At 42.9% G+C, this 70509-nt stretch overlaps 5 protein-coding genes and 2 long non-coding RNA genes across 19 annotated transcripts; 3 read left to right on the top strand and 4 right to left on the bottom strand.

Annotated features, from left to right (window-relative positions):
• Positions 1–19072: 19072 nt before the first annotated feature.
• On the top strand, positions 19073–24711 carry LOC106749038. Its single transcript, XR_001374807.1, has 3 exons — positions 19073–19472; positions 22251–24012; positions 24575–24711. It is a non-coding gene; the product is annotated as an uncharacterized LOC106749038 (long non-coding RNA).
• On the bottom strand, positions 21512–22246 carry LOC106749039. Its single transcript, XR_001374808.1, has 2 exons — positions 22158–22246; positions 21512–22069 (listed from the first exon to the last, which is right to left on the bottom strand). It is a non-coding gene; the product is annotated as an uncharacterized LOC106749039 (long non-coding RNA).
• Positions 24712–25477: 766 nt separating the features above from the next.
• Positions 25478–29016, top strand: LOC106749004 (vascular endothelial growth factor A-like). Its single transcript, XM_014628001.1, has 6 exons — positions 25478–26311; positions 26688–26748; positions 27717–27904; positions 28122–28214; positions 28375–28559; positions 28749–29016. The coding sequence occupies exons 1-6, from the start codon at positions 26081–26083 to the stop codon at positions 28774–28776; spliced, it is 786 nt and encodes a 261-aa protein (XP_014483487.1). The 5' UTR covers positions 25478–26080; the 3' UTR covers positions 28777–29016.
• Positions 29017–30791: 1775 nt separating this feature from the next.
• Positions 30792–40300, top strand: LOC106749003. 3 transcript variants are annotated; one of them, XR_001374805.1, is made up of 7 exons: positions 30793–31317; positions 35686–35788; positions 36947–37158; positions 37375–37473; positions 38350–38534; positions 38977–39196; positions 39713–40300. XR_001374805.1 is itself a non-coding variant. In XM_014628000.1 (6 exons), exons 1-6 carry the CDS (start codon positions 31102–31104, stop codon positions 39143–39145), a joined length of 984 nt encoding a protein of 327 aa, XP_014483486.1. In that variant the 5' UTR covers positions 30793–31101; the 3' UTR covers positions 39146–40300. The 3 variants fall into 3 exon arrangements, 1 of the variants encoding a protein (XP_014483486.1); XR_001374806.1 differs by lacking the exon at positions 39713–40300 and having other exon boundaries at positions 30792–31317; positions 38350–38612; positions 38977–39068; XM_014628000.1 differs by having other exon boundaries at positions 38977–40300.
• A 15-nt stretch (positions 40301–40315) lies between these two features.
• Positions 40316–45758, bottom strand: LOC106749002. Of its 3 annotated transcripts, none has more exons than XR_001374803.1 (6): positions 44828–45758; positions 44456–44643; positions 43104–44208; positions 42413–42867; positions 40934–42122; positions 40316–40646 (listed from the first exon to the last, which is right to left on the bottom strand). XR_001374803.1 is itself a non-coding variant. In XM_014627999.1 (5 exons), exons 3-5 carry the CDS (start codon positions 43346–43348, stop codon positions 41590–41592), a joined length of 1233 nt encoding a protein of 410 aa, XP_014483485.1. In that variant the 5' UTR covers positions 43349–44208; positions 44456–44643; positions 44828–45758; the 3' UTR covers positions 40316–41589. The 3 variants fall into 3 exon arrangements, 1 of the variants encoding a protein (XP_014483485.1); XR_001374804.1 differs by having other exon boundaries at positions 43104–43355; XM_014627999.1 differs by having other exon boundaries at positions 40316–42122.
• On the bottom strand, positions 45060–45871 carry LOC106748973 (histone-lysine N-methyltransferase SETMAR-like). The gene is made up of 2 exons (XM_014627940.1): positions 45841–45871; positions 45060–45562 (listed from the first exon to the last, which is right to left on the bottom strand). Exons 1-2 carry the CDS (start codon positions 45869–45871, stop codon positions 45060–45062), a joined length of 534 nt encoding a protein of 177 aa, XP_014483426.1.
• Positions 45872–45877: 6 nt separating this feature from the next.
• Positions 45878–52664, bottom strand: LOC106749000 (piggyBac transposable element-derived protein 4-like). Of its 9 annotated transcripts, XR_001374801.1 has the most exons (8): positions 52285–52664; positions 51808–52017; positions 51533–51706; positions 51163–51297; positions 50767–50901; positions 46470–46732; positions 46055–46287; positions 45899–45989 (listed from the first exon to the last, which is right to left on the bottom strand). XR_001374801.1 is itself a non-coding variant. In XM_014627997.1 (7 exons), the coding sequence occupies exons 1-7, from the start codon at positions 52347–52349 to the stop codon at positions 45976–45978; spliced, it is 831 nt and encodes a 276-aa protein (XP_014483483.1). In that variant the 5' UTR covers positions 52350–52664; the 3' UTR covers positions 45878–45975. The 9 variants fall into 9 exon arrangements, 7 of the variants coding, with proteins under 7 accessions (XP_014483483.1, XP_014483480.1, XP_014483481.1 ...); XM_014627997.1 differs by lacking the exon at positions 46055–46287 and having other exon boundaries at positions 45878–45989; positions 46635–46732; XM_014627994.1 differs by having other exon boundaries at positions 45898–46287.
• Between the last annotated feature and the right edge of the window lie 17845 nt (positions 52665–70509).

Raw genomic sequence — 70509 nt, 5'->3', positions numbered from 1 at the left:
TCCGTCGCTCTCGTCCGTGAGAAAATATCAGTATGATTCGCGCATTCCGCTCGCGATCAGGACGGGATGGAGAGAGAGAGAGAGAATAAATAAAATGCAGACACAGCGTGCTCTTAATCGGCCAAATCACGCGATGACGTTTCTCCGAGGAGGCGCGATGTTTACGCGCGCGCTAACAGCCGTCGAGGCGATTTTTATTCAAGATCATCGTCGCACCGTCCTCCGTACGAGGGAATATAATTTGGCGCGTGGTTTTTCTCTTCTTTTTTTCTTCTTGTTCTTTTCCTTTTTCTTATTACACGACGAGATTGCGAAATAAGAAGCTACGTTAATAAGCGGATGGCTCGTGTGAATCGTACACACGGAGGAAACGATTCCGTTAGCGCAACTGAATTTTCTGTTGCTCGGGAACGAAAAGTCGATTGTAAGAACGGAAATACTTCTTCTAGGCTAGGTTTCTATCCAAGTTAATTGCTCCTAATCAAGTTTTTATACAGCTGAATGTTCACACCGATGTCCCCTGGCTGATGCAGTGTTCTTCGCGACGTGGAATTCGGAATTTAAAAATTGCAGTGTTAATTTATTCATTTGGGTAAAGTTATAAGGGGATTATAATATTACAAGTCTAGGATCAAAGATCGCTTAGCGTGGAAGATTAATTCACCACGTGCGTTTGGCCGGAGACTAAACCGGTGCGTGCGTCATTATACGTTCAACGTTTATATCTTCCCGCAATAATAAAAAAAAAATAATGCGTCGCTACAATAGCAATGATTGGGCTCTCATTGACTGGTTCATCTTTCGTTGGCTAACGCGAACGTTCTCGGTCGCGATAACAGAGATATCATTCCTTGTCGGCGAATTTTCGTCCGTAGGTCATTCAGTTATACGAACTGGATCTTTTTCTCCCGTATAAATTGCGCTCTTTGTTCGCCGTGAGATGCGCTCAAACAATTTTCGGAGAGTCTCTTTCACTTTTGTGGATACAACGAGACGAACGATGAACGGCGCACGATACTCGTGCGTAATCGCGCCAATCGATCGTTCTCGAGCGATCGTTCTCTCGTACGTGCCGATCTTTCTCCTACCGTCCGCTCCCAAAAAGCGCGAACACATCGGCGGGATATAAAAAGATTTCGGTGTACGGCCGATACGTCGAAAGTGTCGAATCCGCTGAAAAGGATGTTGCCAGGATCCAGAAAGGAAGAAAGAGAAGGTGCTCTCGAGCGGGACGAAAGGGGGCGAAAGACGGAATGGGGGAGGCGGGGGACGCGGTCGGCAATAATACGCGAGAAATCGTGAATTAGTGAGAGTCTTTTTGAGCGTGCGGACGGAGAAAAGGAGTGCCCGATGATTTCTCGCCCAATTAGAGTCGACCGGGCTATAAACTTCTCCGCGGATAAGATAGGACCCCGATTTTCTGTTCGGTTCCCGTGTCTGCGCCGAGAGAGGAGTCCGTAATGTCCCGCTTCAGCCCGGAAGCCTTCCAGGTCGAGGCATATAGGCCGGGAGTTTGGCTTGGAAGAGTGAGACAGAGAGGGATCGTGGCCGAGGTAACGACGACCAGAGGGAGAGAGAAGGAAAAAACACAAACGAGAAGGGCACAGGAAGGAAGGACTCCAAGATGTGTGAGGGAAAGAAAGAGAGAAAGACAGGGGGGAAGGGAAGCCGGCGGGGGGGAGGAAGAGGGTACCTGAGCATTGGGACGGAGCTAATTGGCTCGTCCACTGCCCATTGAAATCGCCGTCCTGGTATCGCCTTCGATTCACGGGGCACATATACGCGCCAACGTTTCAGGACGATCAATTAAATGGAAATGATCGGGAGATATCCCAGCAGAAACAGACGTTCTCGCACGTTTCACGCTCCGCCGGGTTAGCCCGGGCCGACGTTGTCCGAAAACGATTGCCGAGTTTTCGGCACGGAGAGAGCAGAGGGAAATAGAGCGGACGGCGATCACGGTCATCGCGTGCATCGCGCTGACGATTCAGCGAGCCGCGAGCATAGGACATCGGGAAGGAATGCACAGGAATCTTGGAGCGTGTCGGCCGACGTTTCCGTCGCTGTGCTTCCCAGTGGTTCTGGCGGGAACGGTATAACTATTTCTTTCCTTTTTGTCATTTCCTTCTTGCGAAGACCGTACACTGAGAGAGGAAAATATATTCGGTGCCTGTCACTGCAACACCATAACTATAATAGCAATAATCGTAATAATAATTAAACCATACGCTTTAATGAAAGAATTCTAGTCGGGAGAAGTAGTTTTTAGTAAGCGTTTTTACACCGTCTATGATGATAATGATCTTATATGTATGTTGCTGCTACTTTTCTGTCGTTAAAACCACATAAAGGATATACTTGAGGCCGAAAATAACTATAATCTCCCTCGGTGCACGTTTAGCGATGTTTGTTCTACTTTCTAAATTGCTCGTGGGGAGAAATCTCATTCAAAACGCGAGTGAGAATTTACTGGAAGCGACAGAAAATGCATATGCTGCCACTCGGGTTTACGAGAATGAATAGTCAACACGTTGACTTCCGTTAATTATTATTTTTCAAGAGAAGGTGAAAAAACGCCAAGTTCGCTCTCTCTCTCCCCCCGTACGAGTAGAACTTAAAACGGAAATATTGCTATAAAAGTATGCTACTTTTCAAAAGCAGTTCGTCATCCTTACTCGTTGATAAAGGTATATCTTGTCATTTTTATCGTTAATCATTTTTTAGCAGCTACAGTGTCGTAAATAACGCGTTACTTTCTCAACCGTGTGATCATACGTCCGCATAAACATAAGAATATGAGAAATTAGGATACGGTAAATGAATGTAATCCGAGAATAGCGTGTATCTTTCATCTCGCGTTACATTGTTCCTTCGTCGGCCGTACAGCCGGTGAAAATGAGTGAAAATGTTCGCTCTACACGAGTGGAACAGTTGTTCGAATTCTGGAAGTGGACTTGACTGTCGCCTCGCATTTCCAGTTCGGAATTTCACTCGAAGAAACTTCGAGCGGGATATCTTGTGTTTGTTTTTCTCCCCCGTGAGAAATCGCCTATCCTCGCTTCCGTTTGTACTTACTAAATGTCCGTGCGACACACCAGACACGCCGTGTATATATCCACGTCAAAGTTTCCAACTGGTATATCAATGCTATAGCATGTAATCTCGTCGTGAACAGTATAGACGTAATATTATTAACTTTGCGTGTAAATCGCTCTTGATGATTTCCCAACGAGAGAGAGAGAGAGAGAGAGCGGGACGGCGTGCGGTGTCGCGCACCGTTTAAATTCATCCGTCCGCGAGTAATCGGCGGAACACGACCGTTCCCGGCGGCGCGCACCGGAATCGGCTGCGATTTTCCACGCGATAAATTTCCACCGTTAATATCCGCGCTAAACAGCAAGTGCCACCGTTCCGCCGCTTCGATCCGCTTTAGATATCTCTAGATTATCAACGGCGGACTCTTCCGTGCGGCGAACGCGTTTCTAAAACGCCACTTATTTCAGTCAGTCTGAAAGTCGGGAATCCAAGACGGTATTACGTCGTGGAATATTCGCCGCGGGGGCGATCGGAATTATATCCCCGATACAATTTCGGAGCGAGATCGAGATTTCCTGCGCGACAGGGAGGAACTTCGTTGTGCCACGTGTGGGCTCGCGCGCGAACGCACGTCCGAATAGATACGTATATTAACTACCCCACCTTGTTCGAAAGTTGTCAGCTAACTAGCGCAGGCTGGGTTTAAATTTTTCAGCTCGTTGCTACCTCGCTACTGGCTGGCAATTCAATGAAGTTTGATGATCCAACCGCGATGCCTGGTAGTTAAACATGACAAAGTGGATGTCAGGGACTGTCTGCTATGCTAACTAACTGTCTATTCTAAAGCGTATAATCTAGCTACCGTCAGTACAGCGTATCGGAATTGAGTGGAAAGCTGTGGAAAGCAAATCGCAAATAAGATTACGTTATTCCGTGGAAACTTAAAAGCTGAAGATGCATCACTGGCTGTTAGTTAACACCTCAATCTGATATTTCATCTCGTAATTGTAATCTCTCGCTCCTAGATTCGCGGACGATAGCAGCGGCACGTCGTTACGGCGTATCGCACGACGATCTGCCGATATCATCGCCAGTCACTCCTGTTTTGCACGATCCGCGTATTTTTCGAGACAGGACGCGAGAATCCGGACGTTCACTTGGATTTTATTCACGCGGACCTCTCTCTCTTTCTCTCTCTCTCTCTCTCACGACTTTCAGAAGCGATCCGATCGGAAGCGTCGGGAGCTTTCGCTATCGGCCGCCGCATAAATTTTACCGGTATTACCGACGAGAGTATCGTCCTATTTCGCGCAATCGGCATCGCATCTCCGAAGAAGCGCGGCTCCCAGGACCCGGTGCAGCACACTCCGCCACTCCTCACCGTAACCCTTCGCTCTCTCGCTCCCCCCTCTCTCTCTCTCTCTCTCGCTCGCGTGCAAACCGCGCGTACGTAGCTCACGCTCACGCGTGTCCGTGTGCCCGGCGTGTACGTAGGGCCGGCGACCGAAGTAATGGCGCAGAAGCCGACTCCTACTACTCCCGCGATCTGAAATGAGCGGACTAGGATGGTGTCGACGTGATGTACAGCGACAGGGTCGATAGCGTTACAAGAGCTACTAACCCTCCCCCTCTCTCTCTCTCTCTCTCTCCCACTCACCCTCCTGCCCTCACAGCCCTCCCTACGTTCTCCAGCCTTGCCCGCCACCCTATTACCACCTCCACCATCGCCACCACCACCGCCACCACCACCACCACACTTTCGGTCCCTCCGTCTCGACATCTCCCGACGCATCGTCGCATGTAAACCGTCCTCGCGGTCGAACCGAGCCTTCCTCCGTCGTTCCTCTTCCTCTCTCTCCTCGGCACCTACTCTCGTTGTCTTTCGTCGACTCTCTCCGTGTCCCGATCTCTCTTTCTCTCTTTCTCTGTCTGTTTTTCTCTCTCGCCACGTCTCCGTCGATTTTTCTGCTACCTTATCCCACTCCGCCGTATCTCTCGGTGCGCGTTCTCGTGGCTCTTCTTTTTTTTATTATTTCGTCATCTCACTCCTCTCTCTCTCTCTCTCTCTTTCTTTCTCTCTTTCTCTTCTCTTCTTTCGCTCTCTTCTCCTCATCGTTCCCCTCGTTGCTCGGTGTCTCGTTTCATCTTGTCCTTTCTCACTTAGGGAGTCGCGTCGCGTTCACGTGCGTTCGAGACGGCTGAGAACGTGGTGTCGCGCGCATAAGGTGACTATCGGGCCACTAACTTATTATCGGGAACCGCCATTAGCATGTTTATACGAAAGAGAAGCGGACGACACGCAGGCAGTGGCCGCCATTCCTTTGTATTCGCGATCAATTAGACGCGCCCGTTGACGCCTAGCCGGAGGAATGTCCCTCCACCCGTTCTCCCCCCCCTCCCTCAACCGGCGTATAAGATAAAACCGATTACCATCGAACAGACGCTCGGCATACAAATGATTGCGTTATCACCAGGTACGCTCGAATTGCGTTATCACGTAGCGCGTATGAATTGGTGCTCGACTCGCTGGAATGCAACGAGACGAGAACGACTTCAGCCGCGCACTCGGCCCCGGCGCGGCGATAAAATATCGAATTGGGAGTGATAAGCGCGCTGAGAATTGATTGCGGGGAATTTGTTCGGTGGCTGCGGAGAGAGAGAGAGAGAGAGAGAGAGAAAAAGGGGAGGATACTACCGCGGCTCATATAAGGGGCCGTGATGTCACGGCGCGTATCGAGCGGCCGAGAAGCCGAGAGGGAAAGAAGGAAGAAAAGGAATCGGCAGGAGCGAATCGAGAGAAAGAGAGAGAGAGAGAGAGAGAGTTTAAAATGTAACGAGGTCCCGAGTAAAGAGGACGATTTAATTTATCCGCCGAGAGAAACAAGGCTGCGCGCAACGCCGAGAGGAAGGTCGCGAATGCGAAAGTCACGGGGAAGAAAGAATCGCGCGCGTAAATCCGGCAATTTGTAATCGATTAAATCCGCCACCGACACAAAGTTTCGAAAGGAGCTCCTTTAGTCTCAATATATTGTCAACCGCGCTTCGTTAAGCTCGGACTATCGCCCGCCCTTTGGTGAGTCGTAATAACGTATATTAATTTGAACTTTTACTGTGTAATTTAAAGTGTTATCACGGAGGGTCCGAAGAGAAGGCCGATCATGATTCTCCAGAACTATCAAGAAATCCATCCTGATCGGTAATTAATTAACTCATCTGCATCGTCAGGAGAGGGATTAAAAGATACGTTCGCATCACTAAATCCGTTTTCTTCACATCGACGTGAAATGTATCGAAGAGATAAAAAGCATTTGATCTCCGCGACTCGATGCATCTTCAAATAAAAAGTCGGTTATATTCCGCTTCCGTAATAATCGCCAAGCTAAATGAACCGATGGCTTCGGATGCACGAGCGGGTGAATTTTCTCGCCGCATCCTCGCCGCTTCGATATCCCGCTGATCGGCGTGTAAATTATGCGTCCATATTGTATTAGTCAGGGGACGTAAACCCATGTAACGATCGTGCGATCGTGACGGAGAAAGTCCCGAGGTTCCCGTCGAGGGGCGAGCATAAAGTACAAATAATTACCTAATCGGGCAGGCGGTCGTTCGTAAGCCGAGATCGGCGGCTCTACAAACGGTCCGAGCGGGGTTCGTCACGAGAGCTTCCGCTATAAATTTTCTCAATAAGTTCTGCGCCTCCGATAGAGAGCACGCCCGGTTGCCTAATGGCAACCGATACCATCGTCAGCCCGTCGCAGGATTCGTGGATGCGCGGAGAGCGCGGGGGAGAAAAAAGGCGCGAGAGAAAAAGAAAAGGAGAGAAGTGAGGGAGCTTCTTTCTACCTGCTGGCCGATTGACAAATCGTACTACTATCGTCCACGCGAGATCACTCGGTCCCCGTCGCATCAAATTACCCCCTACGAGAATTCAAACGTGAATGCAGCCTTGAGCGTCGTCCGCCGCTTCCACCGTGCGCTACGTTTTTCGAAACGAAAGCTGGCTCCCGCGGTTCCGAGAAGCCGAGGAGTCGAGAAGCCTGTCCGACCGCGCGCGCATCATCGTTCGTTTGCACTCTTCCTTTTTTTCTTTTCTGCACGGAGGAAAAAAAAATGTTACGTGTCGATAGAATTGGTCAACGGCGTCGTAATTGGAGTCAATCGTCCGGACTCGGACTAATAGTGATATTATTGAAACTAATACTCGGGTAATTAAAGCAACGTGCGACGTTGGTTTCGTTTCAACGTAATAGCGACTCGATTAAATCGTAACGATCAAGGCAATCTTCTTCGATTTGTCTTCGTCCGTTTGTTGCCGAAGACGACGATATCGATCAGAAATGCACCGATATCGTCGTTACGGCTCGAGCAGATTTAAATGTCGACTCTTATGCATTATTCCCCGCACGAGGAATGCAAATCGGGACGATCCCTCATACGGGGCGACACCGCTGCCGTCTGATCTATCGCGCACATCGCGCGAATTGACTGATTGCCATCAGGGATTACCGCAATCATGTTCGTGACTCGAATTTTCGAGAGCTCCGGCACGTTCGCCGCTCTAAACGCGGAAGAGTGTGATATACGCGTTATTCGGGATCTCGGGGGGAAACAATAGGGCGGAATTATAGACAGGATGAGTCGGACTCACCGGTTAAATTCGCTCTTTCAATTTCGGCTCCGACGCGATCTCCCGTTATGCGCGTCGCTCGCGCTCCGACAATTTGAGATTATCGTGAAATTCGTTTAGCGGGCGGGCCGCGAAGGCGCGAAGGATCAGCCGAGATGGAAGGAAGATTAAAGGTTTCGAGAATCATGGATCGGAAAAAGACCTAATTATATGAGGGCACGAAGTAATTGGCTATTAAGAAGCGAGAGCTACGTGTGAGTCGATTTATAAAGGCGCTGAGTCATCCGAGCAGGATCTAACGACTCCTCCGTAGGAGACGTAACGCTTCGCGATAGCCGGCCGTTTGTTGCAACTAATTTACATTTCTATTCGTTGCACAAAAAGCGCGCTAATTGTAGCCAGACACGGTGGCGAGAGGCGAGAAAGTGATCATCATTTGGGCGAGTAACGAGAACGCGATTCCGATGCATGCGGACCGCGAGAACGATGTTACTCGGCGCAGAAATCAGGTAATTTCCCCGATGTAATGTAATAATGATGATGATAATAATAATGATGATGATAATAATAATGATGACCATAATAATAATAATAATTAAGATTATAATAATAGTAATAATAATATACTATTTAGGAACAGAATTTGATTTCGCGCATTACTTTTTGCTAAAAAAAGTAAACATCGTCTCAAGATTACCTGAAGATGCCACGCGTCGTCGATGAAGCAGCCCTTACAATATCTTAAGATGAATTTCCGGCGATCTTAGATATAAAGTCAAGAACTACGAATGTCAATCATGATACCGGCATATGTTTGTAAACACTCAAGAAAACCTCGCGCCTACGCTAGAAAATTGTATCATGATGAGGAAAACATCGGGACGCATTTGGAATCGTCGGAAGATGAGGTTTAGAATTCACTGTGACGAAAGTTCTAGAATCCGTTATTACTAAACCCGGGCACCCCCCGAAGCGGGTCAAAGACCTCCGTTCGTCCGTCGGCCGCGATCTCCGCACGCGTCCGCGTGCTGAATCAATAATTAATCGAGAACCACGGGAAATGAGCATCCTCACGTGTACCTCACGCATATAAATAAATGAAGGGATAACGATATATTTATATACGCGTGCGCGCGCGCGATCAATCGATAGAAATAGTTACGGCTGTACGAGCCGCCGCAACTAACGTCTATCGTCCGCGTCGTTGTATCGATTCACGTGTAAGTACACCGGCGTGACACTTAACATCCCGTTCCGCGCGACCGGCGATCCTTCTCGCTTCCCCGCGCCAAATAAAACGGACGTGTCAGGGAGTATAACGCCTCGTAAGCGAGGCGATCCGTCTCGCAGCAACAACGGCTTCTCGGAAGGAGAGCAATCGCTACAAAGCATACTGCGAGTCGATTGCTAATGCTCGGCTCGCCGTCGATGCCTTCCTTTTTACCGCTTGATATGGTAGTAGCCAACGTCTCGATGTCGAAGGTGTTCTCCATTTCGCCACCTCCAGCACCAACGACCGTCCGTTCCTCTCTGCACTCCCGTCTCGCACTCACTCTCTCTCTCTCTCTCTCTCTCTTTCTCCTTACCTCGCCTCCTCTCTCTCCCTCGTCAGAACTGTGGAGTCACCGTGGAGCCATTATCTCGCTAGCAAGTGGGTTTATTAGGAACGCAGCGGGGGTGGCCTCCGCGTAAGATCGACACCGCTACCACCACCTCCCGCTTGCGTCCGAGAACAGCAGCAGCAACAACGGCGGCAGCAGCAGCAGCGACGCCGGCAGCAGCAGCAACAGCAACAACGCAACACGAATTGGTCAGGCTCGTTACCTGTCTGTCGTGGTCGTTTTTCTCTATTCGCTCTTGCCCACCCCGCGGTTCTACCCTCTCCCCCGCCGCCCCATTATTACGAACAATTATTAATGGCCGACAGGCTTTCGCCTCGGCTCGTCAGACCGTCGAAAATGGACGAGGCCCCGAAGTGAGAAGCTGTCGGGCGCTACCGGTCAGCCTGGACGCCTCGACCAATTTATTCGCCAGCTCCGTTTGTTCTCCGGGGCGCTGGCGGCTTTTGTACTCCCGGCGAACGAGAGGGAATCTCTCTCTCTCTCTCTCTCTCCTTCCTTCTCATCGGGTATGAGCGTATTTACATGCCGTTGCGTGACGCAGCGCGATGGCTCTCGGGAGCATCGACGCGATAATTTGGAATGGAGGAAGAGATTATCCGAGGACGCGCGATATCGCAGCGAAGCGATTCACGCTGACGGCGACTCGGCCCCGGTGCAGCGAGGGTGAAACCGCGCCGGTCGTCTTCGGGAGCGACAAGAGCCGGTGAATGTTGTCCCGGTTTTAAAATATCCATGGTCTTGTTTACTCCAACATTGTTGTTGTCGTTTCCTCGAGAATTAATTGTTTAATGTTGCATCAATTGGAAATATCAAATTCCGAAATAAACGCAAGTTACAGCACATCGTCGCAAAGTAATTAAATTTGTGCCGCTCGACCGGGAAGAAACGTCGAAGATAAGTCGGGGGCCGCGAGGGGTCAAGTTTCGATGAAATCAAGGAAGGATCGGACGACGGTCTTTGCGTCCCGGAATCAGCCCGCTGACGAAGCCTCGACGACAAGGTCGCGAATCCCACGGTCGGACGCGTCGCACGTGGGAATCTTTTGGGGTTACCGGGCCGCGCGATAATAGACTCATCGACGTGTCGGCGATATGTAACGGTCAACGACGATCAACGACGCACGGGAGGATTCTCGAGGACCGACCAAGAGGAAAACAGTAGCGACGAGATCGGTGAGCGTGAATCGCAAGCCGGCCTGTATGGGGAAGCGAAATACGTCGCCGTATCAGCCGAGGCCGCGGGGAAGGAGGAAGAAGAGAGCCGGCGCGGCGAGAAGAGTCCGACGTAAGGGAGACGAGAGCGGAAGGCATTGTTCGCTCGCTCGGGGCCCTGCGCTCGAGGAGATCTCCCGCTGCGCGAGTTATTTGCCACGATCCTCCTTCATGATTTTTACTCTAATTTGTACCGACAGGGATGGAGCACGCGAGCTGCATTCCTGCCATCTCTCCTACGTCCACCTCGAGCGCACCGGCCGCGGTCTCGCTTCGATGCCGATCTCCGGATACCCGTTCGTCCGTCCGTCCGTCGTCCCGAGAGCAGCCCTCTCTCGGGAGCCACGGCGCGGCTCGATGGGCACAATGGGCTCCCTATGATTTCGGTAGCGGTGTTTTTTGTCAGCGCCAAACGAGAGCCCGCCATAGTTAGCCTTGATCGATGGCTGAACTTAGCTGAGTAAGCCTCCGTTTAATTAATTCTTTAATTACTTTTCCCCCCTCGGTTCTCCCGCGGGATGAGACTCTCTCTCTCTCTCTCTCTCTCTTTCTCTTTCGTTCCTTCTCTCTCCTTCTCACTCGCTCGCTCGCTCTCCCTTTCTTGATTTCAGATCCTCCCGATACGGATAGGATATGCATTACGGTAGCGAGAGATCACTCGGAGGGATCGACACTGAGGGACTTGGCACTGGTCGTTACAAAGTCGTTATTGCGATTTTCTATCGACCTCCACCGCAATCGTCGATTTTTAACTTCACCTTCGCTATTGGTGCCATTAATCTCTCATTCCGGTAAACGGGCACGAATGATAGATACGTCTTAATCGGCTCATTACACGCGAATTTCCGCCGGGAAACCGACACACGGGGGACGATCAATCGCTTTCGTCCGGCACGAGAGATGTGTCACGACCGGAAAAATGTCGATACGCGTTCGATCCATCGACGAGAGGAAGTTCCTCCGCAACGACGCAAGCGCAAATTATATTTACGAAGCCCCTCACACGTTTCCTTCGATACGAAAAACCCAGGAAAGAATCTCAGTTCCTGCAGCTAAACAGGGGCCCGAATGAAAAGTCGATGAGAAAGAAATGAAAACTCGGGTACCGAGAAATGACGTCTCTGTTACTGCGATTGGGAACATTCGTGCGAACATTCGTTAAAGCTCGACTTAGACATTTTCGTTTGGTCCTCGGACAGTGAAAAATTCGGGTTAAACCAACGGAATTGCTGTTACCGCGTACAAACCCTCCCACGCGGCACAGAAGCTCGCAGCAACATTGTGCAGCATTGTTGCACCAACGGTTGCAGCAACGTTGCCGCAAGTTTCTGTATTGCATGGGGAGGTTCGACGACAGCTCGTCTTCGCGTCCGTCCGCGGTAATTCGAGACACATTTCGTGTCCCTCGTACACGCTGCGTTCACCTTCGGCCCGGTGCGGGAAAACTTCTTCACGCGTGTGTAAACGTGCGTAAAACGTCCACGCTCGGCCGGTGCGCCGAGCCGATGTTCGATGCTAAGGAGGCGTTAAGAGAGGCAGCATCGTAAAATAAGGCGGCGACGTGCTAGATACGAGCTCAACGGCGCGTCGTAAAATCAGTCGGTGTCGGTGCAACGGCGTAATTCTTCGGGATACTCTCCGGGCTGTGAACTTCGCGACTGGTTTTCAAACGCGGAGGAGAATAACTGGCTTTGTGTTATGTGGATGTAATTGTTACGAGCGGCCGTTCTCTCTCTCTCTCCGTCTCTCTGGCTCTTTTTCTCTTCCTCTCTCGGTGTTCCTCCTTCTTTCTTTTTCGCCGCTGTCGCGGATCAATTCTGGAGATCGGAGGCGCGCGCGTTTTACATTGTACGGCGAACGCCGTTCGCTCGTTTATAGCCCATCGGAATCCGGGACAAATCGGAGCGATCCGCTGTTACTCCATTAATAATCGACCGGTTCCTTTGAATCCGCGCGATATAATCAATCATGCGGCGCGCTCGATCTTAACATTTAGATAAAGTGTTTCGAGGCATCGCCGCGCCGTCTCTTCTCCTTTTTTTCTTCATTGTTATTAACACATTGTTATTAAGTGATGTATCGTCAACGACGATCTTACGCGATGAAAAACCTCATTTCAACGGTACAGAAATGCTTTCGAGTTTCTCGACTCGCGAAATTTCGCGGCCTCGACCGGAAATAACGTGATAAGTAACGGTCCATTTGCAAAATAAGCGGCTCCGGAAGTAATTCCTCCGCTTTTGTACCGTAAATCCCCTAAATCATCGTTCGTTATACGCGCGCGCGCGCGCGAGATTGCGCGAGGGACCGGCCCTGCGAGTCCGATAAGAAGTGTTATAAACTTTTCTTTTCGGTGCGGTGCTGTCTTCCGAGGCGCCTTGTTTCCCCGGGGGAGAGGGGGTCCCGGCGTATACGCGCGCGAAACTACCCGCGGTTGCTGATTGCCCGGCATAAAATTTGCCGTAACTGAGGAATTATCTGTCGGCCGATACCGACTAATTTTATGGGGCTGCGTATAATGTTGCGTCCCGTACAGCCGTCGTCCGATTGCCTAATTTTACGACGCCGTCTCTTTCTGTCTCAACGCCTTCCCTCGACGTGGCCGGAACGATCATAGCCGTGCACGTTGCACGAAATGAAGCAAGATCCGTGGAAGCTGGTCGACACCCGAATTCGAAGCCGAGCGTGAGGCTCGCCGTTTCACGTATTGGCTTGTTTTCATTCGATCGCTGAATCGCGCTAACGATGTCGGAATTAATCGTTGCGCGTGAAGGAAAGTCGCGTAGTTAACGAGTAGAGTGTTGAAGTTAACGGACTGTGTGTATCGGAATCTGGTCAATTTGAACAGAACGACGACAGGAAGATCCGACCGTTGATGTTCCGCACACGCAGTGTTTCCGTTGATTCGTTATTATTAGAAACAAATCTGGGAAGCGGCACGCTTCGCCCGGACGATTACATCAACGAGGTCCGCGGTAGGAAACGTTAAAAAGAACGCACGGAAGGCCGGCTAACGCCGATCTCCGAGAGGAATCGACCTGTGTCTAAGAGGCGAGCACAAATTCGAGAGGAGTCGCATGGTTCGTTCGCGTTGGACAGGTTCGCATGCACGGTGACGGGATCGTCGACGTTCGAAGGAAGAAGAAGAAGACGAAGAAGCAGAAGAGGAGGAGAAGGAGGAGGCGGCGGCGGCCATGCCATCCTTCAACGTTCGCGTTCGCTCCGAGCTTTGCGTGCCACTCAACATTGGCAAGTAATTTCTTGCACGCAATTGCCCGCTACTGGAATTGCCTGGTAGGCGACCTCAGTCCGTCAGTCATTTACTTTTTAAATCGATCCTACCTCGCCTGCCTCGCCTGCTTGTCCGTTCGTCCGTCGTTCGCAACTTCGTACGGCCGACCCTCGTGTGCACGCGTGTGCGAGCACACGCGGCTCCGCGGCATGCGGAATTTCTCAACGCCGAACGTCGATTCACGATAGGCATTCTCCTCTTTTTGACGGCCTTTCTCTCCCTCCTTCGGCCCCCTCCCCCCGTGTGTATGTCCCCAGTCCGCAAAGCGTGGCGCAAAGTGCTGCACTAAGGGGAACTTTGCGAAGTTTTGTTGCCTTCCGATTGTCTCGTTGAACCGTTTATGCAGATATATTATCGAGAAAGAAAGCTTTCAGCTGTGTATGTAATCGCATAAGTAAAAGAATTGTAGCCAAGACAACCATTTTTCTAATAAGTGTTACTATAAAAATTATGATAATTATAATGACTATAATTACACTACAATGTGTGCAAAGAGAGAGAGAGATAGAAAAACTGCAACGACTATAACGAATATAATGGATACAATGACTCTATAATGACTACATTAATAACTATAATTACACGAAATACTAATATGACTATGGCTAATCTACTAATAACTATACTACTATAATTATATTATAATGATTACGACTGTATATAATAATATATGTGACTATATACTACTACAGCTGTATTAGTACCGTGACTGTAACAATCTCACGCGCATATTGTTTGGCTGAAAATCAGAAGGAAATATAGTTGGGGCCGAAAATGACTGTAATTTTAGGTGGGATTTCCCTGAGCGTACGTATATTGCATATAAACACAGTACTTAAAGCTCCATCAACATCTTCGCGCTTCTAAATTACTTATTATTCGCGACGCGTGTTTCCTTATCGTCTCCTTTACTCGCTGTATTAAGCGACACTCTCGACATTCTTTCGCCGTCCTTACTTTACCGTAAAATCACGCCGTCTCTCGCGCCGCGATCGTCGCGATCGTCGCCGATTTTTGCGTGAAAAGACTAACGGGAAAAGGAGAGGACGGGGGAAGCGGGTAAACTCTGCCGAGAATAATGACACTCGGCTGATTACGAAATTACACTTCACCGCGCTTATTTATACGAAATACCGCGGAATGCCTGGTTGACGCGCGATACCTTCGCGCGCGCACGGCTCGTATGTAAAATAACGGCGTGGCGTTGTATATCGATCCCTTCCGCCGCGAGTTTGCCTCTCGGTCACGTGATGCGGCCGAACATAGAGAGAGAGAGAGAGCACTCCGATCCTAGGCACGGTTAATATCAGGATGACTATTACCGAGCCGGGCGTAAGGAATTGAAAAACGATGCTCAGCGATACCCGACGATCCCTTCGCGCACACCCCGTAGCACACCGGCGAGCAATTTATCCGTGGCTTTAATGATACACCGTGCGACATCCCGAGGACGACGTCCAGACACGCTCGGCTGATTCGACGGGAAAATTAACGCACTGTCCGCGTAATCCGAGGTACAACACCGCGGGGTTAAGTGATACATCGGACGTCCTCGGAGCGCCTCCTTCGACAACTGAAACGCCTATCCCCTGGATCAGTCGGCCGACTGATTAGCTGGGCGACTCCCGCGGGAAGGCTCGCGGATTCTCCTCGGGGCTCGATTACGAGTGATTCGTATCGAACGATACTGATCGAGAGAAATTCCAGATATTGACTTTTTCGCGCTGATCGCCAATAAACGCACCGGGAGAAATTATGATTATTTTCGGCCTCAACTACGCACCTTTCTTAGGGTTTTACTCGCGAACAAAGTAGTAGCGGTATGCATCTAAGATTATTATCACTCATATTGCGGTAGTTTAATAGAAAGACTTATTAGAAAGACACTTCTCTTAACTATAATTCTTTTACCTGTACGATTATATAGTTATAAATATTAATAATCTTCTCAGTGTGTCCCTTATCATTGTAAGTAATTATATGATTTTCAGTCTCACCCATATACGGCATAAGATTGAAAGTCGTGTATTATATAAAATGTAGTCTGTAGTAAAAGGCTAATAACACCGAAACGTAGTTGTATTGTATGATGCGCAAGTGTTCTTTCAACTGCCGAAAAAGGCCGATCCGACTGCACAATGCGAGCGATTCCACCTGTGGTTGCGGGAGATTGACTAAATTAGATAATAAATAGGAGCCGATAATATGTGGGTTCAGCTTAAGATAATCGTCTCCATTGAACTAAATTGAACGAAATTTTGTGCCTGAGTTACACAAAACGAGAGATATTAAAAGGAACACCGAGGTTTTTCTAAAAGAGGCTCGTTATGTCGACTGATCTTCTTTCATAGTGCGGCAACTAAGTAATAGCGCAGATCGGTCTCGCGACGATTCGCGCATCCGTGCGCATCCGGTAGTCGCGCATAAAGGGACAGAGAGCGCGATCCTTTCACTGACCGTGGCGTTTCACCGTGCGGCTCCTCGGTCGTGTCTCTACGAAAAAAGAGGGAAGAATTATCTTCCGAATCGAGGATACCAATAAGCAATAATTGTATGTTTAGCGACCGCGCGCCGCGTTTGCATTCGTGCCGGCACGACAAGCCGTAGCAGGCTGCCGTGGAGCAGGGAAGCGAGGAACAAAATGACTATATCTTAATCATCTCTGGTTATTGCCTTTCTAGACCGCTCGGACTCCGCTCGTGGGAACACACACGGTCAACCCGCGGAAGAGAGAACGCGCGGGAGGATCGCGACATGCCTATCATTCTCACTGTTCGAAATGGAGCTTTTAACTATAATCGCATAAGTGAACGAATTATAGATCGGAAGAAGTATTTTCCTAGTAAGCGTTATTGTATATTGCCGATGATAATACATCTTACACGTATGTTGCTGCGGCTACTTTTTTAGAGTTAAGAGTAGAAGAAGACGATGATTTTAGGCCGAAATGATTGATCATTTTGGTGGGATTTCTCTCAGTGCTCTCGGACACGCGTGTATCGTGTCCGTGCGCCCAAGTCCGCTCGAACTCGTCGAACTCACGAGCCTTCGTGTATGACGGCATGAGAAAAATATGAAAAAAAAAAGAAGTATATGAACTCCGCAATTTCGTGTTTGAGGCAAACACGGGGCGGGTGAGGGAAGGATAAGCTACGTCAGACAGTGATGCATACGTGTGAGAAGTCGTGTCTACATGATCCGCACGTATAAAGCATTATCGACGCCCATGCCCGCGGGGAAAAGCTGTCGTTGATCGAGTACGGGATCGGCCTGAAAGACACCGGAGATGCGTGCCGGCGATAAATGGCCTCTTTCGGCTCGTTTATCGTGCGATTCCTTGCTAATTTTAACGCCGACGCGAAAGCGTCCCTTCTCCGATAGTCTCGCAGAGCTGCTGATCTAACGTGAGGAGAGCCCGCGACACGCGAGACATCATGAAGAAATCTGACCGCGAGGTTTCGACGAATCGACACTCAAGTGTTTGCCTGTAATAATGTCTAGCTAGAGTGAACTATCGCATAAATGTACGACGATATGCGGTAAAAATGCACAGTCCGACACGATACATTGAGAAAAAGTTCTTGATATTTGTGACTCTATGCACGTAAATGTAAGATTTGTAGTCAGGCTAACCATTTTTCTAGTAAGTGTTACCATATTAATTACTATAGCAACTATAATAACTGCAATGATTACGACTATAATGAGTATAATGGTTACAATGACTATAACGACTACAATGTGATTATCAATAGTGAAACATATACTAAGTAAATATTAATTATTAATAACTATAATTGTTTTAACTATATTATAATGGTTATAAATATGCTATTATAGTAACTAAAATAATCTTACTAGGTGCCAATAGCTACTATTATTTTTTCGTTTAAAACTAGAAGAAGATCAACTTGGCCAAAAATGACTACTCTAGTAGGATTTCTCTCCGTATAGCTTTAACATACGAAGTTACACCATTTTAAAACTTTCCATAAAAAATGTATTACGCGCTCTATAGAAGGGTACAACACTTTATTACTTATTCTTTGTGACCGTACACGGTGAGAAGAAAACGTGCTGAAGAAAGAATCGACGTATTGAACGGTTCTTTGTGAGATCTTTTACGCTTCAGCAATTTCGATGTTGTGGACCACGCTTTTATATAATTAGACGGTTTCCGCGAGCGTGATAAATTCCTCCGTGAAATAACGGAGCTGCGAATGATAACTCGCTACTGTGTAATTTTGATGAAAGTACCACGCGATACTCAGCGCAGCGCACCGTTTCGATCTTGGTGTCCGCCTCCGGTGGATGGAGCCACCGATTACTTTACGCAGCATGCGCTCTTTCGTTCGGGCAATAAGGACGACGTTACAGCATTGTAACGTCACGGCAAGTCTGTCGCATCGGAGAAACGTTGAACGTTTGTTTCATCGTAAAATTAGGGAACAATAATAATACAGTGATAAACAATTTGATAAGGAAAAAACATCCAATTATCGAGCTTATCTTGATAAAAGAAAGTACTGAAGTTTGTTTTGCAAATGCTGAGACAAACAACGAAAAATTGTTACATCATCTGTCGAAAAAACCGTTCGACAATCTTGTGATTTGAACTTTATAAAGTATAATTCAGTATATGCTCTTATACGCAATTCAATTTTACGTTGAAAATCTATATATCGCAAGATTAGAAACAAAATACGTGTTTTCAAGGTGGCGTATCGACACATTACGTCGACTTCGCGAAGCGTTTCATTGATATATCGATACACGTATTACACATCTTGGCGGTTAATTCGGCAATTTGTATACATCAAGCGGGGGACGTGATGGAAATTCTAACGAGGACGAAACGCGCCCACATGGGACCCAATAAAGCAATCTGTATTATGCCGACGAGCAATCTCGGTTACAAGTCGATCTGCGCCTCATGTTTTTAAATATTAAAAAATTAATATTTTTCTGCTCAAATCAAAAAATAATAATAACGATAAGCACATTATATAGATTATTACCGATAACGCTCTTCCTCTCTCTATCGTAGTATTTACTACATAAATACTCGCTTAGTTTTGACAGTGTGCGTTAAATTGACGATCTCCATGCTGAAATCACGAAGCCGCCCGACGGAATTTCCTCGCGGAGAATTTTCTTCGCGTATTAATAGCGATTGATAGCTCAAACAGATCAAGCGTTCGAGTACCCGAACACTTCGATAAATCTCTCTCTCTCTCTCTCTCTCCTCTTTTTTTCTTCTGAGCGAGAGAATCGCGACGGAGAATCGAGCGGTGTCATTGGGTTATCGACGACTATCAAAGTTTCAAGTGGCTTAACAACACCGTGCGAGCGTTTAGTAATCGGGAAGGATGCGCTGCTTCAACACGACCGTCGCTCTGGTGCTGATCCTTTTCGTGAGCCTCGGTTGGGGTTGGTCCTTCACGAACGTGGCGATGACCATCGACGAGTTGATGCGACCGCGAAACGAGGACTCGCGAGTTTTGAATTTCAACGAGAGCAACACCGTCCCAGCCAACAAGGACGCGGACGTCACGATGCTTGGCAGAATAATAGTGGTTCCACGAAGGAAAAACGGTCACTGTAAACCGGGCGAACAGGTCGATCGGCGTGGCAAGTGCAGGACGGTGTGGTGAGCGAGTTCGCCGGATAAATAAGGGGGCAAGGTACGCCTAAACTCCCCCTCACGGGGTCACACGATAGTTGGAGTTGTGGGAGTTTATCCGTCGTTTTCTCTCTTCTCGTATTATCTGTACCTTGAAAGCAAAAGAGCCTCGAAAACCGTTATCTTCATTTCTCTCGTTATCGGAATTATGGAAGTCTAAGGTCCGCATTGATAATTATTGGTTAAAAACTTGCCTCGAGTCTCGAGGTGTTCCAGTCTTGAATTCAGAATTAGACGTGAGTTTTTCATTTGAATCGCGATGACAGGTATTACCGTCAAATATATCACACGATTCACCTGAACCGTGTAGTAACGCGTACAGCGATGTATAGATTCTTAACTCGCGCGAGTGAACAGAGTGAATTTGTTGCGGTCTCGGTGGAGTGCGTGAAATTCACTATTTGATTTCGAGAGAAAATCTATTCGTTCATCGATTCAGAATAGAGAATTCATTTCGTCTGAGCGAAAAAGTCACTCGAATCGGAATCTCACTCGAGGAGATCACTCCGGAGAGTGTAAACGCTCGAGAACGTTCGCAGGAATTTCTACCGTATCTACTTCTCTCGAACATGACGAGTGTTTTTCAAACTCAAAAATGTTAATAAATTCCGTAGCACGTGTCTTTCTTTTTTTCTGACGTACGTGCAGCTCGCTAGCCGCCGAAGTGAAGGCCGCGATATCGTCATGCGGCGTTCTCGGCTATCGCAATCTCGAATCGATGAAAAACTCCAGGCACGTCGGCTGATAAAGCCGGCCGTGTATTCGCGATATTCCGCTTCGCCGATAAAGTAACCTTTTGAGCTGCTTCGAGTACAAGGTCGATTTTAATTTTAGCCCGTCCATTTCCGAGTGGACTGTTTGCGCTCGAACGGGAGCGAATCAATCGTCGCTGATCTCGCGACGGGGGCCGGCTAAAAGTCACGATCGCACCGCGCATCCGATTCCCTCCGGGCGAAAAATGCGAGTTTCCGCTCGGCCGGTCGCGAAACGTGCGGAATCCGAGTCTCGTTCGCGCCTGCTCGCGTACCCTCGTCCGTTGACAGGCGAACAACGTTCACGAGCCCGTCGCAACGGACAAGCAGCTTCTTCCGAGACCCGATAGCTTCAGCTCTTCGGGCACACGTGAACACGATCATCGGTGCCGATAAGCATCAGCGGCATAAAGGTCGCGCTAATCACGCTGCACGACTGTCTCGTCAGTATCGCATCTCGTCCGAAGGAAGTCGGTCGAAGGTTCCGCGTCGCGCCGCTCGAAACGCACCGGAAATCTCTCCCCTCGATCCGCGCGTTGAGTCAGCGATTTGTTTTCTCCGGAGAAGTGTGGGAAATGCGCGCGGATGATTACGTGCGCTGAGTGATTCCGCGTGATTTTTCCCAGCGAGTGTGCTCACTGGCGATCCGCTGGATTGTCGAAGAAATCCCCGAGAAGAATTGCGAAACGCGATCGGAATAATTCGCCGAGCCAGACGCCGATCTCGAGCGGTCATTCGTTACGCACGCTGTGCGTATTGCGCTCGCAATCATGAGGCTCACATTGGCGGTAGCGATAGCGCTGTTTTTCTTCCTGTCGATGTCGAGCGCGCACACCGCCAGCACGAACGTGTCGCGGGAGCATTTCGTGCTTTTCGTAGACTTGATGTCGAAAGTAATCGAGAAGGGCTCGATTATCAATGTCCCCGTGCAATGCCCGCCGGAGAAGGTCAAAATTGGAAATCGCTGCAGAAGGATCTTCTAGGTAAGCCGGGAAGAGGAAGGAAGGCGCGAGAGAAAACGCGAGGCCTCCGTTGCGTTGACAATGAGAGAGAAGGTGGTTTTGTCGGGTTAAAATTAAGCGATTTACAGCGATTTCGTTTGCACAAACGAAAGAATAGTAACAACAATAAGTGCACAAAGTTACCGTCAATGTCGGTGATATCCTGTTGTTTGACATTCTACGAAATATTTAGTAAAATTATTCCCAATTAGGCGGTTAAAACCGTCGACCGCAGATGGAGGCCGCTGAGGTGTGTACGCTGGAAGGAAAGAGATAGTAAATCTCACTAAAATTATAATCGTCTTAGCGCCAACTGTATTTTATGTTGCTCCAAAAGAACAGGGACAATAAGCATGTAAGATTATTCCCGATCGCATTACAGTAGTGCTTACTATAAAAACAGCGGCTATAAATATTTTTAGCGCGATTATAGTCACAAGTATCGGTCGCTTTTTTTTCTCAATATATACCCCGATTGATACGCACGCAATTGACTCCCATAGCGTCATCGGAGTCCGGTGTGTTGAATATGAGTGTCGTATATTTGCGTTATTGCGTCAGTAGCCGCGTGCTTATATCTGATTTTTTCTAATCTGCCTCCCCGCCTCCAAGTGCACGTCTATTTGCCGACGATGATAGCAGGCTTTTACGGCGCACTGACGTCAAACACGTTCGCACTTATGCCCGGATGGTCGCGGCGCGCTGACGCAAACCTATGATTTCGACGAAGTGTGTTACACTTTGCGAAGTTCATCCTCCCCGCCGGAAAGATTCGTCGTGGAGAACTCGGCCCGTCAGACGCGAGCGCAATCGCCACCTCGTATCGATCCTTTCATACCCGTCAACTATACGATGAATTACCCAAGCGTATTTATTTATAACCGCCATTCTATTTCCGCGTACTGCGTAGCCGCCGCTTCCGATATTACTCACCACTTCGCGCGTGCAATAAACCCTCGATAATCGATTTTACACGCGAGAAATGTCCAGATGTACGAGAGAGACCTTTCTTGATTTCTGTTGCAGAATCTCCGTAGATAGTCGACAACGTAGCCACTCGTCATCAAGGGGACACTTCCGAGAGGGAAACGGGAAAGAGAAGACCATACCAAACTCCAGCATAATTCGAGATGCGTGCACCGGAGACCTATATAGGGGATATCGGACTCTGCAAGGAAAAAAATGATTAATCTCATCAAATTGTAATTGCTCTCGGCGTCAATCATACTTTTTGTTATTCAGACGAGAAAGCAGTAACACCGATACACATATAATGTTATTGTAGTTAAGACCATGGGATAATATGTAGTACTATAGTAAGGTTTCCTACACAAAAATACTTTTTCCGATTATAATTATTTCGCGATGCAATTACAGCCACAAGTGGCAGAAAATACTTCTCAGACCGATCGAGATACTGAGAGGTCGCATATCCGAGTCGCGATGAGAAAAATCCGCAATCTCTGGTTTACTCGTTTAATCAGCAAACGGATATTGATTTTACATCGAGCGTATATAATTAGCGATATGAATTGCAGGAGTATTAAGTGCACGCTCGATATTAGAATAAAAGGAGACTAATGGGAAAACAATTAGTCTACGCAACAAGTTGAATCGATCGAATACGTCGATCATGGCTGCGTAAATGAATAAATGCGCACGATACCGGCATAATTATCATATTATTAGACTCACTCGGAGGCATAATGATAGAAACATGTTTCCCAATAAATTTCGTAACGCGTTCGGTAACTAGATAGAGGAATTTGTTTTGCAACGGCTCTCGAAAGATATGCCGTTCAGTTAGATGCGCTTCGAAATCCATCGAAAGAAAGCTGTTCTCGTCAATTTGCTTCCGAGTATGCGCGTATAAGGTGTGTACAGTGTCAAGAATGGTAGTTATTACGCGCTAAGATATATACGCCGGTTTATGTATACACGATAAGACACACATTGCACGTAAACTTAATGGTTTAGATAAAATCGCAATAAGTAAGGTATATAACTGACATATATATATATATATATATATATATATTAACTGACACATATATATATATATATATATATTCATATATGTACGTGTAAAACTGTCACAGGTCACTATAAAATAGGTGAAATGCATATCACATACGTATAGAGTATGCTTTCGTTACATTTTTCCTTATCGCCGACAATATTCGCTAGCGTTATTTCGCGAGGCGGAATTTATTCGTCGCACATACATGCAGGCACGTGTAAGCAAAGTTTAATCGCGCTTCTCGATAGTTTAATCGCGCTAGTATTTCACGGAAGTATTTTGACGTAATTATCAAGAAAAGGCTCGTGCGTAAGCAATCAGGATATGAGTATCAACCGCAAATTAAGGGTGACCAACAGGAGGAGGCAGGAAACCACATTGAAATGAGAGCCTAACTCATATATAAACATATGTGCCACAATCGTCAAAGGAGCCAGTCGTTTATTAGCGCGTCGAATAACACGAAAGCGCTTGCAAGGAGAAGCGAAGATATTTCATACGATTTCACATTCGCCACATTTAAATTAATTTAAAACCCAAGACTACTCGAGAGAGAGAAAGAGAGAGAGAGAGAGAACATCGTTCTTAATAATGGCACCGACGCGTCTGTTACTGCTGATTCTCGTGTCGCTGATGTTGGTATTCGCGAGTGAGGGGAGACCGCTGACTTTTCCACGGAGAAACCCGTCGCAGACGAAGTGCCCACCAGGCTATAGGCACACTCGTACCGGAGACTGCAGAGAAGTTCTGACGTATTGAAAAGGCGAGGTAAATAATTCATGTCACACGGAAAATTCCGCATTGAGAGAATAAAGATACTTAGTTTCGCCAAAATCATAATCATTTTCACCGTTCATCTCTTTTGTTGTTCCAATGGAAAAGTAATAGCGATATAAGCATATAAAGTTGTTATCAGTAATACTATAGTAGCGTCTGCTACAAAAAAAATAATTTTCGTGCAGCTATAATTATTTCGCTATAGAATTATAGTCACAAATATCAAATATTTTTCGCTCGGTGCATTCTCTCTCGGGGTGTGACGACAAACATGGGTATATATCAGAAAATTGTTATCCAGATATATTTTTTTCTTCTTTAATTTGATGAATATAATTAATATTATTCGCAAATGATGAGAACTTCTTCTGCTCGGACAGAATTTTTTTTTTAATCTACAAATAAAATAAGGAGAGCAATAATACTCATTAGTGAAAAAATGACGAAATATTTTTCTCAAATCGAAAGCTTGATGATTAATATTTATTGAAATAATCACCAATCAACATATAAAGCGATTTACGACGAATAATTGATATTTCTTTAATTATAGAATGGGGTACAAAGGCCACGGGACGTACTCAAAGATGCCGGATTAACTACAAGCGATATCGGATGTAACAAAGTGATTATTTTCTTTATTAATTATAATGTACCAGTTACAAATAAACAGTGTATAATCTTGAGTAATGTTGATTTATCGTATTTATATACCTATAACTGATAAAAACGAAATTTAAATACGTCATACTCATTTATCGACTACTGAGATACTATTATCGACGATAGAAATAGGAAACTATAATTTTAACTATTTAATTATTTGTGATTGTAAAAAGAAAATAGTAAGAGGATGTTGGATTATGCTTGATTTATAAAATATCTCGATATTGGAAATGGAAATGTCAACAATTACTTGAAATTTTATCGCTAGATGGTAACAAAGTATAAAACTGAATTTATAGATAATGTATATAAATTATAATTCTTACTGTGTATTTATGAAAAAAATGTTGGTTTAATAATAGTGATTTTTGTCAACACTAAAAGCTAATCGACAAATATCGAAGTACCAGTCATTAAAGAATATTTCAAGATCTAGACAATTTTCCATCACTCTAATATAAAAAGGTATTAAGATCGTTATCTCGGCAAAACAAATTCTATTCATAAACTCAATTGACTTGAACTTTCCAATCTGCTGAATTTATCTTCCGCAGCTTATTTCACAATTGTACTTGCTATCAGTTGGTAATTAAGTAATCTTGTATACGGCGAATTTCTATAATGTGCTATTTTCTGAAAAAAACTTTACTTCTTTTTATTTAAATATAAACAAAATCTCATTAAATTATATGAAACCTCAATAACGCCTTCAAACTCGGATATTTTTGAATCGAAAGCATTTCGTATCTAAATACTTCTGACAATTAATCATACAGTAATAAATGTTTAATTAAAAGCTAATATAAAAGTAAATAAAAAATAATCTTTCGGTATCGGTCGATCAATCGCTCGATAATCACGTTTAGACATACGATGGCTATATTTCCGAAGTGGACTGCAAAAAATGCTGTCAAAACGAGCGATAAACCCTTGTAATATAACACTAGAACGGCGGTAGCAGTTAAATGAAATATGACTAATGAATAAATAATAAGTTTTTTATTTATTTTTAATTTACAGATAAAAAATTTTTTATGCGCGGTAAAATTAACCGACTACCGGCATTCTACATCAAAAAAGCCATTTTAAAATGATTACGTTTCATTTTCGCTTCGCGAAACTTCCAAGATTGCCTTTATCGCGCTTCTAAGGAAGAGATGATAAGTGATCGCGTATCAGTTTGATAGTCGCCCGGTATCATGGTATCGGAAATAACTAGTGCACAACGGCACGAAATAGTTAGGTGAGAAGACCGATCGTTTCGTTCCAATGGAACTATCGCCCGTAAATTTATTATTATCGCATTGACGAAACACTGAACGTAAGTTGCGAACGTGTTCATAAAGTGAGGATATTCAAAAGAGAAAGAAAGAATAGTGTGTCACAGTGAAACATGCAACTAACATGGGCCAACATGACGTCCAGCGGCCGCCAGAGGCTGCGCACGCTTGCGGAAATTTTGCTGCCTTTGGGGATCGTCTGTGCCTTCGTCGGCGTAGGCACCGGGGGATATTACATCGGATCGCAGTATCATTGTCTTCCATGCGATATCTATCCCAAATCGAACGACTTGAAATCGAGAGATAAACTTCCGGCAGATTCGGTGGACGACAAATATATACTGGTAAATTGTTCAAGATTTATGCTGGAAATTTGCATTATGTGCTTGCAAAAATTCGCAGATATAGCAGCGACATAGTAATTGTTTTCCTTCAAGTTGCTTTTTAGATTTTAAATGTTGGCCATACTGTGTCGGAATTGATGATTCATATACCGTTAAAAATGAACTTAAAAATAATAGCGTTTCCGATAATAAATTTACGAATTTCACATGAAAATTTATAACCTTTCTTAATTTTTATAATATCAGTGTTGATAGTTCTAAAATATTTATAATGTGTTTCATATTTAATTATGCTCTTCTCAAAAAGTGTAAGAGTTGTCACATGTAATATTGAATGTTTTATTATATATAAAAGCACGATATATTTCGTTTTTAGGCAGACACTGATAGGATAAACTCCTCGGACAAAGCGAAATGTCTGCGGCAACTTATGGACGGTATAGAGAATAAGTATAATTTACTGTCGCGCGTATCAAATAATAATGCCGAGGAAAACCGATCGAAAGGAAAAACAGGACGAGAGCAGAACTCACTCCTTGCAAATTTTATTTTATCGAGCAGATAAGATATTATATACTGAGGAAAAAACAAACGGTGGAATCGATGAGATACCAACGACTTGTTCAACGAGTAAAATTCGCTCGAACTGACGTTTAGTCGATTCAACAATATATATAGTTGCTGCAATAAGTTATCATCAATTGATTCGATGATTGCGATTTAGTCATCAACTGTATCAACGAAACGTATTGCTATGTCCATGTGTGATTTGTTCGGAACGCGCAATACTTCTTTGAACGACCGCCAATTTTGTCGACCCAACTTCTTTCTTTCCAATGTATTGAAAGACAAAGTTACACGATAAGAGCTCCACGTGATAGAACACTGTTATTCGATACGAACATATTGTACAACATGATATTATTTTGAGAAATTAATATTTCAAGTTGTATGCAATTTTCCGACAATAGCTGCGTCGCACGTTCGACGCAGCTATTGACGGAAAAACTCGATAAGCGCGATGCGAATGAAGCTATCATAACTCTACCCGAGATAAGATCAATATTTTCCGTCTAAACAGAATCTGACTGAACCTTGATTACAAAGTGCACGTTGAGAGACATGCGTCTCAATTGTCCCGTTGCTTTTGTAACAGTTAGATTATTATTTTATTAAAAAACAATATTATTTACTTTAAAAGAAAAAGGAACAGAGTAATAGAAATATGTTTAATCAGAAAAATTTTCTATCGCTTTATATTTAACAATACATATTCGAAAACTATGTTACTTATACGATATATGGGAGCTTTCGACTTGTGCATTACTGTGAAAAAATAACCAAACAAGAAATTGTTACATTTTCATGTTACATATTCTAATTGTTACATATTTATGTTCCAAAGTCATCACAGTCGAACTCGTTTCGCGGACTAGCTGCATACCTGAAATGCAACATGTGGACCTGAATGTGGACAAAGATCCTTCAATCGTCGTGTTTCCGCCCTGTGCGAGAATCAAAAGATGCGGCGGTTGTTGCAGCAGCTCTCTGTTGTCTTGTCAACCGACGGCTACAAAGATAAGAAACTTCGAGGTATTTGATCATAGTCCATTTTAAGGTCATCCAAATTGGGCACAGTGTCTATTTAATACCGTCAATGTAATCCGAGCATCTCTGCATCCGGAATCGAAGCAGAATTTTTCTAACAAAGGACGATATTATGAAGATTTTGACCTATGAAGACGTTATAATCGAGAAAAAAATTTGCAAAATTTTCAACGTCCCCTTTCGCGTTGTTTGTTGCTTCAAGGTGAGCGTGTCGACGTTGAAAGGGGGGATCCGTCGAAACGTGTCTCTAGAGGAGCACGTTACGTGTAGATGCGACTGCAAACTCAAGGAAAAGGTAAATTGACGAGTACTCGATGCCTTCCTATTTAATTACTCCGGTTTGTGAACCTCACACTTCACGCATTGTCCCGTCGCATTATTCTTTACGCGAATGTAGTCGTCGACAGAGCGATCGACGTCAGTGATGTCATTTGACGCTACTTTTTTCAACGTAGGATTGCAACGAGAAGCAAAAGTACGATCCGGACAACTGTATGTGCGTGTGTGAAAATACCGACGAGGAGGACAAGTGCAGGCAAAACAAAGACATGAGGATCTGGAATCCGCATCTATGCGTTTGCTCATGCAAGAAGTTCGAAGAATGCAACTCCGACCAATACTTCGACACCAAAATATGCAGGTATGAGCTGACCGAATAGGGAGATCTGTTAAAGGAAAAAGACGTCATCCTTCTCAATGCACTCTACTAGCTCACCACTTGTAAATCACTTGTCCTGTCACGATAACTTTATGGCCTTTAATGCAATTTGGCAACAAATCATCATAACGTCTCCGTAATTATTCACACGTAACCGCAAATGTATTCCAGATGTCGGCCGAAAAAAAGCAGCTTCTAGGCTGCTAAACATATTCGCAACCACGAAAAGTTCGAATACGTTCGAATACAAGTTTGATAACGCCCGACACTCGAAAATATATCATAATCTCTTTGAATCGAGTCCAGAAGAAAACACAAGGAGAATCCGGAGTACAAGTGACACAGGAATTTAGACACGGAATATGGGACATTATAAGACTGCTAAGACACATTTATGTTGTTAGTCCCTACCATCAGAGTTGGGCGAGATCAATTTTGAGTAACGAAATAAAATTATTTATTTAACCTGAAGATTTATTTATATCGAACTTGATATAATAATATAATAATACTTGTTATAAAAAAGGAATGTTATAATAAAGGGATTCGCTATTAAATATAATAAATAGAATTCCATATTGATAAAAATAATAAGATAGAACAAAACCATTTGTGGTTTTGACGATATTATTTGTTAACACGTTCATTGCCAAGCTGAAAATTGGAATTTCGTATTTTTTTAATTTTTTAATTTAGTTTTTATTGTACTCAAAATAAGTTAATATATTATTTATATGCTTTTATTATTATATACATAGGATTTATGTACTCTAAATATCTATTACGTGATAACGCGTAATCGACCGTTTGGTGAGAACTCGCATCACGCGATATCGTGATGATTGGCAATGAACGTATTAAGGAATACATTTCTTATTCAATACATTCGTAATTAAGTAGAGAAAAAGGCGCGATTTTAACGCGGCAATATGACGTTTGCACGAAAAAGTTGGAATCTCCAATTTCTATAAGCGAGAAAAACGGAAATTAATGACGTCACACTTGTTTATCGACTATTGAGATACTGTTATCGACGACAGAAATAGAAAACTACTATTTTAATCATTATTTATGATAGAAAAAAAGAAATAAGAAAAAGGATGTTGGATTATGCTTAATTTATAAAATATCTCGAATATTGAAAATGGAAGTATCAACAACTGAAAATGTTATATTTATCGATAGATGGTAATAAAATATAAAATATAAAACTGAATTTATAAATAATATATACAAATTATCATTTTACTATACATTATATATATATATACTTATGAGAAAATATTATTTTAATAACTATGATTTCTATCAACATTAAAAAACAAATCGACAAATTCGTATTTTGTAAGACACATTTAAACGCGTATCATGTATTAAAATATTAATCATTATAGAATATTTCAAGATCAAGAATTTTCCATTAATCTCATTCAAACATGGTATTAGCGTTATCTTAACAGCGCGAATTCTTTCTACAAGTTCAATTAACTCGGACTTTCTACTCAGCTGAATTTACCTTCCGCAGCTTATCTCACGATTGTATTTGCTGTCAGTTGGTAATTAAGCAATTTTGTATCTGACAAATATACGCAGTGTACTATTTTCTGGAAAAACCCCATTTTTTAATTTAAATATAAAATTTTATTATTTAAATGAAAAAAAATTCTTGTTAAATCATACGATACCTGAATAACGCCTTTCAATCTCAGCTCAGGATATCTCCGGATCGATAGTATCTCGTATTTCCCGATGCTCTTGACGACTAGTCAAACAGCAATATAAATTTAATTTAATTAAAAGCTAACACTTGAAGTAAATGAAAAAGTAATTTCCCGGAATCGATTGCTCGATATCACGACGTTCAGAGATATAGGATGGCCATAAAAATTCCCGAAGTGGATTATAAAAAACGTTATCGGGATGAGCGATAAACTCCTCTCTCCTCTCCCTCCCTTTTTTTAATCAATACGTTTCATTTCCGCCTCGAGAGAGAGAGAGAGAGGAGAGATTCCCAAGGAAATCGGCTTTATCGGGTTTCTCGAAAGGAGCGATACGTTATCTCGCCGTGCCCCCGAGATATTCAACAGAGGCGTGACAGCGGCACCTGGACACCGTGACGTGCCGTGGCGGGCATGCTCGCGATACTAGTGTCCCTGTTGCGAGCCTCTCACGCGCCTACGCGCCAGGCAAGAAATACACGCGCGACGTGTCCGCTTCATCAGTCGATCGTGCGGCGCGGCCGCTCGGGGGAACGCTCAGGTACATATCAGTTTAATAATCGTGTCCGCAGTATCTCCTGATATCCATCGATATAAATTCTCAGAAGTGACCAAGTGCAAAGTGACACGAAATAACCAAGTCGCGAATACGGCCGGTCGTTCGGTTCCGACGACGAAACAATTGTCTATAAATGCAGTTATTACCGCACTGACGAAACAGACGCGAGTTTGCACGTGTTTATAAAGTGAGGGAATATCTAAAGAGAGAGAGAGAGAGAGGTGAAAGTATCGTATCGCGGTGTACCATGCGACCACGACGACTGGACGCGACGCTCAGTCGCCAGCTGCTGTGCTTGCTCGCGAAAACGCTACTTTTCGCCGTCGTCTGCAGCGGATTCATCGTGGGATCCGTCAGGGCTCAGTACTACGGCCTATCCGAAGACATAGTCTTCCCCGGGCCGATCAGCACAAAATCGCGGAACATGCCCGTGACGGGCAACGTGGGCGCCCACAATGCACCGGTAAGTTGCTGCAGATTGAGCTTTTCGATCCGGTCGGATGTCGGTAATGACAGGACACGCGGACGCTTTTCCGATCGCCGTTTCCCGCTGAAGGCCGTGCCAGCCAATGTCGAGGATACATCCCCGATGACATAACCGCGACATGATTAACGACGGGGGACGACACAGGCGTTTGCGATTCCCGGCACGTTATTCCGCGTGATACGTCAAACCGCATGTCACCGTGCATTTGTGCAAATACTTGGCAAATACTTGGCCGCCGTTTCTTTGACGGCGTTTCGCGCGGCGATTGAGGATACCGGGAAGGAAAGACGCGGGAAATCACCGTGAATGAAATCACCCGGAGGCACGTAAAGGACGTGTATCTCAGATAGCTTCGAAAAGTCGTCTTCACACGTTCCCGTCCAGTGCGCCCGCGATGGACCACCTTGAACTTCCCGTCCGGGCCGTTTGATATCTTGTCACTGAAGTTAAACGTGATCCCGAAGTACTTTGGGAATTCTAGCGAGACGCGTGCTACGTGAGCTGATAAAACTTGGCTCACAATATTTCAGACTGGGTCACGCGGTGTGGCCGACGTGTCACGTGAAATTGGTCCGGTGTGAAACGCGTCGAAAACGTCTGGTAGGTGTTCTGCGTCTTCAGACGTCTCTACGAGGACTTTTAGTCCAAACTTGCAGTGGATGTGTTAAGCCTTTCAGCCTTTTGCTCTAAGCGATAAAACGTAACGCAATTTCTGTTAAAAGGCGTTTCCCGCGCTGCGAAAGCTCGTAATAACACTGATATCTGAGGAACCGCAAAGTCTGGTAGCGCTTCTTGCTGGAAATCACGCTACAATTTAGCGCTTCGAGCGAAAGGTTAAAAAGACTTCCTACACACATTGCCGATCCGGCCTTGGCTGCTTTCGCTACCTGGGGATCGGCGGAACGGTCGATCGATCGATGAGAATTCGCTCGCTGTTTCACGACAGGTGAATCTCCGATATCGAGTCGCGCTAATAAAATCGTGCCGAGTGATTAGTTGGCGACAATGGCGACAACGGTAATTACAATATCGGCTGACTCAGTGGGAAAATCGAGGCTGCGTATAACACAACAGCGTAACGGCTCAACTAAGCGCCACGAGGCAACCTTGCTTCCTGGCAAGGTCGAAAGCGACGTTTGCTCGAGACAGCCGGAGACCCCGCGTGGTCCCAACTTATCGCGCGAGCTCCGCGCTCCGTGTTTGCGCTCGTTATCGCGCCGCGAAAGTCGCTCGTACCTTCGGATTTCGCGCGATCGCAGCGACTAGATGTGAATCACGATTGGCTATCGGCGGCGAGCGCGACGTCCGCGGTAGCACCTCTCGATTATGCAAATCGTGAAAGGCGCGCAACCTGTTTCCCAATTCCTGCGAGGCTACGCATCCTCAGCTGCTCGTGTCACTTGAGGAAATATTTTCCTCGAAATCTCGGTTCCCCGGGCGCACGATAAAACGACCGCAACGAGCTGTCAGTCTTGTCAACGCGGAGACGTGTGCGTGCTTCTGAGGAAAGCACGTATATATATATATTTTTTTTTTTATTTTTTTTTTGTTACATAAATTTATATATATTTATATATTCCGACCGATCGACGTTGCTGTACAAGTCTTTGTCTCCGCGAAACGAGGGAGTGATTTAACGCGTCGCGACGCGCAAAATATTTGCGACTAATGGTAGACCAATATTGAACACCCCAGCTACTCGTTAGATAGCTAAGTGAGTTGTTTGCTCTTTTCTTCGCCTGCTTTATATAGTATAATATAGTCTCTCCAGAACCTGTTTGCATCGCGATACCGAAGCTATAGGCGACTTCGCACTTCCACTCGAAGCAGTGGCTGTCAACGGCTAACACAGAAACGACGAATTACGCACCCTCCGGGCTTACAGAGTCGCGTGCTACACTTCACACGGGGAGATATCTTTCGTTTTTTTTCCGCGTCGAGTTTTATCCGATCGAAACGTCGACGGTTCTTAAGTTACGAACGACTAAAAATAAAGAGCTTCTTCGGTTACTTGGTCTTGCAGGCGCGTGACGAAGAATGCATCATTTATCAACGCCTTGACGCGTTAACACGTTCATTGCCAATCACGCGATATCGCGTGATATGAGTTCTCACCAAACGGCCGATCACGCGTTATCGCGTGATAGATATTTAGAATACATAAATCCTATGTACATAATAATAAAAGCGTATAAATAATATATTAACTTATTTTGAGCACAATAAAAACTAAATTAAAAAATTAAAAAAATACGAAATTCCAATTTTCAGCTTGGCAATGAACGTGTTAACATTTGTCTTGTTGTTTCAAGTGTAAATAACGTGAGAGAATGTAGTTGGGAAAAATACTGCCATTTTCTAGAAAACGTTTCTCTCTCTCTCTCTCTCTCTCTCTCTGTCACTTCCTTTTTAATGTAATTTTATTTTATTCTTTCTTATAACGTCGGTTCGTTGACCCGCAGTCAGAGATGATTTTCACTTTAGTCATACGAAAATCCGCGATCGAACGGGATGATTCACGGATCGGTTACTCGCGGGAATACCCTGGAATACCGCAGGATTCTGTTTGACATTTATCCTTTCGCTCAAAATTTATGCGATTGCACTTTGCAGGGAAACTTATATCGGTAATCGCAACCCATTACAATGTATTATCTCTCCGCCTGGCGATCAACACAATTCAAAGTCTATCACGTCTCACGCGCGTGGGATTAAAATGATCTTGGAAAATTATCATTTTACATTTTTCATGTGCATTAAATCCCCTCCCCCCCCCTCCTCCCCCTGAAACAGCCGTTGCAGGAAAATCAGCAACCTCGCGGAAATGTAAAACGCTCCCTCGTTGTGTTCTCTGTATAAATTTTATAAATGGCGTCCGATTTGTTTCTCATTCAATTCACTTTTATCCATTTTATCCACTTTCACATTTTTATATTACATGTCTTTGATATCAGGGCTATTTTTTACGTATATCAAATCTCAAGCGTTTTCACGAATAGAGTTTCAAAGAGCGGCTTTTATCTCCGATCTTCCATCGATTTTCTCAAGTCCGCTCTTTTGCGCAGATACCGATATCGGTAATCACACTTATGACGCATCGTATCGGATTTCGATTATTCTCCGACTGAAATTCATTTTAAATGAACCGTTAAAATCCATCTATTATATTCACATTTATGATTGTACGAGTGGTATTCGTCGAATGTTTTTTTCGTAAACAGAAATCCGTTTCGAATTCTATCGCGAGTGCCATAGGATTATATGTTACATAATACACTTTCTAGATTTCTTAGAGCAAAATTTTACTTAACCTCTTCAGGGATATTGACACATATATGTATGTTTAATTTTATTTAAAAATTATCGTTATTTATAATTACAAAAATTTTTGAAATTTAAAGATTAAACGTTATCAAAGTAGGTCATGATGGCTACATGTCAAAATCGGTTCGCAAATAAGGTATCTTTGTTTTTTGTGCACTCCATTAGAGCAGATTATAAATGAAAAATTTAAAATTCATCCCTGAAGAGGTTAACTCACAAGTTTAATCAATTTAACTTAACTTCAGGGAATTAATCGAAAACGTTCTCTCATTAGAATGTTGGCTGCGTTCCGAATTACATCGAGAAAAAGTGTTCAAATCGTATTGAAACCAAGCCAATCACAAAAAGTTGCGATATCTTTTTATAAATTTCGAAACACATGCCGTCTTCAATAGGAGAATTTGTCCTTCAGCAATTTTCAAGAGATATACTTTCCTTTTGGATATAAGATGCGTTGCGAAACTCACTGGGAAGAAAGTGTTGCAACCTTTTTGTGATTAATCACGCATTCGTTTGCACAACGGTATATATTTTTTTCTCGATGAAGTTAGGAACGCATCAAATGATCATGATTGCGAGCCACTGAATTCACGAGTTTGCCTGATAAAGGGTCATGATAGGAGCCGAGGTAGCAATACGCAGTGTGAATATTCATCCTATATTGTATTTCTATATATATCTGATAGGTAATTAAGATATAATTAAAGATAATAAAAATTATAATATTAAGATGCTTCTCTCAACATTCTATCGGAGAAAATAGAAACATAAATTCAAGGAAAATTCACGCTAATCGATTGAAACATTAACTCATAAGAAGCCAGACTTCAGTCTAATCTTCAGTAAAATACTCATCCTTGCGATCCCGAGTAATAATATTTTCACTATCGTTTGGAGTGAATTTTCGCTCGTTTCGAGTGAGAATTAACTCCACGAAATTTAAAGAATATATTACTACACTTAATATTGTATATTACTACACAGGTGGCGGAACAAAAGCACGATATATTTCGTTTTCAGATATCGCGCGCGTTAGCCTCCAGGATAAACTCCATAGACACGATAGAGGAATTTCTAGAGTTGCTTCAAGGTGTTCCGGAGATCGAGAAGACCGTCCTTGTTAGTAAGTATAATTTTAACTGCCGCGCATATCGAATAATGTCGGGGAAAACCGATCGAAGAGAACGAGATCAGCCGAACTCGTTCGTTGCGAATTTTATTTCATCAAGCAGATGCATTATTATACACCGAGGAAAAAAAAAAATAAACGACAGAATCGACGAGATTTCGACAAACGAGACGGATGAGACTTCAATGAAACTTGTTCAACAACAATGACAAAATTCGTTCGGGCAAACGTTTAGTCGATTGAACGAATTACACAGTTGCAGCAACGAATTGTCATCAATTGATTCAATGCTTGCGATTTAGTCATCAACTATATCAACGTAAGGTGTTGTTGCGTCGACGCGTGATTTGCTCGTTACACGCAATATTTCATTGAACCAGGCCGACTGCCGATTTTGCCGATTTAAACGTTTTTTTTTTCCGCAATGCACTGCGGAAAAACAAAGTTACACAATGGAAACTCGATCTGCGATCGAATACTGTTATTCGATACGAACACATTGGACAACAATGTGGATATTATTATGAGCAATTAATATTCCGAGTTGTACGCAATATCGCACGACCCTGTGCACGTTTGTCGCAGCTATCATCGGAATAATGCTCAGTTAGCGTGATGCAAATAAAGCTACCGCGACTGCATGAGATAAGATCAATATTTTCCGTCTAAACAGAAACACTGATTAAATCTTGATTATAAAGCGCATGTTGATTAAACGGTGCGTCTCATTTGTCCCGCTGCTTACACAATATAACTTAGATTATTATTTTATATTTAAAAAATTCATATTTTAACTTATAATCTATTTAAAATATTATTTAACTAAAAATTAATAAATTAACTCAAGAAAGAAAAAACAGAGAGAGAGAGAGAGAGAGAGAGAGAAATGTATTTATTCGCAAACTTTTGTTTACATTTTCTGTTGCATATTTAAAAATTATAAATTACTGTGATGTGGAAGCTTTCAACTCGTATATTATTGTAAAAAATAAATAAGGAATTGTTAAATCACGGTTCGAAAATTATCGGAGTACTACCCATTTCACATTCGATTCGATGATTTAGTTCAATCCGACACGTCATCGTATTTTCGCTTCTCTTCTTATCATACGTGATAAGATCTCTGTTTAATCTACCTGAAAATTTGTTCAGGTAAACTCGGCGGGAACGAGGAACGATCGAACGCGGAGCGGACGCAGCCGGCAAAGTGCATACCTGAACTGAAAGCCGTGTCCCTGAAAATGGACAACGATCCTAAGACCATTGTGTACCCATCTTGCACGAGAATCAAAAGATGCGGCGGTTGTTGCGCTAGCGCTTTGTTGTCTTGTCAACCAACGGCCACAGAGACGAGAAACTTCGAGGTAATCGCTCATAGTAATTTTTTGAGGTCATCCCAACTTGGGCACAAGTGCCTATTTAGTGCTGTCAGTCCGGATCATTTCTGTACCCGGAATCGAGACAGAATTTTTTTTTTTTTAATAAAGAAAGATATCCTGAAAATTTGGTATATCGCACACGAGGGGAAACATATGCAAAATTCTCAACGTCTCCCTTTCGCGTTGTTTCGCTGCTTCAAGGTGGTCGTGTCGACGCTGTCACTAAGCTACCGGGGCCGGCAAATCGTGCCTCTGGAGGAACACACCGCGTGCAAGTGCGACTGCAGAATCAAGGAGGAGGTAATTTGACGGCGACCGATAATTGACGGGTAATCGGTGCCTTCCTGCTTAACCGGGGCTGCTCCGGTTCGCGAGCCTCACACCTCGCGCATCATCCCGTCGCATTGTTTCTCACGCGAATATAGCCGGCGATAGAGCGATTGACGTCAGTTATGTCATATCTCCGACTAGCCTGAAAGGAACACGGAGTGTTCTGCGAACCGGAATGCGTCTGAAAACAAAAGCGAGAAACTGTTCGATTCGTGCGCATCTTCGTCTCACTCGTTTTCTATGCGCTGTTATTATAACACGGATATTTCTATACCCGGGTGCATTCGTTCGTGTTTTTTTACTGAAGAATCCCAAGTATCGCGCGCCGAATGATTTCTTTGACGTTGTTGCGCGGAAATAGCATAATGACATGAAAATTTTCAATCTTGAATTTGCTTCCTTTCACGATTTTACGTTGAGAAATGCAAGATTCACTCACGTTCCTTCGAGTATTACACGCAGAATCGCAAGTTTCACTCGCCGAATGATTTCGTTTTCTCTCGAATAATACTCCTCGGCTACTTAAACCCGAGGGTACCGTCCAGACACCCGGATAATACCCGAAAGACGAAGGTACTTGAGTAATTCGAAAAACCGGAGTAGCCGGGTGATACATTAAAGAGATGAGTACTCGGATATGCGACTAGTATTTGAAAACGCGGGTTACCTGGGTAACTGAGTAACGCACGAAAGACATTAGTATCCGAATACTCGAGTGATGTCGGCAAGTTACCCGAACGCACCCGACGGAATTTGCACCACTTTCGAATAAGGCACGCCAATTTTCGTTCACTCGATCGTTTTTCTCGTCGATTAGTCGTTTTGAACGGCACTTTTTTGCCGCAGCATTGCAGCGAGAAGCAGCACTACGACCCGGACAATTGTATGTGCGTGTGCGAAAATAACGACGAGCGGGAGAAATGCATGCATGACAACGACACGAGGATCTGGGATCCGGATTTGTGCACCTGCTCGTGCAGGAAGATCGAAGACTGCAACACCGGCTACTACTTCGACCACAATACGTGCAGGTGTGAGCAGAGAGAGTAGGGGGATCTGCTAAAGGAATAAGGCGTCTTCCTTCTCAATACTCTACTATTTCACCACTTGTAAGCCACACGACACGCGCTCCTAATCGCACCAATTTGCTCTGTTTCGCAATGCGACCGATCGATTCCCATTGGCCGTTTTGATCGCTTCGAATTCCGCACAAATCCACCCAAGTCTCGCTTCCTCTCGCGCCCTCAGCGCGCCAATCAGATTCAACCTTCTCTTGTCACGCGCACCTCGTGTTTTCGTCCTCGCGTTTCTTCTCCTATTCCTCCACTTCGCTTCGGCTTGCTGGGGTGCTGTGATCGTTGGTTGGTGATATATTGTTCTATCGCACCGGTTTCACGATTTATACGCAATTTGACAACGAATTTGGCAACGTTCCCCGTAATTATTCGCACAGTAACTGCAAATGTGTTCCAGATGTCGACAGATAACGTTCTCTAGACCGGTAAACAGATTCGCACCCACGAAAGGTTCGAATTACAATTTCGATAACACCCGGCGGCCAGAAAACGCGCCGCCCGTGATAATCCCATTGGACGCATCGGATCCCAGAAGAAAGCCCAAGGAGGATCCGGAATACAAGTGATACGAGAGATTCAGACACACGGACTACAAGACTGCTAATACACTCTTTGTTGTTAGTCTCTCTGCCATCAGGGTTGAGTGAATTTCATTTCGAGTAACGGAATCAAAGTAACGGATTCTACCGAGAAGATTTATTCAGATCGAATAACGCAGAGATTCTCGTATTCTCTTATTTCACTGTGTGCTTTGCGCATTCTCGCATTAGAATTTACTATAATTTAGAATTATTCGAAGGACATTTTGTTACTTGTTTGTTATAACTTTTGGTCGGAAACGAGTGTGTACGCTCAAAACGATTCAAATAGAATATCATTGACGGTCGCCTTAGCGGACCTTCGAAATAGTATTTATTATTTTAGTAGAAAAGAGGATATTCCCTTTTCCCTCATTCTTATTTTATTCATAAATGTGAAAATTTGTACTCCCATATGAGGAGGCTTTATTCGAATTTTTCTTTCAAGTTTATTCGAGATGTCTAACTTTGTCTGTTACGTAAACGAATGTTTTTATTCGATGTCTCTCGGAGCTGGAACAGCTGATTATCATACTCAACATGTTGCATTTTCAGGTAGATTTGTGGTTCCATCTTCTCTTCGTGTCACAGAGCAATACGAACTGTTTCACTTCCAAGGTGCTATTTTGTTGTATTATTGCATATGTTTACTATTTGATGAAGATTAAGGGGTCGTTCGATGTATGTAAAAAGACAATCAGTCGTGAATATCGGCCAGTACTATTTTTTTATATCATAAAATTATTGTTCTTTACGAGAACTATTGTATATTTAGCTTTATATTATAAAATTATTGCTCTTGTATTTATACGCTTACAAGAACGAAATGATACAAGAACCGGTCAATATTTGTTTTATATATCGCCTGAAAAGTTTATCGGTATCCCAATTACAAATAATATTTCAGTTTACTGTGCGCTTTATATTTTCCATTGTTAGAGTTTTACAATGATAAAATGTATTTTCCTAATTGTATATTGCGAATTATAACACTATATATGTACGCATTATATAATTCCATCATCATATTTTGTGAAATCGTCGTCTATTTGGTCTGAGGAAATGGGAAAATTTGTCATAAAATGTTAAATATGCTTTAATAATAAGATACGTATGGTAATAAATTTGATAAGATGTTACATATTTTGCACTGTTCTGTTATGTCGCATATATTCAAGTGAAGAGTAATTGTACATAAAAATCTTAATTGAATTTATTCATATTAATTGTACATATATCGTAACTAATTCATAATTCATTCATACTGTATCATTAAGTCTTTTTTAACATTACACGCGAGTCATACTGCGTGTATGTGTAAATTACGAAATGGTTGTATATACGGAGCTTATTATATATGTAATTTAATCTATATTTAATTTCCCCTCGCGCTTCTCTATATTTCGCAGATGTAGAACAACCGCTTTGTTTATTCTCAAGATCTCGCTGTAATGCCCGCTCATAGATTTGACAGACTTCGCTATGTGATCTACGGGAGGAAAGGAAAAGAACAAAATTACGCTTGATCACAAATTACACTTATGTGGATTATACTTCAAAATAGAACACTGACATTTCCGCTGAAAACAACGCTTTATCGCACACTTCCTGCAGGCAGTTTAGCTAAAACGAACAAACTTCGTATTGGGAGCGCTCCTGTTATATCGACAGAAACTCTACTCCCAACCTAGCCTGACGGTGAATTGGCGGTAGAAACTGTCTTAACCTAACTTAACCTCAATGTCTACTGTACATTCTATATACGTCAACACCTACCTACAGAAGACGCGATGTCCATGATAGTTGACTCTTTCGTTGGTTTGAATCGTTTAGCCCGTTGCTCCATTGCTTCATCGTGGTTGTCGCTATCTTTTACCATATTCTCGTCGAGCTGAGGCATTTCTCGCGCGTCCCGTATAATCGCGTTGACGCTCGTACTACGAGGTTAGTCAAGAGCACACTTGTATAGAGATTAATTTCAACATACACGTCGATAAAAAGCCACAAGATGAAACGAAAAGATTTGTGGTTTGGCAATATTATTTATCAAGGAATATATTCCGTATTTAATGCAATTCGTAATTAAGAGGGGAAAAAGTCGCGCTCTCGATGAAGCAGCGATTGCTTCTTGTTTAAAAGCGCGAAACTCTCTATATACTGAAAGAAAAAGTGGCAGAACCAATAAAATTCGTTTGAGCAAATATTTAATTCGGCAATTATTGTGCAATTATGATGTATTATTTAAAATATGTTTTAAGTACTCATTTGCGTATACATTAATATTATAAGATTCGTTTGAAATTCCAGACAACATTCTTATGTGAATAATTATAGTTTCCTCTTGTAAAAACAATTAAAATTTCACAAAAACCTATACGATTGATTTATATATCGGGCGATAATCGAATAATCGGCCTGGAAAAGACATTCGCTTATTCGGTCGCAATTACCTCGGCACGATTTTCGTTTTCTACCTTTTCGTACACGATCCTGTGAATTCGATAATTACCGTCGCACATTTTTTTTGTAAATTTTTTTTTGTACGCGTCATCCTTGAACGTGAAAATCAACTTTTTTCCGACGTAACGCACGATGGGCAAACATACGTCCGGATTCTCCTTCGCTACATCGGCCTCGAAATCTTTCAAAAAATTATTACGATCCCTCGCATAGTTTAAGGACTTCAAGTAACCGCCGAAATTGTTCACGTCTGGTATCAATCTGTTGCTGGTTTTGATTATTTCCTCTAGAGTCGGTCGTTCGCTCTGTGATCGCATCGACGCGTCACGTCGCGTCTTCATGTCGGTCTTGGATGTTTTATATTTTTTAGTCAAAGGAGCATGTCCGAACGTACAATGAACTCCCGAATGTTCATCACCGTTACGATGTGAATACGCGATTTGTAGTTTACACTTATGTACCCAGTGGCTGACCTTCAACGATGTCCAATGATATGACCAGGGATCTACGATTTAATGGACGATGATTATTTCGATTTATCGATTATATGAAGAAACTTAGTTCCGTAAATATATTTCGACAAATTGTAAAGCGGCTATAACTAGAACCGTAGAAACGGATTTACATCGGCTCTTCTTCTTCCAAAAAATCGAAACATTTCTATAGTTATTGCTTTCTATCGGTTGTATACACGAGATATCAACGTTTACTTCAAGACGATTTAGGCCGATAAAGTGTAACAATATGTACGAAAACGTAACAATACAGTTTTTCTGCGTATGCCACCGATCTTACCTTCCTGTACGACTCTTTCTGTAAATCTGACTTCTCCGTTCGCCACTATGTACTTAATCGTGTCTGTTTGTGCGCGAACAGTCCGGTCTCCTTGACCGCGCTCTCTCTTGATAGGTTTGACGGTTGATGCCATTTCCTCTTCCAATTTTGGCTCATTAATGTTCCGTTGGATCTCTTCGTTGACGACCGACGTAATCTCGGGCTCGTGGAGATTATCCGGCGGATCGTTTTCTTTATTCACCTTGCGAACGTCCGCCTCAATGTCTGCTTCGCTTTTCTTTCGTACCGTACGATCGATAATTTTGACCTTATCGAGATATTTTACGGCATTGTTGTACAGTTTCAACGTTTGAATCTTCTTTCGCTTCCTCGTGTCGGCTTCGGGATTTACTCTTTCGATACCAGTCACCTGATCCAAGGTGACCTTTCGTTTACCATGCAGAGAACGCGGGCCTCTTCATCGAAAGTAAAAATATTGGAATAAATATTTTTGTAAAATGTAAAAATATCGAAAATATACATAGAAAAGATACTAATATAAAAACGTGTATTAATAAAAAAATATAAGATAGTTACATGTGCTGATATAAAATATATACATTACATTTCTGTCTGAAAGTGACTTATACGCTAATAAGTTTTGCTCGATCAACACGTTGTGATGCTCTGTTACTTATTCTAATATTCTTACCGATCGCGCTGCTTCTTATCGCAAACAATAGCCGAGACTGGCGTAATTTCTGTGAACACGTGTAAAGTCCTTATTTTATCAGACTTGATAAAAGTGGTTACGTTTTTCTTCCCGTTGATCTTCTTTCCAAACCAGTCAAGCATCACATTTTTCGCAAGATGTTTTTGGAAACCGGGAAGAATGCCGTCGACCAAAGCGAAATAATATTCCGTGAATGAGATCGCTTGAGCACGTTCGTCGAGCATTTTTGTACTTAAAAAAAGTCAGGAATACTTCGAAAATATAACACCGATCCAATATTTCTAATAATTTTTGCTTATTTTTCAATATAAGCGCTATATGCTTCAGTGATGTAAAAAAACATGAAATTATTACTTCATAACTGGAAGAGCAAATATTATCCTGTTTGCTGTTACTTTACTCGCACTTACATCATAACACAAAACATTCGCACAAAAACAAATAGATGAGAACATCACCAACACATCTTATCAATTTATGTATATATTTGAAAAAGTTAAATAATTTCGTATCAATTTAAAAATCTACGTTTCATTTTCTCAAAAGAGATTGACAAGGTATTAGATTTGACACTGAGAAAAATCTGCGAGAGATCTTATCACTGAGTAACCTACAGAATAATCTCAATATACAGAATAATCTCTACGGAATAAGCTCTATGTTTATATATCACCGATGTTTGTGTTTCAGCAAAGGCTGAAACGTTCACACGAAACATTAAGGTCCTCTTACAATAAGTCTAAAGTCTTTTCAATATTGATTACGCACGCAAAATTGCCTGTATATAATTCAATGTCAGATCGGATGAATTCTTATTTCTCAATGCAACAGAAGTCTATCGAATCTATTGGAATGGTTTAAACAAACTAATGCTTCAATCAATAAATACTATTGTTCGATTTTCAAACAAATTTTATTGTTTGGTCAAACCAAATTGTTTTAGGCCAATTTTTCATTTTACTTAGAAAATTTGATCAGTTTGTTTAAATTGTTTCAAGAAATCTGATATTTCTTTGATCACATTACTGTCAATCGATCTTTTTCACCTCATCGTGTTACTCATCTTTATCCTGTGTATGGTCATCTATTTTTTTAGTAAACACAGTATCTGTTGTTTAATTTCAATGATTGAGCTGATGATGCGCTTTGATGATATATATATATGTCCTTATGACTCATGATTATAATAGCAGATTTTTAAATCGTTGAGAAAACGTTATAATATTTATATTTATTAACATATTTACTAGCAAACATTGAAAAGAATGCAACAACAACCAAACAAATATGTTGAATAAAACGAGAACTAATGATTATAAGATAAAAGATACCTTTAGATTTTATCAAAACATTATGTAAAGTGTCGATTAGTTTTTTCGTTGTTGTATCTCTTGAAGTCTCTTTTCGAAATCCTGCTAGGGTTTACATTTGTGTAAACTGTTATCTTTATACAACGCAATTTTCTTGATGAAGACATCAACAATTGTACTTTCATGTACCTATTATTGCAGATCATATTCTGAAAGCATATATACATATATTACATAAAAAATGCACACAAACTACACAAACAACAAAAAAACACAAAAATGTCGAATGTATAAATACCACTTTACAAACGAAATTATCTTCTACTTCGAAAATTAAAGAAAGATTTGTTGAATATGTATTACTTACATATTCAATATTTATAAAGTACTCACCGATAAAATGATACATTGATGTGATTTCTTTCTGATGCAAAATGTAAATATGCATATATTATATGCCATTAAATATGAGATGTCCGATTTCGAATTAAAAGTTTGGTTCATCATATCTCAAACAAGAAGCAGTACAATTAATCAAAGTACGCGTCTAAATTATCAACACAGTTTTGCCATCTTAACGGTAGCTTGTTTATGTCGGCAACGAAGAAGCCTGGAAAACGAATGGCTAGGAAATCGCGAATGGTGATTTCCGCAGCTTGTTGAGAATTGAATATTTTTTTCCTGGCAAGAAGTGGTCAGTCAGTTGGTGCAAGATCTGATGAATACGGTGGGTGAGAACAGAGAGTTTCCAAGTTTCCAAGTCCAATTCCTGTAGTTTGAGCAGCGTTGTTTGTGCGACATATGATCGAGCGTTGTCTTGCGAGAGGATTGACCTGTCTCTATTGATCAATCTCGGCTGCTTAATCACAAGTTCCCTTATCATTTCGTCCAATTGGTTGCAGTAGACATCCATTGTATTCGATTGATCAGGTATCACGAAGCTGTAGTGGATAATATCAGCGCTGGACCACCAAATAGACATTATTAGCTTTTCTTGATGAATATTCAGACTGTGTTTCGGCACTTTATCTTTATCCAACCACTGTACCGAATGCTTGCGATTGTCGAAAAGAATCCAGTTTTCATCACACGTAACAATACGATGTAGAAATGATTCGCCTTTATGTTCTGACAGCAAAGAAAGACAAACTTCGAGACAATTTCTCTTCTGACGCTAGTTTAATTCATGCGGAACCCATCTATTCAGCTTCTTAACTTTGCCGATTTGTTTCAAATGGTTCAATATTGTTGGAATAGTAACGTCAAACCTTGTTGCTAATTCACGTGTAGTTTGAGATGTATCCGCTTCCACTACAGTTTTCAACACATCATTATCCACCTTAGTCTCGGGTCGCCCACGTGGCTCATTTTCAAGATTAAAATCGCCAGAACGGAACTTCTCAAACCATCAACGTACTGTACGTTCATTAGCCGCATCCTCGCTAAACACGTCGTTGATATTTCGAGCTGTCCGCGCTGCATTGGTCCCACGGCGGAATTCATATTCGAAAATAACACGAATTTTTGACTTATCCACGGTTTCACAAAAAGTGATCTGAAAAAGGTAATTCGAAAGATAATCACAAACCATAACGTGCATTTGGAAGAGTGATGATGTACCTTCACAATAAAAACAAGAAAGAATTGTCGAAGTGAAATGTCAGAGATATCGACTTTCAAATTTAGTAATCTTAATATGAAGTAGACGTTTCATATTTAATAATCTAATAACATGCAAATTCACAAATAAAAACAATTCTTATTTTATATAAATATTATAAATAAGAAGGCACTATTGTGTTGTTAAGTGTTTTTTGCGTCCGCTTTTTTAGAACTTGCTTTTTCATCATCACCTGGAACATATTTTATTTAAATTAACTGTATTTGATAAGATAATTTTTATGTACCAGACATGAAAAATAAATAACTTTCTTACAATCCTTATATATTGCAACTAACTAATAACTAACTAATAAGAGAATCAATCAATTCAATTGTAATGTAGTTAAATGATATTGTTCACATAGTTTCTTACTCGTGTGACAGTTCTTGTTACCACTACAAATAAGTTTTCTTTTTTTTAAATCGAGGATCATCCCTTGTAACGCGTTCACTTTTTTCTTTAAACGGGCAATTACTCCCTCGTAGGATTTTAATTTATTTCTCGATTTTCTTAAATAACTATGGAATATGAACCAACTCGCATCTGAAGTAAAATCTTCCCGGCATAGATCTCCAGCAAACCTTGGATTTTTAATACGCCTTTTCTTCCTTTGAGGATTATCCATTTCTTTAAAACTAAAAAAGCAGTCTTATTAAACTATTTTATTCCTATAATAATATTAATCCTATGATAATATTACTAGGTGTATGAATCAATTCGTGCCCCTTTTTCGCAAACTTCGACTTTATTTTTCAATAAGATGAATACATTAATTAATCATTAAAATATTCTCCGTTAACATCGATGACCTTACACCATTTATCAGGCAACTTTCGGATTCCATCGCGATAGAAACTTGGTGGTTTTGAAGCGATGAAGTCATCGACGCAGTTCCGAACGTCTTCGATTGAGTCGAAGTGTGTATCCGATAAGGAGTAAAATAATATAGACTTCTTTCTTGTCTATCCATTTCAAGTCTGACAAATTTTTCGAAGAACGAAAAGATACCTCTCCTTTTTTCAATTGATCATCAATCTTTGGCATTCCTCGTCGTCTTCTTCTTATAGTCCCGCATGCATTTGTACACTTGCTGTATAATAAGTTAAATAATGCTGGACTCGAATAAAAATTATCCACGTAAAAAGTGTTGCATCGACCGAAACAAGTGATAGTCCAAAGGGACTATTGTCTGGCGAATACGTCGCGTGAGAAAGAATTTCCCAGCCTAAGTTTAAGATAGTTTCTTTTGTGGTTTCTGCTATGTGCAGCTTAGTGTTGTCATGCAGCAAGATGACCTTACGATTGCCTTATCCGATAAATGGCTGTTTTTCCTCAATTGCATCGCTCAAATGGACTAACTGTTGTTGGTAGAGCTCTGCTTTAATTGTCTGACTTGATTCGAGGAGTTTATAATACAGCACACCTTTCTGGTCCCACCATATACCAAGAAGAACCTTCTTGCCAAAGCATTTAGGTTTTGCTGTTGATGTCGTCGGTTGACCAGGATTTACCCATGATTTCTTGCATTTACTATTATCGTACATAAACCACTTTTCATCGCCAGTTACGATTTTATGCAAAAAATCCTTTTTTCATACTCTGCTGAACAAAGAAATGCACACGACGATCAACCGACGATTTTTGTTGTCGGCGGTCAGTTCATGTGGAACCCATCTTCCTTCTTTGTGAATTTTTCCTGGTGCAATCGAACCGTTAATTACGTCACTCCAAGCTTCTCGGCAAGTTCTTTCTGTGTTTGAGCCAGGTTCTCCTCGAATAGCGCCTGCAGTTCATTGTTTCCAAACTTGCGAGGCTGCCCAGTACGTGGTTGATCATCAACACTGAAATCACCGTCTTGAAAATAACTAAACCATTTTCTGCGTATTCTTTCACTCACTGCGCCTTCTCCGTAAGCGGTACAAATTATTTTGGCTGCCTCGGGAGCGTTTTTATTAGAGATTAAACGCAAAACCCATGCAGTGTCGAATATGTTTTTTATCGTAGGTCATGATGTTTACTGCTGATTTTTAAGGTTATGTGGCTTAACCGTTTCGGTACGAGCGCTCTGTCCGCCGTGACAATCCCGCTGTACGAGGCGCCTCTCCGAAAATGCACATATAGCGCATGGTCAGTCCTCTTTTGTATGAAGATTTTCCTAAGCGTTAAATATGAGCTGTGCTTGATAAAACAATGTTTCTTCTAACAAGTGTCGTTTATAGTTTTAATATTAAAAGACATTTATATACAATTCTATCAATTATATAAGTAACACTAGAAGAATTACAGTTCACATATTTTTAGATAGATATTTATATTCTTACAGACAATACGAATAATCGTTTATTACAATTAGTAGGAAACACAAATTAGATAATATATTAATATACGTATAACGGCTAGTAATGTAATTGGGTGTGGTATATTCTAAAACAAGGATCTATACATAAACCAACATTACAATCTTTACATTCATATCTTGATTCCGATCTTTTGTCATGTTTGCTACAAACTACACATCTTCGGCTCCGGTTCTTTCCTCTTGGCATACTCGTATACAATGAGGGAAAATGCCTCTCTGTTAACCTCATGGGATTATCAGTATCTCTTCTTTGATTTTTGATATAATCGTGATGATACTTATCGATTATTTCCTTTATCAATTGCAATTGAAACTTTGCCATGGATATGGTTTCATTATTTTTGTGCTTATAAAGACAATACGCATTCCACACACAAATGTCAATTAGATGGAAAAAAAAATCCCGGTACCATTTCAACGATTTACGCGTTGAATCGACAGTACTTATTACCATATCCACTTTATCTCCTATACCCATTGAATTACTGTAATCCGCAACACATACAGGCTTTTGCAGAATCTGTTTTCCTCCGTATCTGGATATTGTCGTGAAATCTGCAGTATGCATAGTTGAAATAATATAGACTTCTTCCTTGTCTATCCATTTCAAGGCTAACAAATTTTTCGAAGAGCGAAAAGATACCTCTCCTTTTTTCAATTGATCATCAATCCTTGGCATTCCTCGTCGTCTTTTTCTTACAGTCCCGCATGCATTTGTACACTTGCTGTATAATAAGTTAAATAATGCTGGACTCGAATAAAAACTATCCACGTAAAGGGTATGGCCCTTTCCTAAATACGGCTTCAAAAGTGCTAAAACGATTGCTCCCGATTTTCCAATTTCCTTGATTTCACTATCCGGAATTGTAGATGATCCAGCATAAACTATTATGTCTTGCACATATCCGGTTTTACAATCGCAAAGAATAAACGACTTTAAGCCAAATCTGTTTCTTTCTGACGGAATATACTGCTTGAAAGATAGGCGGTCTTTGTATAAAAATAAACTATCGTCTATACAGAGTTTTTGATAAGGCTGAAATGCTGCATTGAATGATTTTCGCAGCATATCGATTATGTTTATTATTTTTGTTAGGCGATCACCAATGCGTCCAGGTTTATGCAAGAAATGTATCATTCGTAACAGCAGAAAGTAACGGTCTCTGGTCATTATTGTTCTAAAAATATCGTTCCGTAGAAAATTATCTGTGCTCCAGTACTCTTTTAGTGATAGATTTTTGTTGCGTGTCATCAGTAACGACATGGCGAAGAAACAGTACAATTCGTTTAGCGCCGTTGTTTCGAGAGTATTCACGTTGTTATTATTTTGTCGAGCCCAATGATAGTTCGTCTCATTTACAATTATTTCTACGAGCTCTTCAGATATAAATAATTGAAAGTAATCGATGATTTTTGATGATCTGCATATTTGTTTAGCGATTCCCGAATTTTCTGATGTAAACTGATGAATTTTTGGTACAAAAATCTTTTTCGTCCATGTTATATCACAATTCGTATCATTGGATCCTTCAATTAATTCTGTTTCCGATTCTGAACTGCTATGCATTACATTTGTTCTTCGTCTTTTACGCAGATTGAAATTATTTTCATTTTCGAAATTCTCGTCATATTCGGAGTCCGTTAATTCGTTTTTAAATCGATTACTTTTTTTGTTTCCTGTAAACATTCTGAAAAAGGCCTAAAATGTTTCTATGAACAAGTTTCAAACAAAACCTTAACCTCAAATTTTTTAGATCAATTGAGATCAAACAACAATTATACCTGTAGCTGGTTTTTTCAGAATTCTTGTAAGAAATTAAGAAAGACTTTTTTATTAGAATAATTTTTATTGTATAAGAAATATCGATCCACTGTCGAATCGATGAAATCGGTTAAAAAAGCAGAAAACAATCGTCTTGAAATCCAAAGTCAAAAGTTTTAAGCGTATGTGCAAAATTATTTTGAATGTTTAATCTAATACGTCGGTAAAATAGAATACTCTGTTACCAACTATAGATGGCGCTCGTACACACAGGTCGTCGGATGGATGCCGGATATATCCGGTCCTTGTACCAAAAAGGTTAAGGTTATGTTGCTTAAATGTCAAACTACATGGCATATTTTAACCTTGAATGTCGATACTTTAAAATAGCAAAAGGGCGCGACAATAACTTAAATTCAAATTATTTATATTTTTGTCCAAAATTAGGCGGCACGAATTAATTAATATACCTAATATTTTAAGAGAATATTAAAAAAAATAATACACATAAGTATGTGTAAATAAAATATTATTATGTAGAAACTAACCTGTTTAAAGGAGTGTTAACCATTGGAACTTCCTCATCTATTATAACGTTTTCAAACTTTATGAATTCTTTATCTTCTAATTTTACATTTGTATTTAGGATAATATCACTTATAGTATCATCGTCTATGGTCGATCTATATAATAGTCATCAGCATTCTTATAATCAATAGTATTTTTTCTAAATTATCTTTACGAAAAAGTAGTACTGATTGTCAGTATTACTTTTTCATAAAGATTATAACAATACATGATATTTCATAAAATTGATTTTTCTAAATAGAAATTGCAGAATATTATCAAATCATTGAATTCTTCTATAGTATTATTATGAGAGTAATTTTTTTTCATAATACGTAAGTGTTAATACAAAACATTAAGTAGTTATAAAAACTAACCTGTTTAAAGAAGTGTTAACCATTGGAGCTTCTTCATCTATTATAACGTTTTCAATCTTCACGGATTTTTCATCTTCTAATTTTATATTTGCATTTGGAATAATATCACTTGTTGTATCATCGTGTATAGTTGATCTACAGACATTAGCATTTTTATTATCAATAGTCTCAATATTTTNTAATAATACACGATATCATAAAATTGATTTTTTGTATCATAAAATTGATTTTTTATAAAACAGAAATTGCAAAGTATTATCACACACAAATCATTATACGCTTCTGTAATATTATTTTAAAAGTAAATTTCTTTAAAATAGTACATAAGTATTAATACAAAATATTAAGTAATTATTATACAGAAACTAACCTGTTTAAAGGGATGTTAACTATCGGCACAGCTTCATCCATTATAACATTTTCAATCTTTATAGGTTTTTCATCTTCTAATTTTATATTTGCATCAATAGTACTTGTAATATCATCATGTATGGTTGATGCACAGTCGTTAGCATTTTCACTAGCGAAAGTTTCGATATTTTCTCTAAAAAAGTATAACAATAAATGCCATCATAAAAATTATTTTATCATGTGTATCATAAAAATGATTTTTCTCCAAACGTCATATATTTATATCAGACTTACTTGTTACTTTGTAAAGGTCGTGATATAGTGGGGTAAATTCCTGGTTTAAGAAATCTTCTAACACCATCGCCATGTACTTTATAAATAAAGTCAGATTCTTGGAAGTGTTTGCTACAAATTTCAGTATACGGACCTGTCTTATAACCAATAAACGCAAACCAATTTGCTCTAGTCTTTTCATCCCTTGGCAGCCTTAAAAACACATACCAACTGCTCGATTTATTTACAAACATTCGTAAAAAAAAATTTCGCATATTGTTTTGAGTTTTAAGTTTGCTAAAGTAATTAAAAACTTTTCAACTGAAGTCACTTGGATATATTTGCGTTCTCATAACTTCTCTTAAAAAAAATGTTACTTCAAGAACTTTGTTAAATTTTATTTTATAATTTGAATCATAAAATGAACTAGTAAATAAAACACATTTTTCATTTTTATCACGTATTATTTATATATTCTACACTTATAAATGTACATACCTATGAAAGGATACATCATCTTCTTCTCCTCCTCCTATTTTACAAATGATACAATATGCAACCATTTTTTTCTTCGTTCTTGTACCTTCTTACTTATTTTTTCGTTAACAAATTGCAATGTGCACTCAATAGGTCTGTTAAGTTTTGAAAACGTCTTTATGTCAGTTCTAAAGATTTAAGGTGCCATTTGGTGCATCCAGAAGCTACACCGCTCCCTGATCGATGAACTTTTTCATCCGATTGGCGTTATTTTTTTAGATCTAAAAATATACTCCTATCAAATACAAGAACTCACTAAGCGTTCGGTGAATGGTTGTACTTTCTAGATCACTAATTAACAGTCTGTAAGAGCTAAGAGAAAATCTAGAACTGACTTTGGAGACCTCGTACGACGAGAGTTCGAAACATCGCACATGTGTGTAAGTATTGTATTCCATACACGCACAGATGCATACACCCTAATGTATCGTTCGCGCAGACGCAAAAGCTGAAAGATTGGGTCAAGTTAGCTAGATAAGGATCGACTATACGAGTTAGAGGAAGACAGACAGTCTGTCAGCTGCACCAAAGTATCTCTAGGCTGCACTTTCCGTATTTGTATCTACATTCAAAGATATTTGGGTGTCGAACAAATAATATTTGTTCACCAAACTATTTTTAGGATTTTCCTTATAAATGTATCTCGCTCGCTATAAAGTCGGATTTTCCAATTAGGCTCTTACAAATTTATAATAAATGAAAATACAGACTCGTTCTGCACTCCAAGTTGAGCGTTAATTCAAATGAATCATCACGTTTTTTAACAGTTTTTGTAATAAACTACTCCGCGTTGCGCTGCGGCCTATTCTCTTGATTATAAATATCACAATTACAATGTGATTCTTTCTTTATTTTGATTTGAAAACGTAAAGTAAGAATTTGTAGTTCCAGAGTCTCCATGAGAAGCCTTCACAGCATCACCTGTACGTAGAACTTATAATAATGGAAAGGGGATGCAGACGTCGAGCTGTGAGCAAGATCTAAAGAACAGAAGTATCCTTCTCAGTGACTAATTTCGATTGGCGAAGCATGGTCATGCGCATAAAGAAGCTGACACATAACCATATTGTTTCCATGACTTTTCACAGGAAGATTTTTTGTTCACTGCACATAACGTACATAACTGTACATAAACGCAATTTTATTAATTTTTTACATAAAATTAATTAATACATGAATTGAGCATTTCTATGTTATAAAAAAAAAGAGAAAAGTATAGTCAAAGATAATTTTGTTACACCATTCCACAAATAATTATCTTCGAAATAACTTTTGAATACTCGGTACGCGTATATATGCTGATGATGAATTCCATATTAAGGTCCTTTTACACCTACGGCACGTCGATCATAAGCAATACTCATCGCGATAGCCAATCAGGAGTGTCAGTAATACCACTGACTGTCTTCGAGTGATACAAGTCAACGACAAATCAGGCAGGTTTTTTCTTTTGTCTTCTGAATATGAAATTGAAACAGGAAGTCAAGTGATTTTACTTGAAAAAAAATGCATTGGATTGTGAATTCAAAAGTTGAAACTTAACTGCTCGAAGAAAAGTGATTCAAAATCGATGTTAATTGATCCCCAACTAATCTGACGAAAGGACGAGAGGTGTCTTGAATGAAACGCTCGAATACGGATAGATTTATTTTCGGTGTTAATTTAATATACATCAAAGGACCCGCCAAAATCACTTTCACAGTGACGCAGGCGTCGCAGTGAGGTATTCTGTACTCGAGGCAACTGTGCGTTGTCCTGCGTCTGCTCCCTAGCACCGAAGCGGCGTCTTCAAAGTGAGCGAATGAAACGAGAGGGATGAGGCGAACAAGGAACGGAAGATGAAACGAGGTGCATAATGCCGACTGTCCCCGCATATACTCATCTCTCGTCCCGGCTAGTCGCTTCGAATGAAACGCCGATGCAGCACGGATAGTTTTTTTATTTTGTTTCAATAGAATCCCGAGAAAGTCACAACGTATAATCAATACGAATACGTTGTATGAAGTAAACGTAACTTCGAAAGCTATGTATCGCGGATCGTTCGAAGAATACTTTTAACAAATTTTATCAAAGTCGTAGAGCCGATCTTATTGGATTCTTTCAACGAATATTTTTACGTCGACCAATATTTGTACAGCTTTTCTTCTACAGAACAGAGAACAACGTTCCCTCGTGGTCGGTGCAAATCCCTTTTGAACATGGAATAACAAATTATTGGAATGTTATATTTTGCCGCTCGACAGTGTAAGTGCAATATAACACATGTTAGCACATAATAGTTACAATTGTTGAGTGAGAAATTACAACATTGATGTAATGCTACTCCGTTGCTCGATGTTCACTGTGGGATGTAATGAAATGTAATGTAATGGAACATCGGCCCTCGGTTGCGGACGCGATTTGTGAGATAAAATACGTGCAATGTTAATGTTCGCGTAGCGACATCGCAGTTTCAACGGTGCTCCTCTCGTCGGTTTCGCAGGACGGGCGCTTAAAATTCAAAGGCGATCGGCCGGTCACTGCCGACAAAAACTCGTGCCTCGCCTGCGTATTTTACGCCACTTTCTTGCGTGTACGCACGCGTGTAGGTATCTTTCTCTCTCCTCTCTCTTTTCTCCCTCCTTCTCTCCCCCCTTCTCCTACCCTTTCCTACTCTCTCTCTCTCTCTCTCTCTTTATCGCGTTGCCGCGGCCGCTCCTCAAGGACTGCCGCTCAGATAGTCAGTGAGAGCGAGTGAGAGGGAACGAGAGCTGGAGCTGGAGAAGAAAGAGCGCAACGATCGTAACACGGTAGCCGCGGCACGGTGGTGGGTTTAAATCATATTAAAGCACGTCCAGGCTTCTCGCGGCCCGTAAGCCCGGATAACGGACGTAGCTCCTTCTACGCACCAAATTCCACATACAAAGTAACCCGATCGCCTTACCTCGGCAGATCCGATGCAGGACGATCTAGACGAGAGCCCGTAGGTACCTCAGAGGATTAGTGCTCCCAAGGTACTAACTAAAGGAAAAAGGAAGAAGATGATCGCGTTGTCACATTCTTCTCTCGGTAGGTGTCGAGCCAAAAAGCTCACGAATTCACGAGGAAGTTCGGCCCCGGCGAGAGGTAGATTGATCTTAATCGACCCCGGGGACACCGTGATCACTCGCGACGGACGCCTACCGATTCATCATCGGGATAAAAAGAAGTATCGCTTCGATGAAAACAGACTGGCTTTCTTCTCGATCGATCGGACACGTCAATTAGAAGCGGCAGGAGGAAGTCTTTATATCGAAGAACGCCGTGATCGGCGACTGATTCTCCTATAGTAAAGCGAGTTTCTTCCATTCGTTCGACGGAAACGAGGGATTTCGCGTAATGTCACAACGCAGGCATTTATATTTGTTTCATTTGACCTTTCTTTTGGAAATCTCTCGATTGAATACGGATATCCTCCGATAATTCATTCTCCAATTTCGGACCGTGTAAATAGGTTCGTCGAACCTTCCTCTTTCCGAACAAAAAACCAACTCTTTTGAACCATGAATACCTTGGTAGGACCTTGACTTGTAAATTTCGAATATAGCCCATGCGTGTAAACGAATCCTTTATCTTCGATTATCCATCGAAACCTAGCCGTGAGCTAGCTGGTCTTGCTTCAGTTCTCGTCAAGCTGCCGAACAGCGAAGACCAAGTTCTCTGTCGCCGCTCGCCGTAAAAGCATCATCCGTGTACCGAGGAACCCGGAATAAAGTATCACCTGACTGCGTGCCTCTCGTTCCTCGGCTATTTCTAAGATTTTACATCACGCGTGCGAGCACCCGCTGAAACTCGCGCATGTGACAGAAAATGATGAGGGTGCGCGTTCATCCGCGACTTCAGGCGATGTCCATTGTAAGATTCGGTGGGACATTATTACGTGGATCGTGGCAGTGAGATAAGTTACTCGGTACAAATATACAGAAGGAGCTTGAATCCGATCACGCATACGCATACATACGCACACATACGCACGTACATACGCTCGCACGCTTGTGAAAAAGTTGCCTTCGCCGAAATTGCACCGGTATCGGCTCCCGGTTAACAGTGTACAGGAGTGTCGGTCCCATCTATCGGCGGAGATNGGGGGGGGGGGGGGGGGGGGCAAGATGAAAGACGGAACGTACGGAGAGATAAAGTGGTCTCGTGAAACGTTACGAAACAACGTGGGCAGTGCCGGTAGAAAATGGCGTGGGCCGCGACTGTCCGAGACCAGGTGGAACGTGTTTGTACAAGATATGGACTGATAAGCCATCACCGAGTCTCAACGAGAGGGCACGTGAGCACGGCACATAGTACGGCACCGTTTATGGTCGATCGGAGAAAATGCATTCGTTACCTCCGACGAGATTTCTAATATTCCCTGGAAAGAACAAAAAAAGCAACAAAAGGAGAACCGCGTGTCTCTCACGACATATCGATGATAGAAATGGAAAGTATTGAAGCTTCACTATTCCGATCCATGAAGTTCGCGAGATCATGCAACTCCGTCCTCGATTTTATTCGATGGTTGCTATGCCATTATTCGTACGGAAAGCATGCACATTCGGGAGCAGAAAAATTTCGGTACTTTTTTCCTCAGTCATTTCGGAACGCATCCAGTGATCAGTGAGAAAATTTATTCGCTGGGAGCGGCTTTAAAACGAACTTTCTCCTGTTGGACATTGGTTGTGTTTCGAAATGCGTCGGAAGAAAAGTGTCGAAAAATACGTGAAATCAAGAAATACGGTGGCGGTGTCTCGCGCCAAGTGGGCGCGCGAAACGTGGAACGGGCACGAAGCCAGTATTAAAATACTGAATGCATTCTGAAATTCATCGAGGTAAAAAGTATTGCAACTTTTCTCCCATTGGCTGTGTTTGTACACCGAGCTTCAATAAAGCCTTAATACTAGAAAGCCTACTTACTAGATAAAAACTCGCTTCTAATCGCCTTTCTAATCGTCTCTATTGTGTTCGGCTACACGTAATACGATATAATACGTCAAGCTGTCAAAATGACAGATTAACCATGTAATAAACGATTATGATGTGTACGCATATCCAAACAACGATACGACCGATTAGAAACGGTTAGAAAGACTAATGAATGTTGGCGTAATAAATTAAGGTTTTATTAAAGCCTAGCATATCTGTATGATACATTTTTACACTGTCAAAAAGATATTTAGACAAAAATTAATTGTTATAATACATATTTTAGTTTTAATAAGAATATATTTAATTCATACAATACAGTATGATATTCGACAAAAATTTCTCCCGTCTATAAAACAACTATATATAAAAAAGAGTAGAATGTCTCGCGGACCTTTTTAAGATGAAAGATCCTTTTAAAAATTTGTCTGGGTTATTATAATCAAATATTTATGACTTATTATTTGAAATATAATATAACAAAATTTAATGCGTAATATTTTATGATTGGAAATGTATATTTTTTATCTTTCTTCAATTCGTGTTAATTTTTCAGATTTATGTAAATGAAAGCGATTATATATATATATATATATATATATATATACATATCGTAAGAATAATGTTACACGCGTGACAGGGTGCGGTAAGTTGAAGTTTAATACATAATAGTCCTTGTACCAGATTCTACCCGATAAGCATGGGTTACGATTTAAATCTGACTGTCGATCTTTCAAGCACGATTTTATCTGCATACGGGCGAGCCTGGTTAAAAATTAGGTATTCATAGGTGACCCTTATGCAACAGCGAGCTTCGATAAGCGCAGCGGGAATGATCGTGAGCTCTTACTATTCATTTCGATTACGGCTGACGCAAATCGCGACAGAAGGAATAAATTTCCGTCATCACAGAAGCATTAATTATTAGAAAAAAATTTTAATAGGGAACATTTGTGTGACAAAAAACGGAGCGGATCGCTAAAGACCAGTTCTAACGAGACATACGAGTCAGCGTCGAGCAGAATAAACTTATAAAATCTTATCGCGCGAAATTGATTTACGAAATTGATGAGCGAGTGTCGCTATTTACGAGTCGCGCGACATTTTTCTTCGATGACGTCAAACGCAAAAGCGTCGAGAAAAGAGACGGACGATAAAGAGTGGTAAAGAGTGAGGGGGAAAACATGCTCTCTTTCTCTCTTTCTTCGAAACAGAAATGATCTAAGATATCGTGAGTTTTGTAGAGGGAGAGAGAGAGAAAGGGTTCGGATTCGAGAGTCGAATTCGATGCTGCATCTCGCGTGTCGGGACACGCTTCGCTCAAGTTTGCTCTTCTTTTCTCCTTCTTCTCTCCCCTCCCTCTCTCTTTCTCTCTTCATACCTCCTATCTATCTCTCTATCTCGCACACTCCGTCGTTCTCAGTGTCTCGTTCACTCGACGAAAACAAAAGGAGCAATCGTGTGAGCTCGAAGCGGGGAGGCGAAGGGCAGATAAGAAGGAGAAGAAGAAAAAGGAGGAACGAATCTCGGATGAGGAGAAGCGTAGCCGGAGGGACAAGGACGGGAGCGAGGGATCGGAGGGAAGAGACGGGAGAGGAGGGGAAGGAAGGGGGAGGACACAGCAAGAGAAAAAGGAGAAGCGGCGCAAGGAGCAACAAAAGTAGCCGTGACGCTGCGCAAAGCGAGCAAACCGAACGAGAGGGAGCAGAAGGGATAAAGGACGAGAGGAGAGCGGCCCTTCGGGGCGATGCGGAGAAGGGAATGGCAGAGTGTACGGAGAAGAAACGAGGAGGTTTAGCGAGGGGAAGGAGGGAAACATGCCAGGGATGTAAGGCGGAGGTTGTTGTGCCTCGTGCATCATCCGTGTTTTCGTACTAATGACGAAGCCGCTCGGAAAATAAAGGAGGTATCATACAGCCGTGAAGTGGGATGTCAATAATAACATCGAGAGAGCCAAATTGTTGGTCAGATCATTCTCGGAGGTGCCTCCGATAGTGCTTTTCCCGCACGAGTCGAGTGTCCGCAGTGCGAACAGGTAAGAAAGAAGGTTGCTGCGTGAGAAAGAAAACGAGAGGATGAGGTACACATTAGCGGAGAATCGACGATACGCCCCAGATACACTTTCATCATTGTCACGACGTGAGGCGATCGATAACGGAAACTTTACAATCCTGATTATATTCACGAAGCAAATATACCGAATTACATAAATATACTGAATAATATATTGAATTAATCGTTAAATTTATATACGTCACTGTGTATACGATGTAAGTTTGGCGATGCAATAACCGTGTATTACTAAGAAAGTTAATCTCAGATTTTCACGTTGCAACACTTTGCGGGATATATTGCTCTGAAATAAATTCCGACAATTTCTCTCGTGTTTCGGGTTTCGTCATTCTACGTGCATAAATACGACGAAGTCGCATGAGGCACTCGTAAGTGCGATACAACCTTTATGCGTTCGCGGCGAAATGTGCGTACATCTATCTCGGTTAATCGTTAATCGAACACGTTGACAGCACAATGACGTGATATTGTTCTATGTGCGATCATCCCGCCACGCGTTCGTCGCTCGCGTGGCACGGGGACTTCCTCCGCGAATGTCACGCTCGTCATCGAGTGGCACCCGAGGGATCCTCGGAGAGTGCATCTTCGTGCCGCCGCCGCTGTTGTTGCTGCCGCTCTGCGAACGGGTTTAATCGCAACTTTTGAAAGGCAGAAGATGCCTTTCGCAAGAAAAGGACGGCCCAAATCGGGAGTAGAGGGCAACCGCGTAATTAATTTCACGGAAGCCGAATCTGGGTTAAAGTACGCGCGGCGTGTTTGTCCCGACAATCAATCGAGCGTCGACCTACTTCTCGTCAGGCTTGAAAGCACTCTTGAATTGTAACGCAATTAGAAAAAGGGATGTATCAAACGACGAGCACACGACGAACCGGATATCACACAAGCGCAACGGTGGAAATCGCAACATCTGTGAGGTGGTCCTCTCTCGTAATTAAGAATTATGGCGTGTGATATGTAATCGACGATTCCTCCGCTCCTCCGCCCCTCGTCTTTGTCTAAGAAAGCGAGCACTAATCGCATTAATCGCCGCTCGTATCTTTTATTTGTGCAATTAGCGCCGCCGCTGCGGTAGCTCCAACAACTTCCGAGTAATGCGATGAACCGTCCGTCAGTCGGTGTCTTTCTTTTTCCGCGATGAAAACTACATTGTGTGTGAGAACACGGATAATTTAGTCGTGGGAATTTTTTTTCGCGAAAATTCCCCCGTAAGAATATCGTAACGCGCAACTTTGGCTACCCGGCTTTACGAACCCGTTCCTCTCGCCGTTCTACCGAGTTTATTTGGATTTTTACTGTTTGTCCGCTCAACTGTGAGAAATCATCGGGTACTCGATATGAGAGAACGCTACCCTGTCTCTCTCGATATACATATCCCGCCCGTATCGTGTACAAGTGCACGCTGTCTGTACTCAACGATATGTCTCAATCATTATGGATACTGCAAATAGGGTGCCGCGAAATCATTAGGATACGATAACACGCGAGGCGTAACATATACAACGAAGGTAATGATCTTTGCTCATACGCCCGCTCGATACGTCCCTGAAGCAGCGCGGAGAGTAAGAGAGGGGTGAAGAAGAGGGAAGAAGGAGGAAGAAAAAGGCAGAACTGGCAGAAGAGGCGAAACTGCGTACGTCGCCGTCTTTCTCTCTCACTCCTCTCTCCCCTTTCTGTCTTCCCCTTCACTGCCAATCTCTTTCTCTCTTTCTCTCTCGTGTTATCCTCATCTATACCGCTCTCCTCATCGTGTGCTGTGCCGTCTCTACCGTACGGTATAGTAATGTACAGTACGGTGAGATATAGTATGATGGTGTGAGCAACCACTTTCTACGTGTGACGTGCGCGCGCGCGCGAGAGAGAGAGAGAAGAGGAGAACCACTATAGTCTTTTTTTAATCCCTTCGTCCAAGGATAATATGAAATATGATAATTAGCGTCACCGTAAGGATCAGAAAGGTTGATTTAAATTGCCTAATTGTAAGTTCCCCCGTTTCACGTCTCGTGGGTCGAGAGCCGATCGGTAGTTGTGTTCAGCGCGGTAGCAGCAGCGCGTAATAGCATTCGGAAGAAAACACGGATAAAAAGAAAGAGAAGAATGAGGGGAAGGAAGGGTGAAGAAGGAGGGAGAGAGAAGGATGATGAAGAAGAAGAAGAGATGAGGGGGAGAGCCGAGTAAAAGGAAAAGATCGAAGTAAAAGAAAGTGGCACAAAGGGGGAGCACGAGAGGCTTACGATAGAGAGGGAGAGAGACGGGGGGGGGGAGGGAGGGGGACATCAGCGGGGATTAAAATCGTTGAATCTTCCTTCAGCTATAGTCACGCCCAACGAGGTTGCACTCTTATCCCCCTGATTGATCCGAACTATTTATTACGTTAATTACTCGGGGGACAAAGTAATATCAAAATAGTGTATTTAAAAAAATTGCAACTTCTTTCTTCTAAACTTCTCTTATTATTTCACGGAAGGGAGAAAAAGATAGAGACATTAATCTTTTAAAATAATGTACCGTCATAAAGGAGCTTTATGGCGGACCGGGGGCGGGATTAGTAGTAGTAGGTCCTGTGGCGAGGCGACTTGAAACGAGAGATCCTGGTCGATTTCTTTCACATACAACTCGCGCACATCTCTCTCTCTCTCTCTCTTTTTCTCTCTCGTGCACGAACCACGGCAATCGCCGCGCGCGAATCGTTGCACGGGATGATTTGACGTAATCGCCTTTCGCCGCGAAAGGATTCGAGGCTACCGCAGCACGCTTATATTCTGCCACCGTCTCGTCCCCCATTCCGTCCACCTTTTACTTTATTTCTCCGCTGCTTTCTTTCGAGCACGTCCTCTCGCGCCCGTCGCCCCGCCGCTCCCGAGATCGCGTTGCTCGCTTTTTCTCGCGCCGTTCGCGCCGTCGTCTAGAAAAATATGTTTTGCCGTGCGAAAGTATTCCGTATGCGCGTTGCCGTGAAACGATCCCGATCGTGTACGACTACCGGACGTGCTCACTCTTCACCGAAGGACTTGATCACTCGTCCTTCGATCGAGAGGCCCTGGCCTCTCCGACGTGTCTTATTTTTCTTATTTTTTAGCACTCGGTAACTCGAGCCTTCATGATGACTTGAAGAAAATGAATAAGAAGAGACAATAATAAAAAGAAATAATCGGATATTTCGATATATTCTCTCGAGTCTACCTGATTCATTTTTGGAATATTCTTTGTAGGGCTGAAAATCGTGTAATTTTTCACCCAAGGAATGGTACAGCGTGCATGACGCCGGCTGTACGTATGTACGTACGCGCGGGAGAGGCTTGTAAAATTCAAGAACCACGCTCGTTCGATTCAATTCACCGTATCTTGGGAGAGTCCCGCTTCCGTCGTAAAAACGCTCGGAGACACTTTAACAGCGCGGCCGGCGCGGGAGAAGCCGGGATCTTCGGCGTCTCGAATTCGTGATTTACACGTCGTAAAGGCCGCGAGCAAGACCGAACGAGGAGAGGGCGTTCGACGCGTATGCGTGTGTGTATGCGTGCAGTCGTAGGCGAACAGTATGCTGAACCAACGACATCACAGATGCACGCGCTTGCAGAAAGGTCACGAGTTCGCGCAGAAACGGCCCGGCTGTTCTGACGAATTTTCGAAAGCTTCCTCTCACCGCGGTGAGTCCGTGCGCGATCGAGCCGAGTCGAATTAGGCGTCTAGTGGGTTGATTCACGGCGCACGAGTGAAGGTTTGGTCACGTTGTTGCAGCTACGATGGTAAGAAGAACGTAATACGATCCCTTAGCAACAACAGTGTCGCCGAAGGTAAACCTAGAAGTCAGTCCACAGGAGTGTCGGATAACGAGACGATGAGATAATGAGAATCTTCCGATAAATCTGGTCGCGCGAATGTAAGTATTAAAATAGACAGATCGGAACACGAGATAAAAGTAGAATTAATATAATTATATGTATTATTATTATGCATATATATATATATAAATATATATATATATAAAATTATGTAATAATCACGCATATTTGAGAATATTCAACGAAATAGAAGCATCCCGTAAATGGGACATTAACGAGCCACTAATGGATTAATTACTCAGTGTCACGACGTTTCTACGACCGAGGAATCTAAGAAATTTTCGCTCCGAGTATTTAATTTCGAATCTGAATATTCCTCACTTAACGCTCCATGTAACTTTCGTCCGAACTCTCGTTATTTCACTCTCGTTGATTTCGTGTTCTGAGAAATTTCGAGAGCATCATCGAGCGCGCGACGCGTATGCAGAAATCCAAGCCGAGATTAGCCGCTTCTCACGCCGAAGGCGGAACGAGATCGAATCCCGCGGGATTAACGTCCGGTTCGCTTCATGCACGCTTGCGCGCACAGATATGCGTATCCTTTCAAGGATAAGCGCGCGCGCGCTTGCTCGCTCGCTACAACGCGTGCTACGGATGCCGATGCGCCGTCAGTGCCACTTACATCGATCGTTACAGCGCGTCTAGGGGGCGATATCGCCGATATCGTGGTGGTTCTCTCGCATTATACCCCGTAACTGCACGCAGCGCGCAAACCAGTTACGAATTATCGTTGCGACGGCGCGGATAATCTGGTCACTGGTGCAGCGTGCGCTCGCGCGTCCCGTGTATCTCAAATGCTGCGCACGATATTATCGCGAGTGTGCGGTAAACCGAGAGCGACAGAGTGTGACAATTAACGACGGGGATATTCGTGAAACGAGATCCGACCAGCATCCAAGGTCCACGCCCGAGGACGAGGGAGGGGAGTGCGAAATGGGGATATATCGTATTCTTTTTATGCAGTCATCGACCAAGTCGCGACGACGACGAGGTAGCAACTTTATGTTAATTTTCAGGACGCGATCGGTATCGCGTTTTCGAGAAATGCAGGAAATTCGAGGCGGAGACCAGCCGCGAACACTCCCGTCGCGCCGGCGCGGATAATTCGGTCACTGGTGCAGCGGGTGTATGTTTATAACATGCTATGATACAATCCCGCGAATATGTCGTGAGCGGATTGACGTGACGTTCGACAATTAACCCCTTCTCCGACGATGACATTGTTGCAGTCGAATGATACTGTGTTGACGCGGCGGTGACTCCGCAGTCGGAGTTGTCATAATTAACCTTTTCAGGGATACCGACGCACATGCGTTTCGATACGCTCAAGTTTTCCTCCTTGACTCGAACATCCCCAGCAAAGATATAATGGACGTCACAATGTGAATAAATATTCATCGCGAAATTCCACTACGAGCGAAAGAGAAGTCTCGTCGTATGATCGACATTTTTAAGATTCGATCAGTTCCTAAAATCAGGCCAGTTTCTTCTGACTTTGATAAATTCACTCCGAAGATACTCCAAGGGACTTTTTTCGGCAAGTATGTAATTCGAAATGCTCACTTACGGCTCTTAGCGGCTCTCGTAACACTTATCAGCAACAACCTCATAATCGTCCAATCAAAATTTGCGTCGCGCCGCTAATATCAAGATTTATAGTGGAGAGGCTAACGACGGTACGCTCGCGAGGAGGCATTACCCAAGGAATTACGGGTCTCCTTCTTCCGGGGCTATATTTTTTATGCCACCGTCGACAAAGTTGAACGGAGGGATGACACGGTGACTTTATGCAGATTTTGTCTGTCGGGCGAACGATCGTATCGCGTTTTTCGGGAAATACAATGGCCTCGATCACGCGATCCTGGCGTTTTGCTGCTTTGACGCGACTGCTCGTTAATCAAGAAGGGTCTCTCTCTCGATAAACTTGGCGATTATCATGATTGCCGGTATGAGCGGACCGGCCGAGGGAGCTGCTGCCCTAAGGCTGACGTACGTGCGTTTAATGTGCATCACGGCGGAAAAAGAGGAGAAAGAGAGAAAGTCCGACGTTCACCAAACTGATGTATCGGACGCGATACGCCACGACGAGTCTAGCCCTCATCCGAATCGATTTTTATTCGAATCGACGCTTCGAATTGGGAGCGGGGATGAATGTCACGCGAGGAACAGTGGAAAAAGAAAAATATTCCTTTTGAAACATGCGCATTTGTCTCTGAGTCTCGTTAATCCTAGCTTGCTACTCATGAATCAAATTGACCTAAGCGAAAAATTCAGATCCCATAATTGTTAAATCTTGAATTATCGCACGTATAAACGCAGACGTACCTTTCTATAAAACTATTTTACTTCTTCCTGTGTACATGTGTGTGTGTAGAATCAATACACTATCTTCTCTTATACCTCAGATTATCTATTTTACAAATGATTCTGATTTGGAAAATCCGAGTAGCAACAGCGAGATAGCGATGCGCGCGTATCGTTCTCAACGCTCGAAGCGCTCGACAAAGCGTACCTTTGTTTCTACGCCTTCTTAAACACCAAGTATCCAATTTTCCCCGCGTCGATCGGTTCTAGCAACATCATAGCGCGCGTGCGAGAGAGAGCAGGTACCGAGAACCGAGTGATGATGCAGGTCATTTCCCGGTCGTTGACCGTCAGCAGGGTTGCACCGAACAAAAACCGTTCCCTCCATAAGCCAGACTATGTGCGCCACAAAGTGGCTAACCCTATCGGGCGGCGGGCATACAAAGTTTTGTCCGCGCTCACCGGTTTCCCACGGCGGGATCACAGTACATTATTCAGATCGCTTTTCTACAGTTGTGCTTTCACTCGCGAATAACGAGAGTCTCTTTCTTATCGGAAGAAGCCGATAACGGATAATCTTTCTCTTATTTTTCTCTTAAATCCGTTCCTCAAACGAATCAATTTAATAGTGACTTATGCCCAAAAGTTTCTAAATTCCTTCATGTAAAAGTAAATCTTCGAGCCGTAACTTCGAGTCCGTTATCTGAAATTTCTTCGAATGTGTTCCCACCAAACACACAACACTGTCTTCTATCAACTCATTCGACTCGGTCCACGTTTTCGGGTCCATTTGTCCGATCCGTGAAATCGAAGAATCGTGTCAAACTAGGCATCGAAACGGTAGTAGTAGCAGCGACATTGCACGACATCGTGAACCCGTGGTCAACATTTTTTCGGTCCGGATGATTCGATTTACGACCCATGCGGGATGCGGGGAAGCCTCGGTGGAAATTCTTATGGCTGAGAATTTCCGTGTTACCTCAAGAGCCTCGGTCGAGCCGGTTTTTTTCAACCTAACCGTCCTACCGGACGAGAAAATCGTTCCCCGGTGGAAAAGAAAATTGGGGGAGAGCGAGGAGCGATTTCAAGCGCAACGCACACGCCATCACGCGTCGATCTGCCCGGTGTGTTCCCCGCGATTACGCGATAAAGGACACGGAGGTCTCCTCTCGAGGAGATGTTCGCGATCGTTCGATTTTTTCGCTTGTTAAAAAAAAAAGAAGACGACGGCGGATCGGCGAAATGATGCCAATCACTCGCGCTTCTTTCCGAGCAATTCGAATGCGTTGCGTCGCGTTTCTGCAATTCACCGCTTCAATTTCGCGTAAGAGCAAGAGGCATCGCGAACGAAGGCAGACACGCGGCCCGCCGACTACCGGAGCGAATCGAGAGAGGAGGAAACCTTACCGGGGCCTTGGACCGAAATTACTTCGAGGAATGCAATCTCCTAACCTCGCGCAACTCTCGGAAGAAGCCTACGATCGAGAGTGAGCGCGTGGTCAGAGAAGGGCCCGGAGTTGTTCTCGGAGGGTCTCCGTTAATGTAAAACTCGATAGTAATTGCTACGTCGAGAATCCCCTTTCGCGTACGATCGACAAAGGCGTCTGGATCGTCGGCTCGATCATTCGGCTACAATCGTGTGAAGTATCATTCAATGCGGCAATTGTTCGTGAAATCCTCGCGAAGAATAGCAGAGATGAGAACAGCGTGTGTGTGTGCCAGCAAATTAATTTTTTCCGCGCACAATTACGGATAATATTACGATATTTCGAATATTAATGGCGGGTCAAAGGGTCGGAATTTGGCTACCGTACAGTACTCTATATTCAAAGTCTGAAAAAGAAGTCTGATACACTGATGAGTAATTTTCACCCCCCCCCCCNCCCCCCCCCCCCCCCGGCAGGTCTCAAATTATCGCGTCCAATATCCAACGACGGGATTTTTTTTTAGTGGTTGATAATCTCATTTTTATTGTGGTTGTACACCATCCGAGTCTCTCTTTCTCTCTCTCTCTCTCTCTCTCTTTCTTTTTACATATCTTTCTTTGTTTGGAAAAGATTTATGACGCGACAGATTTTGATCCGTAGTGTGCGATCAAGAGCAAACGAGGGAACTGATTTCGCCGGGACGTGCGCATTCGGCAAAATTTCGTTTCTCCGTTCTTCGTCTCCGTGTCGCAATTTTCGAAGATCCATCGGAGTTCCGCTGGTGGAAACGCGCGAGGGAGCGCGGGACATAATATTTATTTCTCCGTCTACTTTCCACGAGCTCTTCCTTTTCGATTTTGTTTTGGCGGGAAACGGACCACACTTGACGCTGCCTCGTGCTGAGTTGATAAGAAAGAAGCTTGATAACGGGTCATATACGCGGCAAGTTAGGTTTTATCGCGATGCGCATATATAAACGTAATGAAGACCAGTAACCTCGTCATCTAATCTCGCGAAACGTCTGTAATATACGGCTACATAAACACGCGCGATCGATCTCGCTAATCAATGGTACTTTACTGCTTCCGAGGAAATCGCGAGAGGAATGAAACGCGAGAACAAATTGCCGATATGCGTATGCATGCGTATGCGTGCACATTTGCAGGAAACCCCCAGTCATAATTTTAATTGTTAATTACGCGAAGGTTCGCGAGAGTCTGCACGAGACGGGGAATATTTTGTTGCGGGAGCTGTAAACTTTCATAACGACAGCGGTCATCAAACAGCGTGTAATTGCCGGATCTCCGCAAACATCGCCGTAAAGTTCTTCTCCCTTTCGACAAACGCCATTATGGTCGCGTGGAACAACACGGGTCAACGTCCTTTTCGTAAACAGATCGCTTACGCTCAAGGCCGCCGTCGTAGTATGCGATGCGCGGCGCTCGAGATTTTCGCGTGCGATCTAACGCAGAAACACATTCGCAACGGTTCCCGACCGGGCGGTCAGATTTTTTCACATTGCATCGCGAGACCGCTAAATGCAGATTTATGCTTTATAAATATTTACCACACGCGTGGCAGACACGCAAAGTTCCAAGGAAATACCTGCGAAAATTCGATAAGCGGAGCAATGCTTCGACAAGTTGTAATCTCGAAACCCGAATGACGGGGCTAACATTTGAAGACCCAACTTTCCCGAAATCCAAAGTGGACATGCAAGATTCCGAAAAATCGTAATCTCGAAATCCCAACAGTAGGGCAATGTCTCGACAAGTCGTAATGGTAAAATTGAAATTCAGAGACGAATGTCGCGAAATTTCAACTTTCCCGAGACGCTATTAATCCGAGACCGAAACATAAAGAGAAAATATATTGAATACAATTTTATGAGAATATTTGAGGAAAATCTTGTATAAAGAAAGTCACGACTCTAAAGTTAAAAATAGACATATGAGTGTTTCAGCATTAGATCGTCCTTGACTAATTCAGTGCCTTGTCTCTTTACACAGCTTTATTTCAGGATAATAACATTCGACTAAATTATCTAGGGATTTTCCAACGTTTCGACAAAGTTACATCTTGCAACATTGTTTCAACTTCAGCGAGGATAACAATAATTCTCGAAACATCGGATTTCCACGGGATTCTCCGGTGTGTCCCGGGAAAGCCGGCTCGAAAACGAGCGCTGTGCAGCCCGTTGCGCGCCAAGCGCAAACATGGAATCGCGCCGGTGTATTTATTTGGAAGGAAGGGGGGGGGAGGCAGAAATACACGTTGACGTTGTGATTTTACACCTGCTTATACAGCAAACAGCGTTTCGATTGCGCGGCAAATAACGCTCTCACAACGATAACGAGAGAATTAATATCGCGGCGCACGCTAATTAACAGCGCATGAGCGATTTCGAAAAGACGCATCCTCGCGCACCGGGCCCGCGTGCTCGTGACTCGCGCGCGCTGCGAAGATGCTGCATCAGCTAAGGCCGGTGCCTCACCGTCGAAATCAACGACGACGCCGCGGCAAATGCATAAACGCCGCCGATTTTATACGCAAGCGGCTACGCATAAAGCGCGACTCGCTAATGATAACCATTACTCGATTATCCCTCCTGCGAATCGTCAGTTCAGAGACTCACTCGAGCTTAGCCCGTTCAGAACGGATTTGTACGAGCGCGACCCGTCAATTGTACAATGAAACGCGTCAACAGTTTTTCGCGCCTTCATTTACCGTCTGTTGCTCGACACGCCATACGATCCTCCCCGGTTCACGATCGCGCTCTTTCCCTGTTTGTTGTCCGTCACTCCGCGCTCTCTTCTTCCGTCCGGAGGCGACAGGCGGTAGAGAGCGATATCTAATGATGAAATTTTCGCCCAACGCGTCTCTCTCTCTCTCTCTCTCTCTCTCACACTCTCTCGAACGCCATTACTCGCGCGATTCTGAGCCAGCGACGAATGCGCCGCCCGCCGATTCCTGGAAGGTCCGCATTTAAATCGTATTCATCCGTCTCGCCGGCGATAAATTTCTTCGCGGGGGGAGAACGGCCGTGTGTCGCTTTTAGAGCCGGTTGGTACTTGGTATTCATCGCGAGAGACGGAAGTGTGGTATTATTAAAGTTGCACCGCGTCGACAAAATAATGTCGGGTTGGTAAATCATTCGAAAGCGAGGGTAGGCGAGATGTTTTAACGAACGTGTCCGAGCAACCGGTCTTCCGCCGAGATCGCGCATGGCCGAACCACGCGAGTCCGTGAATCGCCGGGTCCTCTTCTCGCGAAAATTGCAACTGCAGCGTATTCGTTCGGAGGAACGGCCGAAAAATTGACCGATGACATACATTGAAAATGAGTCTGGCCGGATCTACCTGACAATGAACAACCGGACGCGTTTTGCTTGAAAAAAATGTCTGGTTAAAAGAATCTAATCGTGAGAGCTGAAAATTTTATTTATAAAATATAAACATAATTTCTTTATTTCGACGTATTCTGACGCGTGAAAACTGAATATTTCGTAAATTATTCACTTCCTATTGTTGTCTTGTCTTAATATTTTTATTTAAAAATAAATAAATAAGAAGAATAAGTAATTGGGTATTTAGATACCTCCTAATAATGTT

This window comes from Dinoponera quadriceps, unplaced genomic scaffold (genome assembly GCF_001313825.1).
Source record: "Dinoponera quadriceps isolate SergipeBrazil2010 unplaced genomic scaffold, ASM131382v1 scaffold3061, whole genome shotgun sequence".
Lineage (NCBI taxonomy): Eukaryota > Metazoa > Arthropoda > Insecta > Hymenoptera > Formicidae > Dinoponera > Dinoponera quadriceps.
Note: the sequence above shows the minus strand (reverse complement) of the source record. Positions and strands in the feature narration are given on the sequence as shown.

What these genes read in the sequence shown, in the direction of transcription:
- LOC106749000 (XM_014627991.1), bottom strand. Translation starts at nt 52,349, where the DNA reads ATGGTTGCATATTGTATCATTTGTAAAATAGGAGGAGGAGAAGAAGAT. An exon ending in CGACCTTTACAAAGTAACAA is followed by an intron (nt 51,707 to 51,807) that starts GTAAGTCTGATA and finishes ATACTTTTTTAG; the next exon opens with AGAAAATATCGAAACTTTCG. An exon ending in GTTAACATCCCTTTAAACAG is followed by an intron (nt 51,298 to 51,532) that starts GTTAGTTTCTGT and finishes TAATGTCTGTAG; the next exon opens with ATCAACTATACACGATGATA.
- LOC106749003 (XM_014628000.1), top strand. Translation starts at nt 31,102, where the DNA reads ATGCGACCACGACGACTGGACGCGACGCTCAGTCGCCAGCTGCTGTGC. An exon ending in ACTGCAGAATCAAGGAGGAG is followed by an intron (nt 37,474 to 38,349) that starts GTAATTTGACGG and finishes TTTTTGCCGCAG; the next exon opens with CATTGCAGCGAGAAGCAGCA. An exon ending in TTCGACCACAATACGTGCAG is followed by an intron (nt 38,535 to 38,976) that starts GTGTGAGCAGAG and finishes AATGTGTTCCAG; the next exon opens with ATGTCGACAGATAACGTTCT.
- LOC106748973 (XM_014627940.1), bottom strand. Translation starts at nt 45,871, where the DNA reads ATGCGGCTAATGAACGTACAGTACGTTGATG. An exon ending in GAACGTACAGTACGTTGATG is followed by an intron (nt 45,563 to 45,840) that starts GTTTGAGAAGTT and finishes CTTTGCTGTCAG; the next exon opens with AACATAAAGGCGAATCATTT.
- LOC106749004 (XM_014628001.1), top strand. Translation starts at nt 26,081, where the DNA reads ATGCAACTAACATGGGCCAACATGACGTCCAGCGGCCGCCAGAGGCTG. An exon ending in TCTGCGGCAACTTATGGACG is followed by an intron (nt 26,749 to 27,716) that starts GTATAGAGAATA and finishes TATGTTCCAAAG; the next exon opens with TCATCACAGTCGAACTCGTT. An exon ending in ACTGCAAACTCAAGGAAAAG is followed by an intron (nt 28,215 to 28,374) that starts GTAAATTGACGA and finishes TTTTCAACGTAG; the next exon opens with GATTGCAACGAGAAGCAAAA.
- LOC106749002 (XM_014627999.1), bottom strand. Translation starts at nt 43,348, where the DNA reads ATGCTCGACGAACGTGCTCAAGCGATCTCATTCACGGAATATTATTTC. An exon ending in GATAAGAAGCAGCGCGATCG is followed by an intron (nt 42,868 to 43,103) that starts GTAAGAATATTA and finishes CTTTCGATGAAG; the next exon opens with AGGCCCGCGTTCTCTGCATG. An exon ending in AGAAAGAGTCGTACAGGAAG is followed by an intron (nt 42,123 to 42,412) that starts GTAAGATCGGTG and finishes ATTAAATCGTAG; the next exon opens with ATCCCTGGTCATATCATTGG.